The sequence below is a fragment of the Galeopterus variegatus genome, unplaced genomic scaffold, assembly GCF_000696425.1.
Source record: "Galeopterus variegatus unplaced genomic scaffold, G_variegatus-3.0.2 Scaffold2329, whole genome shotgun sequence".
Lineage (NCBI taxonomy): Eukaryota > Metazoa > Chordata > Mammalia > Dermoptera > Cynocephalidae > Galeopterus > Galeopterus variegatus.
In genome coordinates, this window is record NW_007728440.1 from 173639 (window position 1) to 245727 (window position 72089).

The window sequence follows — 72089 nt, forward strand, 5'->3', positions numbered from 1 at the left end:
AAAGACTCTCCACAGGTTTGTCAAGTGCCTTTCATTGACAAGTTTTTAATTCAAATATGTATAATTTTGTTGCATAGATCATGATAGGTCAGATTTCACAACATAACTGACTTATTTCTGCAGTAAAATGAATAAAATAGGATAATTCACTTAAACTAATACTTTAAAATCCTCTGATGTTTCTTGCATCAGAGTAACCCCCCAGAGTTGGAGTATTAGTTAGTTTTTAGTAGAAGAGAGAAAATGTAACAGTTTATATGTTTCTAAACTTCGAAAAAAAATATTTTGAGAAATATTCCAAACCCTTAATTAGGTTTCTTAATTAAGATTTCTTTTAATTTAATTATTTCTGTAATCTCCTTGAATTGTGTAATATAAATTGTTAGTGTGGAAGAAAATGTCTGATTTTCATGCATTAAAAGAAAGCTAGGGGTTTAAGGAACTATAATTGTATATCATTCACAATGTTTTTCTCTTAAAAAGAATAGCCAGCTGCAGTGAAATAACTGCTAGTAATTTCTTATTGCACTGATCTGTTCAGACATCAGAAGTGGACCAACAGGCCTCAAACCCTGTTACCAAGAAGCGCCCATCGTCACACATACCATGTTATAAGTGGTCATTGGGACATGCAAGAAGGTGGCATTCATCTTCTCCCATCAACACTAAGTAAGTAGCTTATTTGCAATTGTTCCTGATAGGTATTTTACCATGACATATTTTGTGTCAGTGTTTTATAAAATAGTATCCTACTGGTAACATAAATGTAAAGGAAAAAACCCTTAAAAATGTGTTTACTTTTTATAGAAATTCCCAGGTTATAATGTCATTATCTCATAACGTCAAGACATATTTCATGAAATTGTACACTAAAAATTAATTGGCACACATGTATTACTTTTTCTCAGCAGACAAACTCAAAAGAACCGTCTCTGGTCATCTTCATCAGTCATATCAAAACAATCAGCACAGTATTCACTTTCTTATAGAGTAATACCTGTTCAGTGTAGCCCGTTTGTACAGAATCCATTAGGTACTGTCAACAAGAAAAGAGAAACAGTTTCTGAAACCACTAACAAATGTGAGGATGGGAGCCAAAGGCAAATGATCTGTGAAGGTAAGTTTTTTCACTAACGAGTTTATTTTAGCAGCACAAAAGATTTTAAGGTAATTTGGGAATGGTCAACTTCATTTTATTCCCCAACTGAAGGAACTTTAGGCAGTGATCTTTCTTTTAGATAAAGAGAATTGAACTGATCACTAATACACTGGAATGTATTTTCTCTGCTTGCTTGTCCTTGCCAAAGCTTCTTACTTACCCACACCCCTGTGTTTTGAAAAATCCATTTTTGGAACCTCTGTTAAAAGTGCAGGTTGAAGGCCGGCCCATGGCTCACTTGGGAGAGTGTGGTGCTGATAACACCAAGGCCACGGGTTCGGATCCCTATATAGAGATGGCTGGTTAGCTCACTTGGGAGAGCGTGGTGCTGACAACACCAAGTCAAGGGTTAAGATCCCCTTACCGGTCATTTAAAAAAAATAAAATAAAGTGCAGGTTGGATGAGGGACTTGATCCCTACAGTTCTTCCAGCTCTGATATTGGATGGTTCTTAGAGCACATCTAGCCATATGTAGATGAGCAGGTTTTCATCAGGAGATGTGAATCAGTTTACACACACAGGCCACAAGACATGGTGCTCCTTGGTTTGTTTAGTGTACAGGTACAGGTTCCTGAAAGTGCTATATTGCTATTTTGCTTGTCACATGTATTCTTAATACCCATGGTCATTACTTAATTTTAAATACACTAAGGAATTTTGCTTTTTAAAGGAATTCTACAGTGAATTATTTGCAACAGAAACAATCTTTTTATTATAAATTATTCATTCCTGGTATGTCTTAAAATTCTTATTTTCATATGTAGTTTATTTAAAACAAAGAAATTAGTTACATAGACTAAATTATTATATGCCTCCATTTACTCACCTTATTTTACTGATAGTCTTGGTTTCTTTTGTTATCTAGTTAGCCACTTTATGATCAACCAAATGTATGTACAAAAGTTTAGCTAAACAGTGATTATATAAAAAATGATGCACAAATCTAAAATGTATGCCAATGTATTTTTGTTTAGTCGAGTATTTAAGGTTTGGACCCTTCATCTGGACGAAGCATAAGCTTGTCTTCCTCTATATTCAGTGTATCTTTCTCTTTTCCAGTAGGGTCAATTGATTCAGTTATCTTAAAACAGCTAAAACATAGGAAGTACGTTATTTCTTTTTGGAACAAGTAGTTAAAAAGAAACAAAATGTTATTTCTATTGTTAAGGGTGCAGTTTGAACAAAATCTGTTATATAATCACTTACAGTTTGCTTGTGACTTATAAATTTTGGACTACACACATACTGTTTGGTTTTTTTATTTTTATTTGTTTGTTTGTTTATTTTTGGCAGCTGGCCAGTATGGGGATCCGAACTCTTTTTTGTTGTCTTTTATTTATTTATTTGAACCCTTGACCTTGCTGTTACAAGGCTGTGCTCTAACCAATGAGCTAACTGGCCAGCCTCCAGGATTCTTTTTTTTTTTTTTTTTTGCATCTGGCCAGTATAGGGATCGGATCCTGGACCTTGGTGTTATCAGCACCATGCTCTAACCAACTGAGATAACCCGCCAATCTGTTTGGATTTTCTTAATGTTTTAGATGGTGTTGCACTCTGTTGGACTAAGAGACAATAAGATTCCTAAACTAACTGTTTCTCATGTTAATTTAAATTAGATCCCGGTAATAAAAACACACCTGGGACTATGAGTGCCGAGGAGGCAACAAAAATTTTGGCAGAAAGACGCCGCCTTGTTCGTGAACAAAGAGAAAAAGATGAAAGACTACAGGAAGAGATGGAAACAAGGTGAACATATCATCCTTTCTATACTCTAAATCTTGGCTGGGTCCCAAATTTTGAAAGTTAAAATATTGCCCTCAAAGTATAAATTCTCAAACAGCAACTGACTTTTTCTTCTTTGAGGATCAGAAATGTCTCATTGCTTTCTAAACAAGTAAAGACAGTATAGAAAACATCTCAAGGCTTTGAAATAGCTGAGTTGGTGTGTGGATGAATGGTGCAGTCCTTTTTAGTCTCCATACTTCATGTGCCATTAAGGTGTGCTTGGAGAATGCATAAAGACTGAACTCATGTCCAGTGTTTGGTCTCTCAGCTCTCAGCAATAGCACCTGAGTGATCACACAAGAATGTCTGTTTGCGTTTGCTGGCATCCACCCCATCTTTATTTTAAACGATTTGTAAACTTGGAAATTACACTTACTCATGTTTTAGTTTGGGTACTTTCCAGTGATCTTTGTGACACCTGAATCTCATCAGGCTGGTGAGTCATTGCTGGAAGGATTTCCTATGGATAGCAAATCTCATGTACAGTTCTGTATATTCAAATGTGAGCAAAAGGTTTCTTACCCCTCCATCTTGAGGCCTATTTTACATCAGGTCCTGTAATGTAAACCTCTGTCCATTGCCTGCAAGGAATAACTACAGTACTGACTTTGTTTTTAAGTATTAAGTGTTCTTTGAAATACAATCATACACTTTCCATATTCTTTCTGTGGGCTCAGGAGAAAGGAGAATGGGATATTGTGAATAGCAAGAAACTGTAACTTGAACAATATTATTCATTGCTTCATATAAACAGAGCTCATTTAGCATTTGAAAGTACTGAACACTGGGACACTAGCACATCCTGCTTAAATGACCCCTGTCACCCCCATGTGAGATTGGATGTGAGCATGTGTAAATAAGATCTTTTGGAGGATCTTATGTGTCTAAAAGAGTTAAGGAGTGATTATCTGTCTTGTACGTGTGCATGTGTATGTGTGCTTTTTAAGATGTAAAGTAGTATACTACTTGATAGAAATCCTTTTCTACTCCTAACGGCTATTTTCCCCCATTTAAAAAGAGTGAAATTGTGTAAATCTTGTGCAGTAACAACACAGAAAATGTAGTGAATCTGGTGCAAATATAAGTTATATCACTATACACAAGCAGTTTCACTATAAAAGCTCACACACTACTGCAAGCTGTATATGGCAGTGACCAAGATAAATACTAAGAGTTATTTAAATATTCTTAGTTTCATCGAGAAAGTGAAAAATATGGCAACAATTGAAAGCCAAGTAGAAGAGTTCTTGAAATTTGAAGATGGGCAGCAACAAAATGAGATGAGAATGAATAAAGGATGTAAGGATCACGATGACGAGGATGTACTACTTCAGGTTTGTTGGCTTGACACTTTATCAGGGGATAAGAACCAGATTATAAAGTTCAGTTGAAACCCAAAGCAAAATCTGTGTCTCCGAAAAAGATGATGAGCAGATACAGTGTTCTCTGGCTGTGTTTTTACCTGACAGTCTCACTATTACCCAATACCACTTGCAGGTCATTTTCAGAAAATCCCGTAGTGAAAGCAGAAAGGAGCAAATTGTAGATTAGTACTCCTTTAGTTTGAAATACAAATTGCTTGCACGGATTAAACGTCCCAGGTCAGTTTTTCCCATCTTGCATTCTGTGGTGCCACACACAACACAACTGCACTTCATACACCCACAACAGATGAGAAGATAAGGCATTGTGAATACCTCTACAAGTTTATAATCACCAAATTCACCAGTCATAATGTCTCACCCATCTAAATTCAAATCACCAGGTAAATAAATCTCCAAGCTGAGCCCAATTTGTATTCCCAGTTTTATCATTTGTATCATTCGTCACAAGTTGTTACGTGTTCCATAAATGATTGCATATACTTGCATTACTCAGGAAGATACCTTTAAGAATCCTCTCAGTGCTTTTGAGAAGTGAGACTTTCGGCTCCTGTTGCTACATTAATGGATAGCTCCACAGTCACATACTTTTAAAGTAAGGTGGTCTGATGTTCATAATGATAACCCTGAGGTCCTGAATCCTCAAGATAACATACATTCTTTTCTTTTAGGTTTTGTTTCTTTTTAAATTTTTTGATGCTTGAAGTTTATTTAAAAGTTTCTTTTCCTACTTGTAAAAGTCATGCACACATTGCAAAAATTTTGGAAACAGAAAAGAATAAAGAAAATAATCCGTAAAGTTACCACCTGAGCAACCATGAATGTTTTTGATTTATTACCTTCTTTTTTTAACCAATATTTTTTTTACACAGTCGAGATCATACTCTGTTTGTGATTGCTATTTGGGGGTTTTGTTTTGTTTTGTTTTTTTAACTCAACATAGCATTAGCATTTTCTCATGTTATCAAAAGGTCTTTCTAGATATCATATGTAACAACCACATGATGTGGGCAATGAATATTTTTGAGCTTAAAACTTTTTCTGCATCTTGGATTACTTTTACAGTATAATTTCCCACAAGTCAGATCGCTGGATTGAAGGGTATGAATATTCTAAGGCTTTTGATGCATGTACTGTAGCTATTTTTTTGTTTGTTTTTCCATTTTTTTATTGAAACATAATTGATTGTACATATCTGAGAGGTACAATCTTAGAATATTAATACCTGTCTGTAATATATGATGCTCAAATCAGGATAATTAGTATATTCAACATTACACAATGTAATCATTTTTTGTGGCCCTTTACCAGTTTTTCACTTACCCTCTCCCCCTTTCCCACCTCTGGTGGAAAAGGTTACACTTTTATTATGCTAGATAACATTTTACTGATTAACTTTTTAAACTAGCATTCTCTGATGTCACTCAGCTATATTGATATTAAATAATTTTATACAAATTTCCTAGAAAGAGGATGCCAAGCTGAAAGCTCAAGAGGAAGCTGATAAACGCAAGAAGGAGCGCGAGAGGATTATGTTACAAAATTTACAAGAAAGATTAGAAAGAAAGAAGGTACTCTCTCACTGTTTGGGGGGGGCAGTGATTCTTTGTTTAAAACAATGTGGGGTACATGATATCAGAATGTGTTTTTAAAAATCACAAATGGTATATACTACACCCTGATTGTTTTCCTACTCTACTCTGTCCTTCCTTATCCAAGGATCTGACCTCTCCTATGTAGAAGGCTCTCCTCTTATTGACCATACCCCTCTCTCATGGACCCTTGATGACTATTACAGCAATGAGTTAATATATCAAACCTCTGGGAACATGGCTCCTTTGAACAGAATTGTTCCTGTTCATGGGAAGGGTTGGTAGAAGTTATTAATTCTGGGCCGGCCCGGTGGCACACTGCTACAGTGCGCCGCTTTGGAGCGTGGCGGTGCTCCCGCCGAGGGTTCGGATCTCACATACAGACCAGCCGCTCACTGGCTGAGCGAGGTGCGGGCGCAACACTGAGGGTTGCGATCCCGTTGCTGGTCCCGGTCTGGTATGGGCGCCACACTGAGGGTTGCGATCCGTTGCCGGTCATGAAAAAAGACAAAGAGGAAAAAAAAAAAGAAGTTATTAATTCTTCTAAACTGGGCTGGAAATTACAACAACAGTGTGAGAAGACGCAGGAAGTGCAGGCCTCTCTGAGAGGCCAAGGTGCAGGCTGTTCGTAAGGTAGGGCCACGTTGCACAACTCACGTGGTTCATCTGGGAGTCCCTGTCTTGGCTCAGGTGCTGCAAGGCCTCTCTGTCAGTAGATCGGTCACCCCAAGGTGGCCAGGGAGCTGCAGCTCTCTTTGTCTTCAGGGAAAGAAGTGGATGCGAGGGAGAGAATTCATATCCCTCCCTAGAACACATCCCTCTTCTGCCTCTTGTCTTCTCTTATTAGTAACAAAAATCTCTGACAGTGTGGCGTTGTTGAGGTGTGTTATTTTCATTAACATCAGCTTCAGGACTGGTCTGTTAAGACTAGAAGACACAACAACCACAATTCCTTTAACTTGTTAAGAAAAGTGAAGAGATACGATGTTGATGGGTGGGAGGGAGGAATTGGTAAAGGGACACAAATAAACTGCATTGTATATTGATAAAATGTTTTTAAAAAGACTAAAATCAGGTTAAAAGCTCTAATTGATTTGCAAGAAGATGGGGTTGGTCTAAGTAATGAATTTCCACGTCTGTGAAATTAGGAGTGAGAAATTGTCACTTGGATGTCTGTGCTATGATAACAAATATAACTGTCACCAGTCAAGGCATTTTATAGCTGAAACTGGGCTCAGAAGGAGGAACTCAACTACCACCCGAGGCCTTTTGTTGGTGAAGTCTGTGGTTTTGGAGCAGTCACTGCCCTTGTCCATCTCTGTGAAATGGAGATAATAAAACCCTTCAGGACTACTGTTTGGTTTTTAATTTGTTTTCATGTTTTTATTTTCCTTTAAATAGAGAATTGAAGAAATAATGAAACGGACCAGAAAGACTGATGTGATTGCCTTAAAGGTAGTCCCTGTACTCCTACCTGCAGTGTATAAGGATTCCTGTTATTTCATCTTTTTCATTTTTACCAATCTGATGGTATCACATTTGCATTTCCCTGATTGTTAAAAAGGTTGAGCATCTTTAGTTAGCTTTCATGATTTCCTTTGTGTGAAGTGCTTGTTTAGGTCTTTCACCCAAAACTTTTGGGTTGGTTTGTCTTTTTCTTAATTATTTGTAGTTCTTTAAATTTCCAGATACTGCTTCTTTTTGGTTATGTGTTAAAGACTCTTCTACCAGTTTATGGCTTGCCTTTTCTTAATATTGTCTTCTGCTGGATAGAAGCTCCTGATTTTAATGTTGAATTTATCAGTATTTTCTGATGACTAGTGGAGTTGGGTGCCTTTTCATATCCTTACTAGCCATTTGGAGATGCGCTTTGTTGAAGCACCTTTTCAAGTCATTTGCTCATTTTCTTATTTTGCCACCTGCCTGCTTTTTATTGATTCATGAGAGTTTTTAACCTACTCTGGTTAGGAGTCCTTCAGATATATGTGTTTCAGGTATCTCCTCCCATGGTGTAGTTTGCCTCACACTCTCCTAATGTCTTTTGAGGAACCAGGAGTTCTTCATTTTAACGAAGTCAGGTTTATCTTTTTTTTTTTTCCGTAAGTGGTGAGTGTTTTTTGGGTCTGTTTCATAATTATTTGCCTACCCCAACATCATGTCTTTTGATGGAGCACATGCCTGTTTTCTCTAGGTTCTGTGTTCTTTACATTCTGTGCTACAAAACTGATTTACAATTGCCCGGTTGTGTTCATCCATATCATTAAGTAGCATGAGAATTTAGAATAAAAAGGTCATTTCTGAAAAGTTCTGGGAGTCACCATCTCAAAGTTCACTCAGCTCATTGGCCTGAGAAGTTTTACCTCTAGCAGCTGCCAAAAACTTTTTAGTATTTCCTGATTAGTCCTACCCTGACTTAGTTAGGATTCCAAGCAGTCAGACACCAAATGCCAGCCCGAAGTTGTAGTCCCTTGCTCCCTCTTAGGGAAATCTTTTATTCTTCGGTGTCTCCCTAGCTGAAAGACACAACTGGGGCCACTTGTAGATTCTTGGGACCAGTTAAAGAGGTTAGATTTCTTTTTACCTTTTAATTGAAATGATGAACGTTAGCCATCAGCCTAGCCTTAAAATCTGACTTTTTTGAAATTCTAAGCCAGGATGATTGAATTTTGTGTATAATCATGATTTTGTTTTTTAATCATAGGCTACAGAAATATCCGGCAATGACACATATGAAGAGGATGAGGCCGATGACGAAAACGAGACAGAAACTGATGAGGACTCCTTTGAAATATTTCCTCCAGGTTTGCTCATTTCTTCTAATGGTTCTATTAGTCACCATTTAGGAGCTAGACAGCCTATGTACATATTCAGGGCCTCCTCCACTTCTGAGCTGTGTGGCTTTAAGCTCTGTGCTCAGTTTTCCCATGTGAATAAATGGAAGCTACTGTTGTCCTCTTCCTGTGGTGGACATGAAATTTCAATGAGATTAATCTGTGTAATGCTAAGATTAGTGCCTGATATGTAGTGAACTTTCAGTAAGTAGTAGTGGCTGCTGCTGTTATTAATTGCACAGGTTGCGCTAGTGGACTGTAGATGGCAGCCCCTCCTCAGCTGAATGTGGCTGCTGCTGGCATTGCACAGCTCAGGACCTCCTGAGGCCTCCATGATTGACCACGGGTGGAATTCCACTTTCCACCTCATTAAGAAAAAGTGAAATCATGTCATGATATGAATGCCCTCCAAAATGTATCATTGACTCCCTTATGATTAGGAACCACCTTATAGGAGCAGTACTTGGCATCTGAGAAAATGCTATTTGTTAATATTTATTCTGCAAGTGGATATTGAACAGGTAAGTCAGGTACTCTACTAGGTACTGGGAATGCAGAGATGAAAAGACATGGCCCTCAGCTTAAAGGAGCCATAGCCAGTGGGGAGACAGACATATGAGCAAACTGATTTGGCTAAAAGAATCTTGATCAAAATGCAATGAGAACACAGCAGAAGGAACCCCTAGGTCTGCCCTAGGGCATTAAGGAAAGCTGAAGAGAGCAGGAGGTAGCATTTGAGGTGAGACTAAACTTGGCTGAACTGGCTGGATAGGTGATGGGGGTGGTGAGAAGTGTGGAGCAGTCCTGCCCTGTGACCTGTTATTCCTTCCTAGCAAAAGAAAGAGGAATTCTTTAAAGGTAGCCCCTTTGTGCTCTGAGGGCAGGGTGACATGTGTGTTAGGCAGTGGCCCAGCCATGGCTTAGAAAGGTGAAGCAGCTCAGGCTGCCAGGCCTGCCATGCCATCAGGATCACGGCCTTCGCTTTTTCTCAAATTTTTTGTTGAAACTCCAGTTTTAATTTTGTTCCTTTTTTCCCCTAGTCATGCTAAATGACAGAGATTCATCTACCAAACCCAAAATGACTCTTAAATATGCAAAGAAAATGCCTAAGCTAGTATTTTTAACAGCCGCTACTGACCGTAACAAAACAAAGACATACTTTACCGCTACTGACCGTAACAAAACAAAGACATACTTTAATTGTGGTGTGAAAAACTTCAGAAAAGAAAACATGAAAGACCCATCTACTGAGGCAAAAGCCTCAAGGTGAGTTACTCAATGAGCTTATCTGAATAAACTTGGTGAGTATATGGTTGACATTCATAGAATGCTAAACGATATTGTTGATTGAGCTCTTAGTTTGTAACAAACACTGTGTCAGGCACTTGACTTTACAGAAATACCTAATCCCCACAACAGCTTTTCTAGGTAAGGATCATCATCCCCATTTTTACAGAAAAGGAAACTGAGGTGCACAGAGACTAAGGGCCTTATTTGCCCAACATCCCACTATTAAAGGGAAGAGCCCAAATTCAAACCCAGATACATCTGGCTCCAAACTGTGTTTTTGTTCACACTGGTTAATGTTGTCATAAAATCAGGGAAGGGGACATTTATTGAGTGACTGCTGTATACCAGACATCTTACGTTACCTATTTTAATTCTCATTGCAACTCTGAGTTTGGTAGTAATATCATTTTACATATGGGGACACAGTGTCAGAGTTCAGGTCGGGAGAGCAGGAACAGGTTCTTGGAAAGGAGCACTATTTGGACAGTTGCCTGAAAAGGCATTAACCTGCAAGGCCCATGGAAACAGTCATCTGCTGAGGCACAGTGACAGTGTGGAAAGAGCACTGGAGCTAGAAACCCCATACCAGTTGTCAAAATTCACCATACTGGCTGTGCTCTTGACCATCCTGAAGCAGGGACAGGGTTCCTGGAGCCCTGCATGCTTAGCTGCTCCTAGCCATTGGTGCTTCCATGACACCCTAGGGCTTTCTAAAATACAATTTGAAAACCTGTGTGTTCTGTGATCTCTAGGGTCCCTTCCACCCTTCCCATTCTATGATCCTGAAAATTCATTTACTTCCAAGGCATTTCTTAGAAGTTAATTCATTAAAGAAAAAGCTTTTAGGACAGAGACTTGGTTTTGGAACAATTGGGATTCTAACCTGTATATCTCTTTCCAGATCATCCACCAAAAGAAAGACCACTCGAAAAGCAAAAACCGGAAAGAAAAACGAAACCAATAACACCATGAAACCTTCCAAGAGTCTGAATCTAAAGCAAGAGTGGATCCTTGAAATTACTGATGTCGTAAGTCACCCAGAAACATCTGTCACAGGTATTCCTCCTGAAAGCCACCAACCCAATCTGAAGGAATCCATCCCATCTTGCCAAAGTCCCCAAACACCTCAAGATGAGAAGATAGGCAGCAAACCTGTTTCTGCTCATTCAGGTAAGGCCTTATCCCATCGTCACTTTGCTCGAAAGGCAATTGACCTTGAACCTTCTCCCCTGCTTCTGGCTATTCCAGGGCAGTCTTTGCACTATGTAACTTTGGAGGAGAGGGAAAAGACAGTACTGGGTCCACGGGAGTGATGTGGAAGAGTCTTGCATTCAGTTAGTTTTGAGAGAGTAGATGACTTGATTCTAATTTTTATGTCCCGCATTTCCTTCCTGATAAAAAATAATAAGTTCTTTTCAACACCCAGATCCCTCAGATCCTTCTGAGCTCCTGATCTGCCAGCTGTTTGACAAGCACACAGATACTTGTTTAGGGCAGAGGGTTAAGGAGATCTTTGGAATTAGTCTCTTAACCTGTGTTTCCAAAGCCAAAAAGCCTTTGTTTTTCTTTGAGAAGCTCTCTTTGAAATTAGGAGAGGCAACTTGGGCCTGTTTGGGGGTTGGAGAAGTGAGGGACATTTATAAGAGCACCAGTGTGTCAGCAACTCCAGGGGGGCTGCTCAGGGTCCCAGTCCTGCCCTGAAGGGAGGCCAGGGTCAAGTGGCTGTGAGACCAGCATCTTCTCTACTAATCTTTTTTTTCTTTTTCCCTCTGGTCAGATATATAAACCGCATGCAGCCTGGGAGATGTATCCTCCTACTTTGTAGAGCTCAACTCCCAGGCGCATCTCTAATAATTTATCTGCTTCTGACTTTCACCGGGCAGAGGAAATGACCATCAGAAAAAAAGGAAAACATCAGAATGCCACTTTGATATGTATCTCAGAAGATTTTCCTATCATCTTTTCCTATTGTGTCCAAACAAGAGTTCTGAGTAAAGAGTCATTTTTGTTTTCCTTGAAAAATCACCATTGTCTGTCATTCTTGTGTTTTCCACCAATATGTGTGCTAGAGTGAGTGTGTATCAAGGATGCTTTCATAACATGCTTACTATCAAATTTCTAAAAGAAGCCTATTAAAGGAATAATTCTTTCAGTATAGATTTGAAATCTTAATGTTTCTTCTATTTAACAACGATATTAATTTTAACAACTAAAAACTCTCATTTGATCTTGTAGAGAACATAATGGATTATGCAAGGGACTCGGGATTGCTCACGAGAACTATGTCAGATTGTTTCTAATATACAGATAGTGAAGATTGCAAAATATAGTAAATTGTATTTTACTATTATATGTGTATATTTTCAACACTGCCTTCGTCTGTGCCAACAAGTGCACAGGTACCGATACCCCCAAATGCTGGGAGTCCTATAAAGTGTTATCTTGGAACAATTAGCATCTTTCATGCTCTTGTAATTGTTTACTTCTGAAGTACATATTGGTGTTTACCTAGAAAAACATGTATTATTTGTATTGTGTACATAAAGCAGTACTTGGCTGTTGCCTCATGGGGCATGTTTAATTCCTGTCAATGTTTAATGTTTATAATCTTCTCCTGCTTGTGCTTTCTACTCCTGTCCTTTACTGTACACTCAGGCTTGGGGTATGTAACCAAAATGTGCTTGCCTTCCTCTGGCCACTGGCTGCATGTATACAGGAGCAGTGTTATTCTTCAGTCCCTGGGATGGGCACAGAGACGTGCACACAGTTGTACACACACGTACGTACACACACGGGATATATGCTTCCATAAAACTTGAGTGCACATTAGTTGTCCGAGTGCTCATGAGTTTTCAGTGTTGAACTGCAGATAGTTTGAAGCAGGCAAGTGTTTTGGCCAGCAGTCTTGGATTAGTAAAAGGAAGTAATTATTCTTTCTGATTCCCTAGTTCTTTGCTGCTCAGAGTACTGTACCTTTTTATATATTAGAGTTGGGTGCCTTAGGTTTAAAAACTATTTTTATACACTAGCTCTTTCATACAGAAGGCAGAGACAATCATCCTAACAAATGAGTTTCTGATATTTTTCTGCACAAATGTCACATGTTGAAATACTCTTTTACAGCTCCATATAAATGTTTGCTATATGAATAAACTTTGCACAAGTAAATAAATTTAACACAAGTTTTCTTTTCGTTATAATAGTAAAAAAATGTACTGGTGGTGGTATGAAGGTGACACAAATTGTTAACCAAGCTATGAACACAGGTAATCAGCAAGTTCAATAAACAATCAAATCCTCTGATTTCCCTCTTCGTGTAGTTTGTGATTTGACGGTTTCACTTCTGGGACAGTGAGATGTGGGTTTTCAAACTCTGTGTGTCTTCCTGCAACTATTTCAGTGCTTGTTACTCTTCCCTGTGATGGCTCCGACTTAACAGTTGACACGTAGTACTAAAGTACTTTTCTTTTTATTGTGGTAAAATTCACATAACCTAAAGTCACTATTTTAACGTGTACATTCACAAGGTTTTGCGACCATCCCCACTGTCTAGTTCCAGAACATTTTTATCACCCTGAAAAGAAACCCCGTGCCCTTTGAGCAGTCACTCCCCGTTTTCCTCTCCCCCAGCCCTTTTAAACCTCACATTTGGTACTTGCCTTGGATGGGGAAAATCCTTGCTCTTTAAGGTCTGAGCGTATGTGCTCAGGCAGTTATTGTGCTCTTTTATGTACACGTCTCTTCATGACATCACTTACTATGAGTGGTAAAACAGATATTTAGTTTCCAATCTTAAAACGTGCTTAACTCCACTAGGTTTTGTTTTTGATAAGGCCAGGTGTCTTTTTTTGTCCCCAGTCTTTGGGGTCTGGTGCATATGAGAATGGTGGTAGCCATTTCCCACTGAGCATTCTAGAGCATTCCATATACATTTGAATCAGCACAAACCAGACATACCCCATTCCTGTCAAAGATACTACCTCCACGAGTGCCTCATCTATGCTAGAAACTTCACTGCCAAGTCTGGCACCAGGTCCTGTTGATCGATCTGTTGGAACTGTTGAACCTGGGTGTTCTTGTTTACAACTCTGGGGTGATAGACCTTGCCCTCTGCTCCTCCCCTGGACACACTGGTCCCCTCATGTTTCCCTTCCTCTGGATAGCTTTTTGTGTCCTCTCCCCGAGGGACAGATCCCCGGCCTCTACCAGCAGATTCTGCAGATCATATTTACTATGCTTGTGTCATCGTGGACACTGGAATGAAGCTTTTAAAGCTCCAATCCCTAGAGACCACAGCAATGCAGTATGGAAAGAATGCCAGAAAAGACCCTGAAGACCTGAATCCTAGCTGAAAGGGCTGCTGGCTTGCTGTGTAACTTTGTGCTAATTGTTCCCCCTCTCTGAGCCCCATTTCTTACCTTTCTAAAGAGAGGGGCTGTACTACAGTCTCTGTGGGCCCTTTCAGTTCTGAGATCCCACTGTTCCAGAACGCCACTAACTCACTGTGGCCAGAGCAGTGGTCAAGAGGCATAAAACAGCAGCTGGTGCTGAGGAGCCAGAGCTTGGAGGCAGACTGTCCATCACATTTTGTCTTACCAGGGGGTCAATTCCCTGTGTCACTTTCAGTGGCCCCTGCTCCGGCTCCCCGCCTGCCTAGTTGGAGGGCCTCCTTGCCTTTGGCCTGCCCCCCAGTCCATTTAGTGTTTCCAGATGGGTTCTTGCTACTTGTTTAATTTTCCCAACTTGTCTTGTAGTAATTATAGTCAGGTTTACACGTATGATACACTGCGTACTTTAGAGGTGTCATTTTAAATCCCCACACCCACCCTATGAGGCGTGGGTATCATCTTTACCTACGAGACCATTTGTGAAGATTGCCATTTGTTCCAGGTCACACAACTAGAAAGGTAGAGCTGATATTCTAACCCAAGTCTGTCTGACTAAAGCTAACACCCCACACTTTGGGAGTGGAAACAGTGTCTTGTGGTTTATAGGGCAGGTCGTACATACTGGGGATAAAATCACTGCTAATATTTATTGAGAGCTTTTACTGGGTGCCAATCTGCTAACACAGTCAACATTGGTGTTATCCTGTAATCTGCATGTGATTCTGCAAGGTAGGAATTATGAGTCTCCTTTTATAGGCAAAGAAACAAGCTCAGAGAGGTTGAGTAACTTGCCCAAGGTCTCATATCTAACAAGTGGCAGAGCAGCCAGGATTTGAACCCAGGCAGCCTGGCTCCAGAACCCACCTGGTTAACCCCGAATCGATGTTCTTGATATTCTCATCCCCTCCATTATGAGGGAGAAAATGTTTCTCTGCTCAATTTGATAACTAGAAATTTACTCTGATCTCTCCTGAGGCTTGTGGTTGTTACTCTTGAAAGCACATATTCAACAAACGCAATGCCTTCTGAGTAGTGTACAGTGTCTGACAGTTTCCTCATTATGATGTGTCCATTTCTATGACAATGCAGTGTCACAAGGGATATGCTAGAAGTGCACAAGTGATATGCTAGATGTGGCTTGTCACATTAGCTGTGTGACCTTAGCAAGCTTCTTAACCTCTCTGAACTTCCATTTTCTCATCTGGAAAATGGGAATGGTAGTGCTAGAGTTGGCTGTGAGGATTAGATCTAATGTGTATAAGGGGCTTGCTTCTCAAGATGCCTAAGTGTTAAGAGCAGGCATCACGTAGCAAGCAATAGCTAGAGGCAGACTACCGAAGGGCCTCAGTTTCCTGGGTGAGCAAGGTGGAGGCAGTCTGTTGGAAAATGGAGTGAGTGGTGGTACCGGGAATTTTAGGCAGTGTGGCCTTTCCTCAGCAGAGCTCAGGCTGTCAGCTCAGGTTTTGCAGGCCGAGCGGGATAGAGGGCAAAGGGGTAACAGGACTGAGGAGGGACAAGAAGGGTTGAAGTGATGGAGCGTAGAATCCAGGGCACAGAGGGAAGAAAGAATGGGAGGGGACTGAGAGAAGAAATCAGATCGGCCAATGGACTGAGGGTCAAACGACTAGTGCGGTAAGTCAGAGTTCCAGGAAGGGAAGCAGCGCGTGGTTAGGGGAGGGCCAGTCTGGATGCTGAAAAGGTCCAGGGCACTGCAACGGGGGCACTGAGCCAGGTGCCAAAGTCCTCAGTGAAGGGGGTGGCCTCTTCTCCATCGCTGGCCGTCCCCTTCAGGTTCCTTTTCTTCTGGCAGTCTCAGGAACTCAGCCTGCTGTTTGGGAAGCAGAGGGGCAGCCGCGTCAATTCCCCAGGCCACCCCTGCTGCCTGGCCCGGATGACTAGACCCTCTCAATGGGTTTAAAGGTTTGAAGGGCTAATTTCTCTAAGGGAACACACAGGGGGATGTTCCATGTTCTTAAAAATGCTTGATGCCCTTCTCAGATGGTAAATGTTAGCACTGAAGGGCTCTGCCCTTTGCTTTTTATTACTCTCAGCATGGGGCCCATCCTCCCTCCCTTCAGGGCTGCCTTTTGCCTAAGTGTACTTAGAAGAGGTGCCCTTATGGTTTGTAGACCTCCCATCGGGAGGAGAGTGCAGCAGACACCTGTTGCACTGGGCCTCCTGTGCCATCCTGAAACGACCACATGGGTGTGGACGGACCGGATGACCCGAGAACGTGAGCCTCAGAAGTGAAAGATAATGCCAGTGTGTGGTGCTGATCTAGAAGCAGTGGCAGCTGCAATGACAGGCTGACCTCTCCCTTTGCCCACCCCCTCCCGGCTCCCTCCCCGTTACTGAAGTCCATGGTGGAGGAGCTTCTGGAGCGAAGGGCAAGGAGCCATGTTTGAAGATCCTGGGCTCCAGAAGGCATGAAGGGACAGGAGCAGGGAGAAAGCACCCAATCAAATAAGGGCCACCATTACTTCTCAGTGACAAGCTTCACCTGGGATTCCCTTCCCACCCTCACCACCCTGGCCGAATAAAATCAATTCATCCATTTGAAGGGATGTGAAAATCTGGGAAAGACTTTTTGGGTCAAGGTGGTTTTGGTTTTTTAACTGGATCAAGGCGGTGTTCCGGGTTTGTTTTGTTTATAATTCCTATGTTCTATTCAATTCTACTGAACTGGATATATCCTTGAAGTAAGGAAAAAAGTCATTCAGGTTTCTGGGTTAGTAGTATCACCTTACAGCTGTTCCACTGGGCAGAATTAAAAGACAGAGGCAAGTTATTTATATGCTGCTTTATTTCTGTAAGGATACACTGAAACGTTAGATGATAATAGCTAATGACAAAATGTAGAAATGAGGCATCAGCTTCTATATCCACTCCTACAAGAATGTTAATATGTATTGTCATTACACATTTACTTTCAATATTGTCTCATTATACTATGTAATATAATAATGTAGAATACAATAAGTAGGTGATCCTGCATTTTGGGTAAACAGTAGGTGGAAATCTGGTTCTGCCTGTGAGGATGGTGGCCTCCCCACACCTCCAGAGATCGAGCTAAGCTCTTGAGGAAAAGTCCTGGGAATCACAAGAGAAGGGACTTCGCAGTCCTTTGTAACACATGGACAAAGAGCAGACAGCTACTATATTACATGGGATTCAACTCGTCACTGTTTTCAAATGTCACATCCAAGTTGATAACAACCCTAGAGCCTGCTCAGCTACCCCTTGAGAATTTTACGGTTACTTCTGTAGGGTGAATTTCAAAACTGCAGGAACGTCTGAGGTGGCTAAAATCTTTTCATGCAAGTTCCCAAACCCATAAACTATTTTGCTATTCATCAAAACAGAAAATATTATTAATTAAAAAAAAGTAAAAAGGACAGCAGGGTTAGTTTTGTTAAGCTTCCAGAAGTATTCGCTGTGATGATGTTCCTCTGAAACAGGCTCGTTTTCTCAGATCTGCTTACACTTTTTAAATCACCTGCATGTTCCCTGCTTTAAAGTAGGAACACTCAGAAAACATGCCACACAGGGAAATCAAACATTAGTATAAAGAAAAAGTCAGTTTAGAATGACAGCTAAATTCAAGTGTTAATTTTCTGGAAATTTGCATTAGTCATTTGAAAGCACAAAAGAAGAGAAGGGAGGTAAGAGTTTTAATGAGAAAGATAAACCATGCATTTCCATAAGTTCTTTTTCTGCTCACAGAAGAGGGTGAGCAGTGAGTTGGAGCAGCCGCTGCAACTCTTGCATGTCGCATGTCATGTGACGACGCAGTGGGTCCCAGCTGAGCCATGAAAGGAATCTCAGTAGGGGCTTTATCTCTTATGCTTCTTGCTTACGTCACTAAGTGGCTAAATGTTTAGCGCTTTTCTGCTTTATGATAAACATGCAGAAGAGTCTATCTACTTTTTTGTTTTTTAACTGCAGCTATAGAGAAATGAACTTTGCTGCAGGGTTGCTTTTTGCTAAATACTAATATGATCACTGTGTGCCCTTATTTGAGTAATACTGTAAAATGGGAGAAAAGACAGAAGGAGCAACTGTAAAGAGGTGAAAGACCACTCTTCCCCTATCGATGGTGCAGGGTGAGAGCAAGGACACAAAGCACAAGACTCAAATTCCATTTTACAGGACAGGAGCCCCTGTCAATTTACAGCTTTTTGGCACAGTCGGGGCAATACACATGCTCCTCACGGAAAATAAAGCGCTTGTTGGCCAGATTCACGGAGCATTTTTTGCAGTGGAAGCAGTAGTCGTGCCAGGATTGTCCTTCATAGGCCACCACACTGGAGCCTTTACCAAACCCTGTGGAAAAACAAAAGAAAACAAGAGAGACAGCTGAATGAATACTGGTGAGGAAGCTGCAAGCGATCCAGAGAGATAAAATGATGACCTGCCCCGTTCGCAGAGCCGACGAGCACACAGAGCCAGTGTCTGCCCGGCTCCCAGTCCCCCCTCCACTCCACCGCGCGCTGTCCCCCACGCCGCCACTGTCCCCCACGCCGCCGCAACCCGGCTCCGGCTCTCCAGGACCTGAGAAGATGCCAGAGCTCAGCCGAGGGCTTCCCTGATTCAAAGAACCCGCGTTCCCATGCCACTGCTATCGCCCTGTGACGCGCACCGACCTCCCAGCATAACCAGTTTCTTTGATTTAGGTCAGGGCCATGGCATCAAAGTGGCCACCAGGAGGCAAACTTGGGCTATTCGTGGGGTGTACACTTACCGGGCCTCGAGGAGCTGCTAAGCTTCGATTTTTTCTATAAAGAACCACCACCCACGAGGGACAAGTCCTCTCTCCACCCGGATGCCTGCCCCGGAGGTTGGCGCTGGGAAACAGGGTGAGAGGCAAGCGTTTCCCGTGGCACACTGGGGGCTTCCTAGCTTTAGAGACTGGGTGGCTCACTCTTGACACAGTCCTTTTCCCTGAGGATGGCAAAAGTCTTCTCAAATGTACATTTCAAGGCTCCCCGGGGAGATGGGAAAATTGGAGGCAGGGAAAGGGCCCAGGGCACGTGGATCGCGGCCGCAAGATGAGGAATGAAGTGATTAGCTTTGCTTCTGATCGCCAAAATAAAAAACCAAAAAAAAAAAAACGACTGTTATCATTTGCAGCTACTTTGGAATGAGACTTTCCTCACTATTACACAATCAAAACAAAATGCTAAAACAAATTGATGCTTAGACTGATGTGACTTCCGTGTACATCCCTAACTCCTGATTTTAAATTGTGTGTCTCAGTGATTCTCCATTATCTCCTTGCTTGACTTCAAAAAATAAAAGTTCAAATAAATAATTAAAGCCTATAAAATAAAGGTTTAATAATAACTTGTCAGTTTTAATTTGTTTAATACATTAGTGTATCTGCATGCTTGCTGCTGCAAAGAACAGAAACCCAATTCCAAATGGCTTAAGAAAGAAGAGGATTTATCATCTCACCTACAGAAAAATTCCAGGGATGGCTAATTTGATGGTTCAGCAACATCCTCGAAGACCCAGGTTCTTCCAGTTTTCCGTTTTGCCTTCCTCAGGGTATTATCTTTGGGCTGACTCCTTTCAAGATGGCAAGATGGTCACCATAGTTCCAAGCATCCTGGAAATATCCAGTGGTCAGTGTCTCTTCTTAGGTTGGGACCAGAGTGGCAGGGGGACAAGGGCGTTCTTTGGGGGCCTTTGTGGATGAAACCGACGAGATGTAGGAAAATGAGAGATGGTTACCATGCGCAAAACCTAGCCTGGCAGACTTAGCAAGGACTCTTTAGCCTACCAGTGATGGGGTTCTTGCATCCAGCACACTTCTTGGCCACAAAGTTCTTGTAGCAATCCACGCAGTAATACTGGTCCTCCACAGCGGTGAAACGCTGCCCAGCCAGCTTCTTAGAGCAGGTAACACACACAAAGCACTCGGCATGCCAGGGCTGATCCTGGTAAGTGATTCCTCCAGATGTGATGGCCTAGACCAGGGAGTGTAGCACCGGATTCAGATTCAACAACCATTTTGTTGAATGTCTACTATGTGCCAGGCACTGTGCTGGGCGCTTTGGTATACAATATCTCATTTAATCTCCACAATAGCCATGGGAGGCAGGTACTATTATTATCCCCAATTTACAGATGAAGACACTGAAGGTGAGCCCCTTCACAAAGTTACACAGCAACTAAGTGGTGGAGGCGGGCCTCAGAGTCAGGGCTGCCTGGCCCAGAGCACAGCGCAAGCGTGCTCACCCACAGCCTGACTTGGCGGGGGCACTGCTTTCTAATCCCACAGTCTCCTCATCTGTAAAACAAGAATAATAATTCCTGCGTCACAGGGCTGTCGTGAGGATGGAATGGGATAGTGTGTGTGCAAGTGCTCTGCAGACTGTCAAACACTTCTAGAAACAGTTAATACAGAACTCCCTGGAAAATGTACCTTGTTGCACTTCACGCAATGCTTGGCGAACTTGGTCTCGTGGCAAGTCACGCAGTAGAAGTCCTCCCCTTTCGGGAAGAAGCTTCCAGTCCCGATGACTTGCTTGCAGTTGCTGCAGGTGAAGCAGTCTTTGTGCCAGACGGTCCCCTTGTACTCCACGTTCTGATCTCCTGAGGGACAGCAATTGGGTGGATAGCCCCACTGGCAGGCTCTGCAGGGGCTGCATCCACTCAGGCCGCCCTCCCCAGCCCCCGAGGTGAGGGGATGCAGGCCCTGCAGCTGCTGGCCTTACACCTCCAACTAACCTACCCGTGTCCACCTTGTGGCCATGCCAACCCGGGACTCCACCATGGGCGGGGACCCCAGTGTTATCATTTTAGGATTAGAGGCCTGAATCCCCACCCCCGTCTCTATGCCCCACGTGGACTCAGATTCCTTAGGGGACTGCCTGACCCGGAATCACACACCCTGAGGAAGAAGCATGCTTTGATCACTTACTACACCAAAAGAGAAAGTGCTACATACTTTTCACTTCATTCTCTTGCCACAGGCTGTTCTCGCCAGTGTTCTTTAGGCTCCGAGTGTGTGCGTGTGTGCGAGCATATATGTGTACGCATATATACGTGTATGTATATGTGTACATATATATGCTAAAATCTCAAAGCAGCTCACAGCAACGGTAGCCCCCCATGACAAGCAAGCCCACACCATGTCTGCCTTCAAGGGCTCCTCCCTGGCAGCCTGGGGCAGGAGGGGGCAGTACCTGCCACAATGGCCTTGAAGCAGCCCTTGCACCTGGGGGAGTCCTCCCGGGTGGTGCACTTGTTGCACAGGATCTTGTTGTCCTTGGACACAAAAGTCTCGTTGGCCAAGGGGTGAAAGCACTTGGCACAGCGGAAGCAGGTGTCATGCCAGAAGCGGTTCTTATAGTGCACCTCCTGGAAAGCAAGCAGAGTGGGGCGGGCCACTGGGAGGGTGCCGGGGCAATGGTGGCAGCCCCCCGCCCCCTCCATCAAGGCCCGGGGTGACTGCTCTTGTGAGGAACAGGAGGGATGCTGAGACGAGGATGGAAAATGCACAGTTCCTGAAATACTTAGTGTACACCCAGAAGAGCTGGCAAAGGCCTCGGTGCCCAGCTATCCAAGCCCACATTAAACAGCTAGCGACGCCGACTCAGGGAGTAGGGGCCGCCTCAAGGCCTCCAGGTGGCAGCAGTGATGAGGAGGAAACACAAAGGAAGGCTGCTGCTGTCCCAGTTGTGGGAGACCCAGCCTGTCCCATCTGCAGTGGGCGCCACCTTTACCTTGGAGTCCGCACCGATGGGCTTGCGGCACTCCACACAGGTGTTGGCACAGAACTTGTCAAAGCACTTCAGGCAGCAGTGGTGGCCATCCTTCTGCACGTACTTTTTCCCCTGCAAGGGGTCCCTGCAGTAGTGGCAGTTGAACTTCTCGGTCATGGTGCCCACCTTGTAGCTGGAGGGACCTGTGGGGGCAAGCAGGCAGGACAAATGACTGACGGAAACGCCGGAGCACTCTGCCACTGAGGCTCCAGGAGGCCCCTGTGCAATGCTGCATGTGGCCGGGCAAACCCTCTGAGTCCACGCAGCCTGGGGACCAGGGCCCGGCTTGTCCTTGAAGCTGGTTGGCTGTCAAGTACCGATACTTCCTTAGGACTCCCAGCAAGAAAGCACCCCCTGAGTCTAGCTCCTGGAAGGCCAGAGGGCCAATAGCCAGTGACCCCCTGATGAGACAGTAGAGACCCCTGCTCAGATATACTGAGCAGGACACGTGGATCAGAGCCTGTGTTGACCAGAGTCATCAGACAGGGATTCTGAGAGGTGCAGTCAATGTGAGCAGTGACATGAAGGAGCAGAGGGGTGTGCTGGAGCAGGCAAGAAGGAAGAGTGTCTTTATACAAAGGAAGGGCACTGGGCAGAGGCTCAAGGGGGTGGTGGGAATGCAGGTGAAGGGGAAAGATGCTCCGCGGTGGCAGGCCACTTAGCAGGGCAGCCTGCAGGGGGAGGCAGGGGCTGGGCCCTCTGCTTTGAGAGCTGCCCACCATGTCGCAAACCAGGAGTCTCCCTGCTGGCTTTTGCCTCTTCCTCTGTCACTTTTTAGGGGATGACAGTATCCTTCGGTGGCCTCACATTCCTCCTATCTGTTGAATTCTATTCATTTGAACAAAAACTTACAGATGACTCTGTGCCACGCCAGGCACATAAGCAATACCCATTCATTTGTTTAAAATGCTTAAATTTACTTGAAATCTGCCAGAAATGTTTTTAAATACCTGATAGATGCTAATGAGTTCTGTTCAAGATAGTTTATTTACTAACTTTTGGAGCCTGAACTAATTAAACAGCAATGGGGGATTTATAAAACTGGCATTCTAGCTGCTAGAGGATTACATTAATTTTTTTTTAAATGGCATTCTTAATTGGTATCAGCAAGTTTTCCAACTGTAAATTATTTGTCACAGTGATGTGTGGTTTTGTTACATATCAAATTCCAGTTTCCCTTGGGTCAAGCAAGTGAGAATCAAGGGTATTCACTGAAATGTTACCATTTGGGATATTTGTTGTTTTAAAAATTATAATTTTAAAGTATAATCTGGAAAAAAATGACTTTTCAAAAATGTGAAACTGATTTTTTCCAAGAATCCCTTCAATTCCACTCATATGAACAGGGCCCCGCAATCCCAAGCACTGCCGAGGAGCTCTGGTGCCCCTTTGCCAAGTCAGTTCCTACAGAATCCTGACACCAAAAAGGTACCAAATGTGGCTTTCTATTAGCTCTCAACTTCTTTAAACATATGCCAATTTGTTCCTATTCCCTTGAAAAAGAAATTTACACAGCTAAATTGATAGCAATTATCTAATTAGTACAGGAAATACAAGAATCGAGACTATTTTCTCAACCTCTCCACAAGCACGGTTACTGTGTGAGCAAACACCCAGAGTTATTTAGAAAGAGAGAGAAAATAAATGAGCAGTTGCCGGGTACTCACCGCTGCACTTCCACTAACTGAACAGTACCAAACTCCCACTGTGGGTTCCATTCCCAGTGTTTTTTATACAAACACATGTCCAAGGTGTTTGGATCCTGTTGCCATAGGCAACCAAACAGCAGAGAGTGAGCCAGGGAAACCACACCCTGTGTCTCAGAACCCGCCTGGGCAAGGGCTGTTGAACTCTCACTCGGAACCGAGTCAGTGTCTGAAGCTGGCCTCAAACAAAGGAAATCAGGCCACCGAACAAGCACAAATGAAGCAAATGAGGGGCATTCTTGTGTAAGGACAGTTGCTCAGGACCGTTGGGCCACAGTTAAGAGACTTAACAAGACTAGAGAATGGTTCTAACTTGCACTTTCCCCTAAAAAGAAAACCGCGATGTTACCTTATGTAATTGGGTTAGAAACAAAAAGTAGCAACACAAGGAACCCAGACCCTGTCACCTTCCAGCATGCACTGTTTATGTACAGCAGCGTTTTAACCATCTAGAGACAAAAGTACCTGTCACAGTGACAGCATGTGGAAAACCACTCTCCCTAATTCATTCTTGCTGGTCTGTCCCGTGTCACATAAAATCTTTGTCGTAGCGTGCCCTCAACAAAAGATTTGCTTTCTCATTAAAAGCCAAGTTGAGACACCAAATAAATCTCCCCCAAAAGTAAATGCCAGGAAATTAAATTATCAGTGGCTCCTAAATGCCACTTGGCAGGAAAACAGTATTTGTAAGATTAGACAGCACTGGCTTCCTACGTGGCTAGTACCCATGGCTGGTTTATCCCTTCCAGAGACTATCTCCTTTTACCATATTTGAAAATCCTCCCTTCTCCCTTACCAAGGTCTCTATTTAGACTAAAACTTTGAACCTGCTCACTTTAGTATCACTCTCTTTTGATGTCTTTCAAAGAAGAAATGGATTCCAAATATTTCTATATTAAAGAGCCATACAGAGTCACACCTAAAGAAAGTCCCACCTCTTGATATTTCTGAGTCTTTGCTTTACAATAAAAATCCAGGTATTAGTATCACACGAAAGAAAAAAACACTAAGAAACAAAATGAATTCCATTTAGAGGTATTTAGAAGTTTTGAAGAGAAGGAAAACTACACTATGGTTCACAGTACCAGGGAGATCTGACCTGCCAAGGCTTTCTCACTTTAAAACCATACATTTTCAGGACTGGTATATTACCAATGCCAAGGTGTTCACTGGTTACTTTCATAGTTCTAGAATACAACTTGCTCAGAGTTTCTAAGCATCCAGAAGATGAAATAATCCAGGCTCATCACTGAACATGGAAGTACCAAAGTTTGTTGAAAATGTCAGTCAATGAAGTTGCTCACCACTGTATCATTCCTATAGTACAGGCTCTTAAATCAGCAAAATGAAAATTAGATGAATCAACCCTAAGTTTATGGTACCAATAAGAAGAGTCTCATCTTTTGGTATTTTTGAATCCTAGCTTTAGGCAATATTATTTTTTTTGTTCTGTAGTATGAAAAACCCAGGGTCACCTGATATTCCCTGCCACTGTATACTTAAACCTAGAGTCCATACCCAAATGGTGAAACAGATTTCAAAGGACATATTCTTTTAAAATTGATTTCAACAGTTGACAAGTCTTTTTTTATGTATGTGGAAACACTTAGTTGTCAAGATAAAATAGGCATTTCTAAGAATGTTGGCTTTATTGCCTAATAAGTAAACAGGCTAGAAATACTTAAAGTATGTTAACAATGTCTATGTCAAATTCATGAACTTTAGTACATTTTTGTTTTTTTGCAACAAATCTAATTAAATGGAACTGTGGGCAACCTCGTGTTTTTCTAACTATGATCATTTAGTATAAAACTATTTCAAACCCTCATGTAGAATGAGGTTGGAATAATACATTCCTACTGACAAGACAGTTAACATACCAAAACCTTGCATAAAATATAAATGATGTGTATAAGACCAATATATTTTGCTATTACTTATCTTCAAAGAGGTTAACAACTCTGAGAAATCAGCTTATAAATGACACTGTTGAGACAGAAATTCCTAAAGACAGCAAACATCCCTAGTTGTGGGCTCCACAAGAGTCTGAACCATGACTTCGTGAGAGAAAAGCATGGACTCTCCTTTCTTCTCCATTGTTAGAAATAAGAGAATAGAGAACAACAAAGATGGCATTTTACCTCTTCTTTTGGGCTCTCTTTAATCTTACTGAATTACATATACTTAGGCGTTTGTCTCTTCAAGGATAATTTTTTATCCCCTTAGCGATTTCTAAGTACATGAAATGTGAAGCCTTTTAACATTCCAAACTTCCAGATATGTTTGCCTTGGCTTCTTGCTGTTATCTTGGAAAGGGCATGTCATCCACCATTAAGTGAAACATTTGCTGCATATAATAACAGTGCTACTTCCCTTAGTGCCATTTGCTGCATATAATAACAGTGCTACTTCCCTTGGTGCCTGTCTTTGTCCAGGACTTGTTTGCCCTAGAGTAGCTCTTTCACCAATTTTAACATCTCATTGTGGCCCTCATCTGTACGTAGTACTGTTTCTCTAGCACTGAAAATTCTGCCAATACACTAGGAGCCCCAGGTACCTGACCCAGGGCCTTGTACACAGGAATCACTCAGTACACACCTGCTAATTGACAGATGGAGATAAGTCACCACCACTAAGCTTCTAAAATTTCAGTATTTGGCTAGTCACTAAAAATGGATTTTGACCCAATTATCTGAGCCTCTATATTGTCCATACAAAGCCCATTTCAGAGTGACACTGATTTTCTTTCTGTGAGGACTTCTCTCTCTTTCATGGACCTATTCTCTTCTTTCATGACGTATGAACCTACTGTAACACAAAATGCTATTTCCTGATTCTTAAAATCGTCTCCTGTGACCCTAAGATGTTGAAGTTGAACCTACACCTTAGGATCACATGAGCTGTCCCCTGACTTTCTAAGACAGAAATCTTTGTTATAAAATGTATTTAATAAAAGAAATTTTAGATGCTTAGTTTTAGAATGCAGTTAAGAAATGTGGCTGTGTGATCAAATATTAGATATTTATTAAAAGATGGTTGCCTGACTTTCTTTCTATGCCTGCTTTAAAAGACACATCAATCTTCACTTAATAAACAAGCTTCCTCTTTCAGAAAATTCCTGAACTACATCCAACTTGCCAAGAGGTGCCTAAATAAACCTCAGTATCTCAATAAAAAGTTCTGGCTTTCAATTTAATCATGTACACATACGAGTAATATAACATTGCAACATTTGAGTTTTTGTTTTGTTTTTACTATAAACCTCTCATTAAAGAAGATTCAATTTGTATTTAATAAGTCTTGCTTGTGTTTTTATACATATTTTCTCCTGTATTTCTTGCTAATGTTCATTTTTTCCTCCATGTCCAACTGGCTCAAAATGAGAATATTTAAGAAGAAAGTGAATATTATGACCAGGTAGCATTTTTCTAACTATGTGCTTTCCGTGAGTGGTATAATGTACAGTGTAAGCAATGAGCAGCAATCCAAATGGAAAAAAATTCATGTTATTTCTGGTCTGTTAATTGCTAAGTTAATTGCTAAGCCTAACCTACCAGTACCTCAGTGACTCCACGTATAATGTTGGCTTCTAAAGAAAGGGTATATTGCTTTCCTAAGAACATTCAACAAATGGAACGAAGCCTTAGCCAATGAATAGGACACTTGTGTAGCAGACATGCTAACGCACCTGGCGGTGTCGTCAGACATTTGGGAATAAATACCTAAATAGCTGCAAAGAGATGGAGTTCATGAGTCACGGCTGAAAAATAGTCTTTCATAGAATTTCATAGAAAAATCAGAAAGTGTTTTTCCCTTAAAAACAGAACATGTACAGAATGATTCAATATTAATAGCAACTTCACTGGCAGTGTGCATTTAGAAAACAACATAAATCTCTTTTGGGTCACTGATGTGTAGGTAACACCATTTCAGATTATACCTGGTATCAGGAGGGTTGGATATAGATCATTAAATGAAAACTTATGTGCCACTAAACTTCCACCAGGCAAGATTCTGCCCTGGTACCATTTAGTTCATATATGAAGTTTTTCTTAATGCTGCATATATTCTGTGCAGCATATTCCATCTTCCATACAGGAGAAAAGTGCTTCTGACCCAGCAGCAACAGAACATGTGTTTTTAGTTTTTCCAGTTGTGGTGAAGTGGTAGGCAGTCATTTGGTGGTCATTAAAAGTACAAAACGTTCAGTTTCACCGTCAACCAAATCTTCTGTTTTAAGAAGCCAGTCTTTTCTCAGCCCACCCTCTCATTTTCCATCCCTGCCCTGAGAAAAGACTAGAGGGTGTGTGGAGCCCACTGGGCAGCGCCTGTGGAAGGGAATTAATGGCTGTATAATATGGCAAATGATCTTACTTCCCTCTGCACCCCCATCCTGCTCCTTGGCTGGAAGGGCCAAAGGGTAAAGGAATTGAATCTACTTAATTTTGCAAACCTTTTTAAAATGTTCAATGTCAAAAGTAGACATTTTTGTCCTTGAAAGGTCCTCTCAGTATGTGGATGGTCAGTAAAAATTGATTCTGATCCAATTATCTGAGCCTCTATTTTGTCCATATGAAGCCCATTTCAGGGCAACACTGATTTTCTTTCTGTGAGGTCTTCTCTCTCTTTCACGGACCTATGAACCTAATGCAATACAAAACGCAATTTCCTGATCTTAAAAATCATCTAAAAGGTGTAAATAAGTGGTCGAATTTAACCACAATTAGCGCATCCAGATTTATATCAGTAACAATAAAACAAGCCTTTGGTGCAATTCAAAACCCAAGGTTGGGTATGCTATAAAGATGTCACCTTTTAAACTTATTTTCTTATTGTATCACTTAATTAGGAAATAAAACGGGGAGTTATTCTACCAGTTAATATGCATTCAAAGTCCATTAGGACAAGTGGTACAGCTGACAAGTTTTTTATGATACCCAGAGAATGCATATGTTGGCTGATAACCACGATCTCAGGCATGTTTGTAAAACAGCTTCTTGGGTTTAAAGAAAAAAAAAAAAACAACCAGATAGGTTTTGAACATTTTGAATACTTGAGGACAAGGAAGACGTGGCGTATGAATTCATTAAAATAGCGAATTCCATTAAAGCACATTTGCTTTAAAACACCAAAAGAGAAATTTCCAAGAGTATTTTCATTGTTTAAATATCGACAGGCACTTAGAAGTTTTCAAAAATAATTTTTCCAAAAAACACCAGCGATAATTACTTTGTCCCTTAATCTGAAAGTTGGGAGACAGGCCAAAGTGCCTGGTTTCTACCCAACTGTCTTACTTTACCAGCCCCAAGAAAAGCAACCGTTACTTAGGCAGAGAGCAACAGAGCCACAGCCACATTCCTGTCGTCGGGGAGAAGTGGGCAGAGACGGGCGGCAGGCTGACTCCAGAGACTGGGGCTTTATTCCACAGATTTTTTTTGTCTATGGCAAAGGATTTTCCTTATGTCAGGTTACCAAACAAGAAGACTCTCATGGTAACAATGGTCTAGGGGGTCCACAACTCTGCCCCTTTTCCTGATAGGAACAATTCATGACATACTTGTCATATCAAAAGGATTGTAGCTGTTTCTTCAGGAAAATTAAAAACATTGTTCAGAAAAACGGAAGAGGTGGTAAGTCATTATGGACCTTCTTAGATACAAACAGTCCCCCTTCCAGCTCCATATTTGATTTATGTTTTCCAAACACTTTAAATTAGATGTAAAGCACTGTCAAGATGAAGAACTATGTCTTATAAATAACCAAAAAATCCTAACCGAAAATGTCTTTCCTCACACAGTCTCTTATAGTTTCATTGCACGTCCTGAACAATGTAAAATATAGTAGTATACTTATATGTTTTTTAAAGAAATAAGTCACTCAAATTCTAATTTTACTTGAATAAGAATAATCTTTTGTCTTTGAAGTAGCATGAGAAAACAAGGACGAAAGAGAGGCAAAGTATGATTTATTTACTATTTAGACAAGATTAAATTCACTTAATCCAAAATTATCTTTTAGCCAAAAGACAGATTCAGTGCCCTAACAAAATTGTGCTCAGTAAAAGAAAAAGAACATGAACTTTTTACCTGAATGTCTATGGGAAGCCATGGCTCAGAGACCAAGTTCAGGAGCAGCACCTAGACTAGTCTTCCCTCAACCCCAGCTGAGAAGGCCACAAATGAACATACATTTAAGGGGAAGCGGCTAACACAAAAATAACCGAGAGCAGATGGCCCACCCCTCCTCAGACATCACAACCTTAATCCCACTAGAAAATTCTTAACCATTTTAGGTGATCCAAGGGAGAAGAATAGGACCCAGTAAAAATACCAAACGCTACATATAAATACCTGCAGGGCTACTCAGCATCCAAATTAGCTCCAGAGCCAGAGAGGCCACATAGAAAGTCATCCCTGTACCGGAATAAAATTTGGACTCAGCTCTGGCATAGCTTAACGCTGAGCCAACCTTATTAATCCACTTTCTATGCCTCAAGAGCTTGTATTTGGCCCTATAAATAATTCATTTTTGTGCTATTAATGATAAAAGTAACTAAAAGAGATAGACTTGTGTTGCCAATGTAATTAAAGTGGATTAGACACTATGAATATAGAGATTAAGGGTATCACAGATGTTTAACTTTGTGTCCTCCTTGGTATGAGCCAGAGCTCAGCAGGTCACCGAAAAGGGGAGCAATTCAAGCCACCCCATCTCCTTAGTGGCAGGTAGAACAGAACAGAAGGGAGAGATACACATGCATACACAAAGAAGACACCTTGTCCCACAAACCAAATCTCTTGCTTTTCACTTTCAGGGACAACAAAAGTAAAAATATGAATGAAAATGAAGATATCGACCTAACATGCTGTAATAGGTCAACAGGCCATCAGATGGCTGGAGACTGGGAATCAGGAATGAGTTCTAGGAAAAGCCTGTAAGGCCCTCCAGGACCCCATCCCCTCCTCCTCTGGCCTTATCCCTGGCCTTCTCGCCCTCATTCCCACTTCACTGGCCTTGTCCCTGTCCTCTGCACCCTCTGGGCACAGAGCCTCTCATGGTTGCTCATCTGTCCCCTACAAGTCTTTGCTCCAAGCCATTTTTTCAGTGAAGTCTTCTTTGACCACCCAGTTTCAAATTGCAAACATGCTAGGTGTCACACTGATTTCTCTCGCTTGTCTTCTGGTTGTCCCTTCTGCTCCACGAGTCTAGGAATTTGGTGGTGGTGTTCAATGCTGGGGCCTCAGCTCCTAGAACACTGCCCAGCTCTCAGGAGGCCCTCAGTAACTATTTGTTGAAAGAATGAATTAAAAGAAATGAAAAGTGTCAATGAAGCCTTTGAAACATAGTCCTACCTAGAATCCTGAAAGTGGCTTTGGCCGATGAATTTCAAGGAAGGCAGCCGACCTTCACTCTGGGACAGGCCTTGGGCCCAGTCCCTTTATAGCCACTGTCTTGTTTAATAGTGCATGCCACTGGTTTGGCCCTGAATTATTCATGCGTCTCTCCTCTCAGGCTGAGGGCTGGGGCAGTGCTTTGCTTGCCTTCATGCTCCTACAGCATATAGTTGGTAAGCAGGAAATGCTTCATGGATAAATGAATGAATGAGTTTCATAGTTCTCATGCTCTTCAAATGTTTAAGGAAAAATCAATTGAAAAGATAGCTGAAATTGTTAGCAACTCCCCATTAGCTGGAAAATGACATAACAATAAAAGCCAGGATGTTACAGGCAAATTTATTACATGTTAGGGTCAAAAAAGTCAGCCTGGGAGAAAAAAAGAAGTGATACTGTGATCTCCCCTCCACCCCATGCCTTTCTAACCTCTTTCTTATCCAGACTGATTCAATTATGGCAGGGAGATTGGCCAGTGGTAACAACTCCGCACCCCTAAAACAAACTTAAACTTTTTACCTGGAGGAAACGCTCTTATTTTATTAGATGATTAACCTTTACGAATCCTAAGTTTTAGATTTTAGTGAGGTATATTTTTAGGTAAGCCAATGTATTTTTTTAAATGCCCCTCTTGAAGTGCTGTGAACAATAAGCTTAGCGTGCCAAATGCTTTCCTTTAGGAAGTCAGTTCTAGTTTCAAGCTATGCATCCAGAGGGGTACTCTTTCAGCAAGTATAGCAGTTCCTTCAGGTGTCTAATCATTTTGAAAGGCAACAGAAGAATATGGAAAGACTGATAAGCCTTATGAAATTAGCAAATAAACAGTAATCTATTTTGCCTGAAATACAAGAGAAAATACAAACACAAAAGAATCATTTTCTGACTGCTAATTAGTCAACTAAGACAATTCAGTGTGAGCTAGGAGCTTGGCCCTACCATGACAGCATTTGCTCCAGCCACAATTTATATAAACCAGGTAACTCTGCCTTCCTAAAAACTTCATGAAGCAAGACCACTACCTGCTCTGACATCTGTCCCCACTGCTGATGTCCTCAAGTCACGAAACTTGGCCTTTCACAAAAGCAAAAAAGAAAAGACTTTTTGCAATGTGAAAAAACAATTTCTCAGTAAGAACTGTTGGTAACTTTGCCGTATCTTGGATCAGAGGATCAGAAACCTTGATGGTTAAGTAGCAGATACCTAAATAATCAATGGTTCATTGGCATCTGAGCAAATCTTGTTACATGCTAGCAGTATGATATTTAATAACATCCTTATTAATCCCTGTGCTATTTACAAAGTACCTTTATATACTGTTGGTGGAGCTGATTAGTGTTTGGTGAACAGCTCTTTAGTGTCTGAAGGCCATGTGCACTCCTTCTAGTCTCTCACACTCTAGTAGAATCAGGATGATTTTTCAGTGAGTTGTAGGCATTAAAACCCCTAAGCTCCCCCTCACATGTCATCTGCCTAGAACCATTTACTTCAGAGCTTACCTGCAAATCCTTGTCTTCCAACTATCTGCAGGTACATCATCTGCTGGGGTCCACCTGCAGATGATACCACCCCATGCATCCATTTATTTTAAACAACAAACACTTATTGAACAAATGTCCTACTATGTGGTGCAAGACATGTTTCTGACAACAAGGAATAAAACACAGTCCTTACTCTCAAGTGTACCAAGAGAAATAAACAAATGAGCACCATGCAAGGCAGAGCATGTTGGGTGACAGAAGAGATATAAGTGTCATCAAGATTTATCACAGGGAGAGATCATATCAGGTTTGAGGATCAGAAAAGACTCGATGGATGTCATGGCATTTGACCTGGTCCCTGAAGAATGGGTGAGACTTTGGCATGCAGAAAAGGGGGATGGGGCATTCCAAGAAAAAGGCACAGTGTGAGCAAAGGTATGAGAAGAACACAGCACCTGCTCAAGAAGCGGGATGCAGCCGGGGAGGAGGAGGAAGCACAGGGCAAGGAAGTGCTGGGACCCGAAGCAAGAAAGGCAGGGAAAGCCAGAGCATGGAGGGCCTTTTTGCAACTGGTGCAAGGGCAGGGTGAGATCAGAGTGATGCAAGCTGCTATCAGAAGGGTGGACCTCAGAGGAAGATAGTATAGAAGCCGGGAGAGAGCCTAGAAGGGTGTGCATTTGTCCAGATGAGACATAAGGAAGGACTGGATGAATGAGAGACAGTGGCAATGGGCATGAAAAGGAAAGACTAGATGTAAAGGACACTGTGAGGCACGACTGAGAGGACTGATTAGATGTAAAGCAGGGGCAGCAGCCAACGACCCCTCTGAGGATGGGTTTCTGGGTCATCGGGAAAATAGAGAATTTGGGAGGCAGAGCTGGTGTGAGGAAGAAGCACTTTATTTTGGACTTCATGATGAGGTTCTTCTGGATGTCAGTAACGAACCCCCTTTCATGGGATCCAAGCTATCGAGCAGACAGAACAGTAGGATTATGGTGGAATCACGTTTGTGAGGATTCTCGGACTGCAATCCAATCCTAGACTCTGCTCAGAAACACCACTGGGAGGATCAAACTTCAGAAGTTCAAAGCAGTGCAAAGCGAAGAGTCAAACACAGCAAATTTGGTGGCCCACTTGGCCCAAACCTCGGGAGTTCCTTCTTCACAAATGGCCTTGTGGTCACCCTTCTCCCTTCACTACACGTTTCTTTTATGGAGGAAATAACCCAATGGTTGTTCAGACAATTACTGGCCATTACTCACGGCTGGAGGCAAGAGGCTGATAACAACCTGGAATGGAGTCTTTGTGGATTTATCAGTGGTTTCATCTTAATTTTTTTTTTTACATTATTCTTCTCCTCATGCCTACTACTAATAAGTTAATACACTGCAAGTTTTTTCTCCACATAGTCTTGTCAGATTGCTAGTCCCTCTGCCAAAAATTTCTCCTGAGTGACTCCAACTGCAAGATTAAGGCATCTAGTCATGCACTATGATATGATGTGATTCAGTGCTGAGCTCTCTGGAGTATTTCTTGTCCTATGTACTCTTGCCAGAACAAGCCCAGTACAGCTTCAGCTGTCTCATGTTCCTGTCAATCTTTAAGGTGGGAAGAGTACTTTTGCCTACTGACAAGCCCAATTTTGCAAAGTCACTGCTTAAATGTCACAATTCATGGCATAGCCATCAAAGAGTACAATGAGGGAGCACCCCCAGAACCACATGAGGGGTGACTTTGTCATGCAAGATCCAAATGAAAGCAGACCTGGAATTCTGCCTTCCTGAATGGTCTCTCAATCTCAGAGCAAAGGAAAGCGTGACTATGAAAGTGGAAAGACCTGCTATAAACGAGATGAGATACATAAAATAAAAGACCCTCTAAATAGCAATGCACCTAGAAAATGCTAATTAACTCTGCTGAAGACCTGTTCATTTCACAACTGACCAGAGCTCAGAAGGTTTCCTTATAATATTCACACAGAGATTAAGCATTTAAGCCCGTGCCATGGCCTCTGTAATTTGATTTTTGGAAATGTCACTCCATGATTAGTAACAGTTTTAAATGTCTCCAGTCCCCCAAGTCTGCTCCTTCCTGTGTTGCTACTAGACTCTCACCAAGATGTAGGAACTATCCCAACAATATCCTATATATATTTTTACAGGCCTCTAACAAGAAATCACTACCAGGACAACACTGAATAAATGACTTTCAAAGAGTCACTAGGATGATCTCAGGTTAAAAAAAAATAGAAGTGGCACTTAAAAGAAAATAAACAGAAAAGTGAAAGAAGAAAAGAAATAAAAATGAGGAAGAGTTTTAGAAGGAAATATATAATACAAATACAGAATCTCACATCAAGGGAAAATGAATGTTTCATGAAATGGAGACGCTGGTAGGGATAAATCTTTGTCATATTTTAGATGTTAAAGTTCTCTTCCAGTCTATTTCTACCACCCACTTGTGATATATCTGTTTTATTTCCATGTTGCCATGTGCCATGATTCAAAACACTCTTTCAATCATGCTAAGTCTTGGCATTCACCAACCCCACCTGTTATGGACATTTCAAGCCTTTGATAGATACTTGAGGGCTAAACTTCCTGACCCTATTTTATAATTTACCCAGCTGATTAATATCTATGACAGGGAAGAAGAGCAAATCAAGTAAGCGTCCATCCATACCTTAATCTTAATGCTATGACTAAGATCAACTACCTTGATCAGAGGTGTTATCATAATACTTCATGAGCTCTGTTCCTGGTATGAAACATCAAGACTAGCAACATATAATCTGTCTCCATTTACCAAAGGACTGCAATGAATACATTACCTTATTATACATTGGTGTTTTCAAATTCCAAACAGAAGATAGGTCTAGAATTCAAGGTAAAGGCTGAAAAAACTCATGAGTGATTTTGTGGGGTTTGGTCAGTAGAGCATCCGAATTTAACATGGTGCATAAAAGAAGGAGTGTGAGCATGGTAGGAAGAAAGACCAAGCAGTGACCTGGATGCCACTCAAGAAGTCCATATGCTGTTAGGCAACAGAGTTGACTATTCTGATAGCAGAGCAATCCAGATTTCCAGAGGACTGAAAGTACGTAAGGTGAAAGCTCACTTGGTCCCCATCTGCGGTTTCCCCCAGGGCCATTATTTTTCTGTCTGAGCAGTGCCCTGATCAGAGTTCCACACAGGAGTACTTAGACAGATGGAGGAGAGGGGTGGCCCACAGTGATTCATGTTTGAGAGAGCAAACATAATAACTTTCTGTGCAAAGAGCTCTTCTATTATGCCAGGACAGGCACTATTTTGTGAAAATTCATGGCAGGGCCAAAATGAATCTTGCTGGTGTGTGGTCTGCCATTAGATTACTGCCTTGAAGGGTAGCTTGTCATCCCTGCTTGTCAATCTGTGCAGGGTGAGGGCAGAATGTAGGTTTCTCCAAAAGTTGGAGATGCTTGGAGAACTTGGAGAAAAAGTGGACCGGGTCTGTGGGTGTTTCCGCCTTCATAAAGATTGCATAGCGTTGGAGTTGGAAATGATTTTAGATACCATCTACTCCATCCACCTCACTTTGCAGATGGGAAAACTGCAGCCCAGTGATGGGAATGTGGTTTATGGAAAATAGGGTTCATGGTCTCTCGACTTTGATAGTCAACAAGAGAGGCTAATCTGAGTTACAGATCCTGAGATTAAGGGCCATTTGTGTGACTTGCAGATGAAGCACTCTGGATTCTCTCATGCTATAGCAAGGGTCTAGTCAAAGAGACCATAAACTTCAGCTGAGTTAACTTAGAAGCAGCAATTGACAGAGCGCTTAGAGAGCTAAGGACTAGATTGAATGGAGGAGCAGAGGGTCTACCTTAAAACAGCTGACACTTAAGGGAGTGACACTGAAGAGTGAGTGGTTTCAAAGCTATTGAAGTCAAGCAATATGTTTATCATGCCAGACAGCAAGTACATGAAATAGAATGACAGGAACACAAAGTCCTGCGAGTAGAATGTGAGAAGGAGAGTAAGAGGCTAGAGTAGCAGAAGCCATCAAAGGACATGCACTCGGAAAGACTGTATCACGTTTGCCTTGAATCCTAGCCTGTCTTGTTCCTTTTCAAGCAGTGTGATAATCAAAGAGAATAAATATGTGAAGTACGTACCTATGGTAAGTAAGACTGATTGTCAAAGGTATAGAAAACTAAATAAAGAGTGATAGTGGGGAATGGCTGTTTAGTTCATTTTGTCAGGGAGTGGTGCTGATAATACCAAGGTCCGGGGTTTGATTCCTGTACCAGCCAGCCATCAAAAAACAAACAAACAAAAAAGTGATAGTGATTACTGTATTGTATTTAACGAAATTTAGATAAAATGGTTAAATTGTTTAGACTCAACCATAACTAGTTTTGAGGGCTTCCATGAAATAAATTCAAGGTGTAATTTTATATGAGATCGGCTGAACAATTAATAGTGTTAGTTCTAATTCAAATAATACAAAATTTGCCCTGAGTTTGATATGGGTATATCTATTTTATAAAGTTTTAAGAGAATACAGAGTAGTAGCTAAGAAAATGGACTCTGAAGCCAGAATGTTTAGACTGGAATCCTGCCTCCATCACTCACTGATTATATGACATTGAGAAGTTTTACTCAACTTCTCTGTGACTCAATTTACTCATGTAAAATGGGGATAATAATAGTACCTATGCAGTAGGGTCATTGTGAGAAATACAGGTGGCAAATATCTGTAACATCCAGGCTAGTGGCTGGCACACAGTAAGCACTATGCATTATGGTTTATTCAACTACACTTTACAAATGGGGCTGTCCCAAGTAGCAGATTCCTGCAAGTAGAACTTATCTTCAAGTTTACCAGCTCACAGGAGAACTGGCCTCTGGCAGCAGACAGTTCAGTGGAGAGAGCTGTATATTTAACATGGGCAAGGAGGGTTATGAACAGATGATGGAGAGCCAGGGAGAACAAAGCTCTGCTCTTCTGATTTTTTAGTGAAAGATCCAATAGATCTAAGGTCACCTGCCCAGTCTTGGAGTGGGGACAGGTCTTTCCTACATCCTTCCTACCAAGAAAGGGCCTAGTTAGCCCAGTAGATGATTAGACCTTTCCTGGCTTGAGTTAATAGACTTTCCAACACAATGAATAAGAGTTTGCCTTTAGAGAGATAACTGATAAGGCAGGCCACCCTCAAATCACATATGAGCTTAAATTGGCCTATAAAGATAAACAACGAAAAGAGGCTACCTATATCCATCAGGCAGCTACAGCCAGAATGCAAATTAGTTTTGTATTATATGAGTTAATCCTGAATGAATATCAAAGACATGGATCTGAAAGACCCTATCTTGTTAGGCCACCTACAGCAGCTCAGGTGAGATAAGGTTTCTTGTGCTGAGACACAGCTTGGATGAGTACAGCAATGCCTAAGGTCACAGAGGTGGCAGAACCGAAATATGCACCATTTAATCCACTTTTGGCCAAAGATACATTGTGGTCAGTTGCCCATACTCACCCCAAGATGAATTCAGGTTAAAGCACCTGGAGCTGGGATAGTCAGAAGACTATTATCTGACCAACATGTGGACAAGCCAGATGATGCTATGATGGCAGGCAGCTGTCCTGCTGGACAACAACCCACAAGGAACCAGCACCTATGAACAGTTAGTGACTAGGAGAGGAGAAGCTATTGTTAGGTCCACAGATCTCACCCCAGAGCCCCAAAGGTAATCCCCTCCTATCAGAAAGAGCTTCTCAAACAGTGTAATTCAGTTCACCCCAAGAGAATACAAGGAAGGGAACAGGGTAGCTCACTGACCTAGGGAGGCAGTATAGGGGCAGGGATGGCTCTGGGATTAGCTTTGAGGAGAGAAAGGGCAGAGTGGTCCAAAAGATTCTTGGAGGCTGCTCTGAAAACTTCCATAACCTCCTCTCCTAGTGGGAGGGCCTGGGCAAGGCCTGTAGCCACAGTATCTCAATCCCGTATCATTGCAAATTCTTTACTCATTTTACCCAAAATTCTATCTATTGGGGCTTTATTTGGGTTAACAATATTCCTGTGTAAAAGGAAAATATCACTGGTGAGTGTTAGTGAAGGTAGCTAAAGGACATGAAGTCCTCTGGCATTATCAGTGATATACATAAAATATTTTAGAATGGAAATATTTTTTGGGTGAAAAAGAAAGTTGTTCATTGTTCTATATGTTCACAGTGCTTCTTAAAGTTTCCATGTTCATGACTTCAGTAAGTTGTTTATTTATTGAGATATCATTTACATACTATAAAATTCACTCTTTTGAAGTATACAATTCAGTGGTTCTTAACATATTCCTAAGGTTGTACAACCATTGCCACTATCTAATTCCAGAACATTCTCATCACCCCAAAAGAAACCCTAGACCTCTTAGCTGTCACTCCCCATTCCCGCCAAGCCCCTGGGAACCATGAATCTTTCTGTTTCTAGGGATTTGCCTCTGCTGGCAATGGAATCATACAATATGTGGTCTTTTGTGGTCAATTTCTTTCACTCAGCCCAATGTTTCCATATAAATAGAATCATACACATACAGTATGTGGCCTTTTGTGTCTAGTTTCTTTCACTTAGCATAATGTTTTCAAGGGTCCCCCACGTTCCAGTGTTACAGCATGCATCAGCACTTCACTCCTCTTTATGGCTGGATAACATCCCATTGTACGGATATACCACGGTTTGCTCATCCATTCATCAGCTGAAGGACATTTGGGTTGTTCCTACTTTTTAGCTATTATGAATAATGCTGCTGTGAACATTTTTTGTGTAGACTTATTTTATTTTTGTATATGTATTTTTGAAAAGGTACAAAAGAGTATATAGTGAAAAGACTTCCTACCCCCGTCTGTCCCCAGACATCCACTTCCCCCTCTCCATTGATAACCCACAGCACCCATGTCTTCTTTATATTTCTAGAGATACTGGGCATATAAAAAATGGGAAGCTATACACATTTTTTCTTTTTCCTTAAAAAAAACCCATAAATGGTGGTATACTACGAGGATACTTCAAAAAGTTCATGGAAAAATAGAATTAAAAGATAATATGAATCTTTCCACGAACATTTTGAAGTACCCTTGCATACATACACTTTTGTACCTTGTTTTTCTATTTATTCCTTTGCTATTTCTATTTATTGATATTCAAAGAATTTTCCATGTCAGTACATAAAGAATTTCCACGTTTTAACATGTATGTGCATAGTATTTAACTGTGTAGATATATCACAATTTTCTTAATCAGTCCTTTATTGACAGACATTTAAATTGTTTCCAGTCTTTTGTTATTACAATGATTTAAGAAATACATAAGTTCTTAAAAGATGGAATGAATGAACTAAAAAAGGAAGAAATTTAATCAGATTGCCTTCCTCTAACACTCAAAAGCAGTCAGCTGCATGCACTAAAGGATGGGAGTTTTGATTTACAAGGAAAGGGAGAGAGAAAAAGAAAAAAATGAAAAGATCTCAAGTGAATCACGCACACACCTAAAGCTTATTGAAATGGCAAAAAGAAAAAAAAAAAAGCTTACTGAAATGGCAAATTACTTTTTTTTCATGCAGAGAAGATGCCATCTGGAAATGTCATGCCAACTACGCTAAGGTTACCCTCAGCTAATAAGCCGCTCAGAGAGGAAGTTGATTCTAAGTCTAGCGCTCTTGGCACCAAATCACAATGCCTTACCAATAAACTTAAAATCAATTAACTTAATAAAATGCTTATACTGACAATGTATACAACATATACTCCTGTAGCGACATGCTATAATAGATTAGTGGCAAGTGAGGATCTACTTCTCAAATTAAGGAGGCACCTTAGTGTTCATCAAGTCTTTAGGCTGAAAAGCTATAAAGTACATATGGTATTTGACTTTCAAATGCTCGTGTTGTCTTCTTCATCTATTTTAAAAAATGAAAGGTGGCTTCTCAGCTGGGGATTATAATGGAGCAACCTGAGCTGGGCACAAGCCCTTCTGGACGAGTAGACTGGCACCATGTCATTGATGCATACCACCAGGGAAGTGCACAGCTCTGAGTCACAGGCCTGACCTTAAACAAAACAAAACACTATCCTTGGTCGTTATAGAAACCTGTCAGGGAGTTTTCAACCATATTTGTATCAGAGTTTAAATTAACCCTGTAATTGTTTCTTTAAAGCACAAGGATAGCTAGATGTCTGCCCCAAAGGTCAGTCTTTTTCTGAAACAGACACGTATTTTTTTAAAGGTCACATAACTAACTAAAGCCAGGTGACCTGTGTTCTATGGCCATTTGTCACTGATTTATCAACTTAAATTCTACGCCCCTGTTTCTATAGAGAAAAAAGAGAAAGAAATGTCTCCAGCATCCTCACTCCAATATCGCAGTGAACATTTAAAAACAAACAAACAAAAAAAAACCTCTTTGGATTTCAAGGAAGGGGTTGATGTTTATAAATCAGCTTAATATATGCCACCCATTTAAAAAGTAGGTATACCAGCTATTTTTGTTGGATGTTAAAACAGGGATCCCTCCCTAGTCACAGTGTTGTGGCAATTCAGTGTGGCAAAGCAAGAGTGTTTTAAGAATCGAAAAACCTAATTAATTTTAATTCCCTTAAAACTGCCCAGTCATTTAATGTCACAAATGAATGCTAAAGCCTATATAAATTATCATACTGGACTAGGAAACATATAGAGAAGAGATTCATTCAGGAGTTGTGAAACAGGACATTTAGTTTTCAAGTCCTTTTAGCAAGTTCAAAATGAATTAAAAGTCAACTTCGTAAAATTAAATTGAGATAACGGTATAGAAGTTAAATCAATTTTAAGCTTTCATTTAATGAAAAGAACAGTGGATGTTTTGTAGACTTTACTGTATTGTAACCCAAGGGAACAGCACTAGAATTGGAATCAAAAACCCCAGATGTAATCTCTGACTCTGCTGAGCTGTTTACTAGCCAAGTTAATCTTTCTTCCTCATCTGTGAAATGAGGATATCAATACCTGTCTTGCTTTCCCTACAGAATTGTTTTAAGAACAAAGTTAAAATAATGTGCCCAAGGGCTGGCCCGGTGGCGCACTGCTGCAGTGCGCCGCTTGGGAAGCGCGGCGGCGCTCCCGCTGAGGGTTCGGATCCCGCATGCGGACCGGCCGCTCACTGGCTGAGCGAGGAGCAGGGGCAACACCGAGGGTTGCGATCCCGTTGCCGGTCCCGGTCCGGTACGGGCGCGACACTGAGGGTTGCGATCCGTTGCCAGTCACGAAAAAAGACAAAAAAAAGACAAAAAAAATAAAAATAAAAAAAATAATGTGCCCAAGTACTTTATAATTTGAAAAGTCATATTAAAATAATATATTTGTAAAAGAAAAATATATATACATACATCGGGCTTTGTATCTATGTGGGTAGCATCTTCTGATTTTTCAAGTGGACTTAAGTGTTCACAAGACTCACACACTTTTCACAATAAACACAAACATTTATCTTACTTATACCATAAAATCCAGTAGCAGATCATTGTGAAGACTAGTGATTTCCATGACAGGGATGCTCTCTCTCTCATGTTAGCCCAAACTTTTAAGGATATAGAATGTAGAAAATAGTAATATGGGTATTTTAGTTTTACTTGGAGTCTAGCTATTTAATCCTCTTGTATTTAGTTAATACTTAATTCTCTGCAAAAGCATAAGTAGCTGAAAACAAATGTGTTATAAGCAAGCACCACATAATCTTGGTTCTTTGCTTTGATTTAAAAATCAAAAGCATACTCCTCTGTACAAAGCATATTTGTACAGGGCATTTTTAGTTGCTTTAAGTAATTGACATGGTTTCTCCTTCATTCTTTAGAAAGAAAATAACTTGGGAAGCCCTCAACAAACGAAAAAACTATGCCAAGTTTAGTTACAAGACTTTTATTCAGGAAAAATGAAATCAAATAAGGAACGCTTTTTATTTCTGCTGTTTAAGGGCTGGAGATTTAGTAACAACTTGAAGAAGTGAGTTAATCCCTTTGTAAGACAGCCAGGACAGGGTTTATTTTCCTACTGTTATGATGGTAACTTAGAACACACAGGACAACAATATCAAATATCAATTCCCTCCAGAGTTGTAACTTTCTAAATGTAGTAATTAGTAATTTATCAAGATTATCATTCAGGATACGAATACTTTCTACATATTAGTTTGAACTTCCGTGCCACCTTCTACATCAAGTCCTCAAATGCTATAAAACATAAACTAGGTACTGTTTTTGTGAAATGAGACTACAGGTGTTATAGATGAGAAACGGAGACATTAAAAAGATTAAGTGTCTTGCCTTCAGAGAAGGGGGACGAGGTCAAACTAAGAATAGAAGCTCAAGTACTGTCACCTGTCCTAAGAATAAATCTAGAACACTTTCCACCTTCCTACTTGCCATCAGTACATATTCTAATCGATTTTTATGTATTTTAAACATATGTTTTGCAGTAAGAAAATTAATCTTCTAAACTGGTTTGTGGAAACATCATTTAGTTAAGGGTGGTACTGTACATATGAACTACAGAATATAAAGTATTCATACATAAAACACCTTTTTTCAAATAAAATTAAATCTGATTTGAAAGCTTAATGTTAATATCTAAATCTTAATAAATAATTCATAAACTTGAACTATAACAGAAACTAGAAATAGTTTTAAACTCAACCATTACACTATATACAGTAAATCAGTCTTATTACTCGTGATTAATGGAACAATCACAGAACAAGTAAGTCGCATTCTGAGATCAAAGAGCAAGTCAGTGGTGGAGGAAGCAAGATGTTTGCAATCTAATAGTCTCTTCCAAGACCAAAGTGCATGTTATTCCATCATGCCAAAAAGTTTTTATGGGTTTTCAAGGGTCACGTGTCTGTCTGGAAGGGTTGGTAAAGTTTTTTACAAGTCCCTATACAGAATTCTTTTTAAAAAATTCATGTTCTACTGATAAATTTTAAATACATCTAATCATCCAGTTCCCCACCCACATCCCTCACCTAATCCCAGCCCAAGGATTTTCTGTCGTAACTTTTTGTTCTTATGCATTAAATTTGCATGGCTGTCCAGAGTTGGGGAACAGCAAAGAACCGTTTCTACCCAAGCAACAGCAGCTGGAACTGAAGTGGAAAGTACAGGATTAGCCCCTATAGAGAGTGGGAAAACTCTTACAAATGCCTTTAAGGGATCTCCTGCCAGCTAACTCCAGAGTGCTAGTGAAGACTTCCAGAAGGAAATATACCCAGCCAACCCCCTGGGCCAAGGGACAGTGTTTGGACACAATTCTGGGGATTGAGAATAAAGGGAAAAACAACAACTCAGCTTTGCAAGAAAGTAGGGAGCACTTTCCACATAAATAGGGGCAAAAGCCATACACTAGAACCTTTCATTTCCATCCATTCTCTCTGAATTGTAACAGGTGTGTTGTTTTAATAATTTGCACTTAACACCTTGACACCATGGTTTGGGATCGATCCAGCACAGACCAGTTTAGTCCTCAGTTAACTGCTCCTCCACCTTCCAAAGGCAATTCGATTTTGTGGAAGTGACCAACACTAAATGTTTACAACACTCTTAAAGATGATCCTGCCTAACTATAAAAACTGCGAGTTATTTACTTCCTGCCTCTGATGAAAATAAAATTTACAAGTGTACCCCTCTTGACTAGGGGTCAACAGTATGTGAATCACAAAAAGGTCGGATTTTAAAATAAGCCAGTATTTTTTTCTAACTCCATGCCAGAATTCCAGAATACCTGGTACTTTTAAAATAAGGCTCCTAAATTTTTTCTCAGTAAAACTGGAATATTTATTTTACATCTTCTTTCACAGCATTATATGCCAATTTAGGCACATTTGTGTAATGTTCATATAGCTAGACTTCAATTGTATAAAATATATGAAGTTAACTGGTGAGATCAACCACACTCACTTTGAAATGCATCCAAAAATAAGATGGACTGATGGATCGATAGAGAGGTGGAGAGATATATGATAAAAACAAGTAGAGTAAAATGTTGTCAATGGAAGACTCTAAATGATGGGTATACAGGTGGTCACTGCAAAATCATTTCAACTTTGAAAATCTTCTTAATAAAGTGTTAGGGGGGAAATAAAATACAGATAAGCAAAAACTTTAAAAATTGACTGCGGCTACACACACGCAAGTACTGGCTTCCACAAGGTACTCCAGACTATTGGCATAGAACGTGAATAATACGGAATGAAGGGACCGAAGTGAGTACCACGCCCTCCAAATGGGGAAAAAAAAAAAGCCGCCAAACCCATTTTAAGGTTTTTCAGGCACAAGCAAAGAAGCCCTGAAAATCTCATAATGAACTGCATTATTGCACACACATATTTTCAGACTTGTGTTGAACAGTTTGGACTCTGGGCCAACAGAGAGACCTTTCTGAAAATTCCCTGAATCCATTGATACAGCCTCCATCTGAGGGATGACACTGTAGTCAGCCTCCAGTCCCTTAACCATCTCTCCCCTTTTACGGTCATTTTAAGTTTAAAGCATATTCTCATCTGTTTTCAGATTCCTAAAGGTACTAGAAAAAAAAAAATCTAAATATAACAGATGGATAAGTGCTCATGGTAACCAGAAACCAAAATGTAACTTCAGCTTTCACAGGCTGATGCTTTAACACCCATGGCTTTAGTGTGATGGCCCCGCTATAGACCTTTTGTCTTTATTCCCACGACAGAAATATTACCCTGAGTTTGATGGATGACAAATAGGTGCTATTCAAAATTTTATTTTTGGTTGACATTAATAACCTTTGCTTATTTTAAAGTCAATCAGTAAGTGTTCTCCAAGATGTTAAAATTTAGTATAAAACCCAATTGTGTGTGTATTTTTTTAATTAGTTTTCATAACAGTTCAATATACTTTTAAAAATCTAATTCAAATGTTGGTAAAACCTCTGAAACATTTCTATGAATTCTAGGGTTCCACACGATATAATGTGAAAACCACTAGACTATAAGAACTCTATCTGTACACTTAGTGTTTATTAAATCCATGACCTTTAGGTCATATAAACAGCCACTAATCCCTCTCTAGACTTCGTATGTGAAAGTGGTAACTCACTTGTAACTTCCTGATTCTGAATCTTTCTCCCCCCTTATAATACCTAACTATATTGCCGCCCTTATAGTACCCAACTCTAACCTCCTGCCCTACTATCCTCAACCCCAATTCTCCAGTTTCATTCACATAAACAAGACCCTCAATTGTATTTTCTAGGCCGGCCTTCCAAGTTTCACAACACAAATAATATGACCATGTAATGTGGGTGGGATAGGGGACAGCAATATGTATGTGCTTGTATACTTGCTGGTAGTCAGAAACAAATGGAAACTCCCCAGAGTCTGAAAATGGAGCATATTTCACACTCAAGTTACCACCACTTCTCAGCCACCAAAATAAATGTCAGGCTTTCAGCAAATCTGATAGCAGCTCTAAGAATTTAAAAATTAAAACCACATAATAATATGCATGCTGAAGTGTTTAGGGGCGAAGTGTACACATGCCTGCAGCTGACTTTGAAATGCATCCAAAAAGCTGGGACAGACTAATGGATGGATGGATATGTGATTTAAAAAATATAGTAAAATGTTTAATTGTAAAATCTAGATGGTAGGAAGATGAGTGTTTGCTGTAAGATTTCAATTTTTCCATCTGTTTGAAGAACTTCAAAAAGATATTGGAAAACACCGAGGCCATGCTATAATGAGGTAGGAGGGACTATTCCATTCTAGGATATCCTCCAGTGATGTCAGGAATATGGATATTAGAGGAGCAAGGAGTCAAACCAACATTCTGAGACTGTTTGGTGTAATGCTATGGTAATGATTTATATGATTTATATAATGCCTTTCATTTGATTAATTGTCTCTCTAGTAAATGCCTCCTAGGCCTCTGGTACTAAACATTACATGATACAGAGGACACAAGAGAAAATATCAGGATTCTTGCTCCCCAGGAGCTTCCAATTTCCTGGAGAAAGCAGAGTACAATTTAAGACAGTAACCCTCACCAAATCCAATCCTTTACTCTTTGTGCCTTAGATTGTTCCAGTAAGAAAAATGGAAAATACTAATGGGAGGACCAAAAGAGTCAGGTCGAGATCCTGTGTGAAGTCTATGAGGACTAAGGGTACAGAGAGCAGAGCTGGGAACATAAGGGATGGGCCAAAAATATTGGAGCATGTTGCATTGTTTCCCAGTTCAAGCCTGTCCCCTGTGCCCAATGCAAAGGGTGGAACACATCCTCTCCAATTAGTCAGCGTCTGAGCCACTTCAGGGAGTGACCAGTACAGATTATGAATCCCCCAGCCCGTGTACACTGACGATCACACAAACAAGCCCTTACCGTCAGTTACATGAAACGCTCTACTGGTTCTGCGAAAGAAATGTGTGGAATACCTTAAATAAATTATAAATTTGTAGCCCTAAAGAATGTATAGAAATGGTCTTATCACATACACATATCACATGGTTTATGAGATGTCTGCAGACTCATAAAGGCCACAAATTCTCACCAAACTACCTATGGCCCATTGATTTCCTACTTAGGTGAAGAACTGTTAAAGAAACTAATTATTTACCCAATAACAGGATATTGAAAGATGCTCTATAAAGCATGAAGCTTATCTGGCTGATAGGATAGAAGAATGAGGCTACTATTCTAAATACATTTTTATATATTTCATCTTTTTTATGTTAATTAATTTGATCCCTAGAGCTGTTTAAACCAAACTGAAATATTAACAATGAAAGAAATAATTAAATACATAAATTATAGCTATGATAGGCACAGTTCTCCACAATGGGCTTTCAACATGTGATATAAGGCTGATAAAATAATGATGATGACAATAACAATGATGATGATAAAAGTGCTATTCTTTCTCAAGCATTATTAAGGGCTCCAGGCCTTAATATTGTGATTTCTGTAAAAGCTTTGACTTCAGCTATGCTTATTGTATTGATCATAATAAAATTGATATGATTAGTCATGGCCTTAATCCAATAAATTTTCTAAATTCATAGTTATAAGATGTGCAAGTCAAGGTTTCAAATCCAGAAATTAAGGAGCATCCAACATTCATCTCACAAGTATGGATCGCTTTTACAAGTGAGCACCTGTTGTTGGCTTCTCAAGTCTTTGTACTATTAATAGAAGAGCTGATGATGGACAAAATCTTAAGGCAACTTCCATATCCAGTGAGCTTTTATGATGTTCAAAAATCCTAATAAAAGCATTAAGTATTCACAAGTTCCTATTGGACTTGAACTGAACTTGAGGACAGATCTGAACTCTAGTATTTTATACTTGGGGAGTAAGGATGGAAGGGAACTTAATGCCACTTCCTGTGCCTCAGCCTTTCTGCAATCCTTATTGATAATTTACTGACCCCTTTGTTGTGGTTTTAAAGAAAATTTACATATGTGAGTTTGTTCCTAAAAAAGATGAAAACACTTGCACATAGATAAATTATCCATGAGTAAAGTGACATAGTATACACCAGCCTTAAATAAAGAAAAGCAGTCTGGCTCAATTTTAGATAAACTACTAACTTTCCTAAAACTGGAATATCCTTATAAGTCTCAAAGCACCATACGGGAAAGGATAAAATGTTCTAAAGGGTCATTTGAACCAACTGAAGTCCAAGATGGTTTGACTCTAGCTACTTTAGAGATCAGAAACCTGTGTCTTCACTTCACATCAGCTGGATATAAATTTGAATTTCAATGTCCAATTCTAACTTCTCCCATGGGAATCCTGGTCAAGTTCAACCTTTATCATGGACCTCAATGGTACAGTTTAATACATGTGAACTTTGAAAGCGGTCCAAACATTTATATGTACATAAATTTGTAATCCTGTAATGGATAAAGGAGATGCTTTTAAAAAATAAAACAAATGTAATGTCCAATCAATGTTCCCACTGATTTAATATTCTTATAAAAGGTTCTCTTTTTTCCAATTTATTTTTTATTGAAGCATAATTGATTATACATATTTGTGGGGTACAAAGTTGATTATCAATAGTTGTGTACAATATGTGGTGGTCAGATCGGGATACTTAGCTTATTCATCATTACAATGCATAATCATTCTACATGTCCATTAACCGATTTCTCATTAATTTCTCATTAACCTCCCTCCTTCTCCCCCTCAGTCATAAAAAAAAATGAAATTCTGCCATTCACAAAAGATTCTTATAAAACATTCTCACAGTTTATTCATGTTAATTAAACAATATTTTAACTGAAAAGAGAATTATTTCATTAGAACACTAGTAATGTTGTGTGTATGTATGTGTGTATTTATCTATACAACTTCTTAGCTTTCTTTACAAGTTTGATGTGTACTCTGATCAAAGACTGCAGAAAAATCCAAGACTCTGGAGGTTCCATTTTTCAAGAGTCCAGTTAGGACCCCTATTGTAAGTGAGGCAGTTTCTGTCCTCAAGTGAAAATGAATTCCTTCTAAATCAGAGGCTGGGAAAAGTTAGGAGATGTTACAAGAGGTCAAAATTAAGTCCATTAATCCCAGACCCAGATTTAGTCGCCATAGAGACAGGAGAGATAAATAAACCAGTAACCTTAACAAATGTGCTGCACCTCTGCCAGACATATCTCTGACTTACCATTATTTTTACTTAAGTGTTTTTCAGTCCAAACACAACTGACTGAAGCCTACAAAACCAAACAGAACTGGGCCCAAAAGAAATAGGAATGCTCATTCAAGCGAAGGGCAGGCAAAAGAGTCAAGAGCTACCCACTTAGCACTGTGCTCTCTGCTCCCCTTGAAAGACGATTGCGACATGAGGCTCCAGAGGCAATGACATATGCGGAAAGTATGTGTTGCCAAAGCCAGAGGAAACCATGTCAAAAAGAAAAACAGACACGAAGTAACTGGTCTAATTAAAAGAGAAAAGCATACTTACAGCAGGGCAACAAGTAGATCTGAAACAGGGAATACAGCTGAAGGGGAGGGGGCCACTGTAAGCAGACTCAACCTTAAAATAAATTTTGTTGCTTATGTAAATGAAATCAGAAGCTGAGATGGGCATCACCCTTGAATTACAGCTCCATCAAGATTCTCAAGTGTATGTGGGATCTTTAGACATGAAGGTACACTCCCTGTCTGGCACCACTACACATTTGTTAGGAGCTCTGAAACAAATATTTATACTTTGTCATGTGGGACACCAAGATGCCTCTCTACCAACCACAAAAAAAAAAGAAAAAAGAAAAAAGAAGAAAAAGAAAAAGAAATGGGGACTTGGGATGATGGAACAAAACAAGCAAGAAGGAACTATATCACTGGAACTCAGTGTTTAGGCTCTGGGCAGGAGTCCTCACTATGTTTCAGTTATTTACTAAGCACCTACTGTGTGATAGATGGGAATATTCTCCTTGTGATATGGAATTAATAGGTACAAGTGAAAAATTCTCAACTTCTAAGTGAGTATACACTTATGGCAAAATGTACAAACAACATCACAACATGAATAAAACCCCAAATAAAGTGATACTTACATTTGTCCATGTGCCTTCTAGTTCTTGTCCATATGTACATAGTATCACTTAGCATGGTTACAATCACTGCGTATATACAATTTTGCATCCTGTATTTTTTAGTAGGGCTATATTATATAAATTCTTTCATGTTGCTCTGTATGCATCAAAATTATATTTTTTAACAGATTCATGGAATTCCACTGCATAGATATATCACGATCTACTTAACCAGAAATATTTGTTGAATAAATGAACCATTTCTCTAATGTTGGATATTTAAGTTCTAATTTTTTGTCCTTACAAATAAAACTGTGATGAATACCTATAGCATATTGTTCTTCTTTTCTTAGAACAACTTGTTTCTTAGAACATATTTTCCAAAATAGGATTACTGGATTAAAGGGTACCAATATTTGTGACTTTTGCCATATATTGCCAAATAATGTTCCAAACGGCTTTGTGCCAACTTACAGTGCTGCCAGCAATGAGTAAGTGTATATCTGTTTCAAGGTAACCATATTAGCATCGGATTCTCTTTTTGTTTTTGTTGATTTAATAGGTGAAAAGTGTATATTGTTGATGTTTGAATATGCTTCTCATTGCATATCAGTGAGGCTGAACATTCTCCCATTCATTTCTTTACTTTGTGATGTACGTGAATGTCTTTACCCCTCTATCTACTAGAAAACTCATTCAGCCAACAGTTATGGAGCATCTACCATGTGCCAGGCCTGTGCATGCTTTTCTTACAGTCTGTATGTGCTCTGTGCATAATATAGATATTGATTATCTTTGTCATATGTGCCACAAATTTTTCCTGGGGTTTTCCTTTTCATTTTAATTATACTTTTTTGCTGTAGGATTGTATATATTTGAATCTGTTGACCTCTTCCTTTCTGACGTTTTCTATCACTTTATAGCTTATAAAGTTAACATACATCCAAGGATTTGATAATTATCCTGTTTTCTGTGGTCTTATTTGTAAGTTTCCTAAGAGCCCCATAAATATATTCTCCTATAATTATATAATCAAAAACTCTAATCCCTATTCATGATTCTTGAGATTTAACATATCTAGCTTTTTTACTAGAAGCACTTAATTTAAAACAAATTTTTAAAAAAGTTAGACTTACCTTTCACATGTGCTATACTGTATTAAAAACAACTGATTTTTGAGCAACCCTGCTGCAACTAGAAGTGAACCCAGGTTTATCAAGGATGGTTCAACCCAAAATAGTTTGGCTAAGCTCTCCTTCTCTTTCTCAGGCCAAAGAAAAAGTGATGGTTATTAGAACCATCACTGCCTGACTGCTTTTTCTTAGGATTGCTTTAGGGTAAGGTCCCCTTGCTACTCCAAGAGAGCTTGGTTTGCACACTAGCAGCAGCATAACCTGGCGCTTATTGGAACTTCAGAATCTCAGGCCCTACTCCAGACATGGGGAATCAGAATCTGCACACCAATGTTTGAGAAGCACCAAGGAAGACCACAGGAATATTCCAGAATAAGATAAAACAATCCTACTCTGTTGATGCTCCTTCTCTTAACTGGGTACCATCAGAATGTCCCTCCCCTGAAATGTTTACCTTCGACACTTTCAAAGCACCCCCCTTAAAGTGAACATCACCCAGCATCATGCACCTGAAAATTAGCAAGCTAATATTTTGAGAAAAAGGATGATCTTGAGTTTGCAACCTCAATTTTATGTAGACTAGGGGTTGAAAACCCACATGCCCATAAGAGCCAAGCCTGTCTTTTAAATGAATAAAACATTCAAAGAATGGCCACTGACCCTTGTCTGTAGCATCAAGGAGACTACAGAGATTGTTGGGGACTGTGGCGAACCTCAGAGTTTGTGCTCCATCTAAAGAAATAGGAGCTATTTGGTTCCAGCCTAGTGTAGCCAAACAGGAATGCAGGTTCAATGTTGCCAGATCTTCTGATATTTCAAGAAAAGCTGAGAAATCTGGAATTTTTAAATGTGAAATTTCTCCATTTATTTTTTTTTTAAAGATGACCGGTAAGGGGATCTTAACCCTTGACTTGGTGTTGTCAGCACCACGCTCACCCAGTGAGCTAACTGGCCATCCCTATATGGGATCCGAACCCGTGGCCTTGGCGTTATCAGCACCACACTCACCCGAGTGAGCCATGGGCCGGCCCCTGAAATTTCTCCATTTTTAAATGCTGGCAATTCATTTAAAAGTTTAAAAGAACACATCTGTGTGGCAGATCCAGCCCACCAGTTTGAGACCCTGGCTCTAGACTGATGATTTCCAAACTCTTGAAGACTGTATAACCTATTTGTGCTGATCCTCATGCTTACTACTAGTGCACCAAGAAGAGGAGCCACATCAATATAAATGGCACAAGTCAAATCACTATGACTACTGAATGTTAAAATTTTGTGTTTTGTGAATAATTAAAAAACTATCAAATCAATAATGAAAATGACCATATGTCAGTGATACAAATATTTCCCAGATATAAAATGTATGTTTAGTTAATTACCAATATTGTCACTACTATGGTACAAATACAGAGAACTCATGTTTATCCCAGCTCATGTATACGTTAAGAATTATGCTGTGTTCAAGTCTGTGGCCCAAATAATGCTATAAACTAAAAGGCAGCCAAATGGAGTAATTTCAAGTTTTTGAATTATAAAGTTCATCTATGATAAATGCTGTATTAAATTTATAACCAGACACTATCATTTAAAAATACAAAATATCCTCGTGTGGAAACTGCAAAGTCCATTTTCCTAAGCTGTCTAATAATTCCAAACAAACTTTTTAAAAATAGGGTGTGAAATGCACAGTTTATAGTTGTTTTCACTTGGGGGCATTTGGGTCCCAGACACAGCTGCATCCCCAGCTATTATCACATACTTTATTATCTTCACGTGCTAGTTGGAGGTGGCATAAATCACAGACTCAAAGAGCAGACTAGAGACAGGGACTTTGAATTGCACCCTTGAATCCATACTGGTCTGCTCAATATTAGGCAATGTAATTTTTTAAAAATTACACACAAAAAATTACATTAAAAAAAAAGCAAAAAATTTTTGGTTTCCTCACCTACAAAAGGGAAAATAATATAGGGATGCCCTACACTTGACGAATATCAGACCCAAAGTGTATTATTCTTTTTGTGTTGCTCATCACTACATTCCTGGCCTGTCACATAGTAGGGCTGAATGAATGAATAAATAAAAGAAAGGAAGAAAGTGCACGAGATGCTACTGCATCATGGCTGCTGAACTGGTTTACATAATGCTATATGTTTTCGTCACAGTGAGACAGAATTTAACAGAGTCTATTTAATGAACTCACCTGAGAAAGTCATTACTCTAAAGGAAAACCCAAAGATGCCAAGTTTTGGTCAAAGTAAAGATGACATCGGGGTGTTCCTGATACTGTAAAACCACTTCAAATACGTGTATGCAAAACTTGAATTAAACGTTCCATTTTAAGAATACATACACATAGTTTCTATCAAAAGTTCTCTACTGATAAAGCCTGTCTAAGGTGCAGGTTGCTGTAGGATTACTAAGGGCAAACAACGCATGTGAATTGCCAGGTTTCCCCTAGCCATCATTTCCAACTAAGTAAATAAATGGGGGAACGATTTACCCTTCTTTATATCTCCCGAAAGAATCTAGTCTGTTTCTGTGGGAAAATAAAAATAAGAACTGTGAAACAGCACAGATCTAAAATCTCTGCTCTTTAGGGGGTGGCCCGTGGCTCACTCGGGAGAGTATGGTGCTGATAACACCAAGGCCACAGGTTCGGATCCCCATATAGGGATGGCCGGTTAGCTCACTGGGTGAGCATGGTGCTGACACCACCAAGTCAAGGGTTAAAATCCCCTTACCGGTCATCTTTTTAAAAAAATAAAATAAAATAAAATAAAATCTCTGCTCTTTAGATAGAGCACTATGTTTTCAAACTGCCCTAGGATTCCTCAGAAAAGGGAGATAGTCATAGCCTCGTGCAGATCTGCTTTGGTTTTTCTCTGTTGGGGTTAGATCTAAGAATTTTTTTGATGGTAAGTTTCTATTATTTCTTTTAATGTAAAAAACAACCATTTTAGGTGAAGGCTATGAATGATAGCTATGGCATGGTTTAGACCCACGGATGAAGATTCCAACCCTGGTAGCTGAGGGAAGCTGCTGACATTTTCACCATCAGGCCAGTTTAAAAGCCCACGCCCCTGGAAGGATTTCTGATTACCACCACAATTGATGAAATGGATAAAATTCTGACTAAACATTTCTAAACATTTGTCTTATATGTTTTACTCTTTAAGGATTCATACATTTAGGTACCTGGACAGGTATATTTTAAAACCTGAGAAAAATTCTATAGCAAGTAGACATAATAAAGGCAACCCTTCCCAGCTAGTGAACATCTACCCTGCCTGAAAGATAGGTACCTACGCTGAACGTGTGACTGCGTGCAGGGGTGGGTAGGGCAGAGGTGAAGACAAAAAAGCAGCAACATTTTGATGGATGAAACTGAAATCTTGAGTTGGTACAGTGCTGGCAATTGTCACATCTCCTCTCGTAAATGCACAGAGACTGAGGTACGAAAAAAAGAGGGGCTAATCCTGCACTGTGCCCAGATGAGCCATCTTTTAGATTCCCTCCTCTCATTATTTTCAAAGGTGAAGGACTCTTCTCTCAAAGAGAGCAACGAGGAACCCTGGATCATTGCAGAGTAGAAACAAGCCACTGCAGCTAATTGAAGAGGACAGCTATGGTCAAGGAATGCTCTGGTTGGTCTGGCTGCTCACACCAATGCAGCAGAGCTGCTCTGAACATGAGGGCAAATTTAAAAAAAAGATTTGCTGGCCCATGTTAATGTAATCCAACAGAAGCACTCTTTGGTGTCCCCATCAGCAGATTTCGCAGGGGCAGTCAGCACCTGGGCTCCATCCGCCCAGGGCAGAAAGATTCCTGACGCTTGATCTGGGCAGCAGAAGTCTCCTCCCTCCCATGCCAGTATTTGCTCCATGCAGCTTTCCTGCTCCCTGCTGTTCATCCTGTGACATGAGCAGGTCTTTATTTTCCAGCAGACCTTCTATCAGTTCTGTTGTGCCTGGCACATTCACTTTTTATGCCCCCAGGCTCAAAGCAAATGAGATTTGCCCTTGAAAAGCATTCCCCGGAGAGCTAATATTTAGGGTAAGCAAGTGATATTGGTTGGGTCGATTAAAACAAACCCTCTTAAACCTCCTGTACAAATAAAGCTCTTTGTACAATGCTGCCCCTAGCACCACAAATTGGAAGGTTGGGAATCAGTGTAAGAATCTGTGACAATTAATAAGACTTACCTCACACTGGATGTGTGCAAGGGCTGGATACAGTTGAGAACAGCTTCCAACGTGCCTGTTACAGAAAAAATGAGAATCAAGAGGAAAAGTTACCTTTTTAGAAAAAAAGTTAGAAATTCTAAAAAAAAAAAAAAAAAAACCCCATTTCCTTTAGACTTACCTCACACTGGATGTGTGCAAGGGCTGGATACAGTTGAGAACAGCTTCCAACGTGCCTGTTACAGAAAAAATGAGAATCAAGAGGAAAAGTTACCTTTTTAGAAAAAAAGTTAGAAATTCTAAAAAAAAAAAAAAAAAAAGCCCATTTCCTTTGAAATGGCTCCTGGTAACACATTCTACTTAGTATTTACAACCCTTAGAGCTAAAGGAAAACTGCCAAGATGTTCTGCATATTTCTCCAAATGTCTGTTTATCATATAACATTAGCACTGGCAGTGGATCTGGCTCCCTCATTATCAAGCTGTATTAGCTCAAACACTCAGCATTGTTAGGGAAGTGAGCTCATGGCCTATTTCAGTTTTAAATTAACATCTGGCAATCACCCGGGTAGTCAAAACAAATGACTCAGTCGTTTAGAATAGATTTATTAGTTGAGCCTTCTTTCTCTCTCTCTTTTAACATCTTTAGAATATTTGCCACAGGAGGGCTCTGATCCAGCCAGAATATAGAGCACAAATCACCAGAGGAATATTTAGAGGTGCTACCATGGAGACGAGGTACTGTGTGACCACTGAAGTTATCTCCAATCAATAACAGGATTAGGATATGGGCTGGTGGGCAGGCTCATCCCCGTGGGGATGGTTCTGCAACACTAGGAAACAGGTGTGCCCTGTGCTGTCTCCACCCGACACACATGCAGTCCGCGGGCTGTTCACATCACCGCCTACCCCCACCCCCAACTTTATTCGGAAAAGACTGGCTGGGGCAAAGGAGAAAGGAAGTGTGATCATTGCATTATCACCAAAGTATGAAATCCTGACAGTGTGCTTTTAGATCGACTGTTGAAAATGTACATGAACAAATGAAATTTGAGGAGAAGACAGTTCCCTGAGAGAGGGACCTGTTTTTTTCACTGTTCTGTCCCCACATCCAAAACAGTACCTGGCTCACAGGAGACTCTTAAGAAGTATTGATGGAAATAGGGCAAACATAAACCCAGGACTATAAAACCAGGCTTGTAACCACCCCTCCCACCAACAGTTTCTAGGCTAATCATCAAACAGGCAGTGGTTACAGACTTTTAAAAAAATGTTAATGTATTGGAAAATAAATAGCTCGTCTAGTTAGTTCAACAGGCTAATGGGCTCATCTGTTTAGAGAAATTAATGAAGACTGTCACAGCTGAAGACAACTCTTTTGAACTAAAAATGGACAAATTTGTTGACTATAGGGACAGGGTTCTTGTCCACCAGGTCAAAAGCCCAGAGGAAAGCAAACTTGAACTAGTGGTGAAGAGCTGACATTTGAAAGCAAATGCTTGAAAGTGACTAAATCCAAAGGAAGAACTTCTAGTTCTCTTCCCACCTATCCTTAAGTAGAGACAATATTTTCATATTCTATCATATGAATATATACTATTTGGTTCATGTTAGATCTTCTTTACTTCACGGGACTTTAAGTTTCTTGGTGGCTGGGACAAAAATCTTATTCTTTTCCTATCTCCCCATACCTAGCATGGTACGTATATACAAAAAGCTTTGCTTGAGCTCATCTCCCACCACCCATACTCCACTCCTATGCAACTCACTGTTTCTAGAAAGTGCCAATGCCTTCACACAGCTGCGATGGGCAGGCAGCATGGCACAGCTGTTTGTAGCAAGGGCTCAAACACTGGCTTTGCCTCATATTACCTGTCAACTTCTTTGGCCTCACAATAGGAACCTAGCTCACAGAGGTAAACAGGTAAGTGCATGCAAAGCACACAGCAGTGCCTCGCATACAAAAGGTATTCACTGAATATTTGACACACAATTACTGCTACCACTGCAGAGGGCAAAGAGCCCAAGTGTTATCAAACTTGCATGATGATTTCATATTCTTATGATACCTCAAATGTTTGGCCCCAAATACCCCCTCTTTAGACTCCACCTAACCTAAACTTCAAACCTGAATCCATCACTCTAATCTTAATATCCTATTTCGTTTAACTCACCCCTCTGCAATTGATTTTTCCTGAAGATGGATACAATCCATACTATGCTCTACTTGAAGGAATCGGGTTCTCTATTTAAAGAACCAGAATAGCCTCCTTCCTAAGAACCCAACCTGGCTAAAGAATTCCCTGCCTTCTCTCTGTCTGCTCCCCACTTCTACAAGTTCCGGCTGGGAAGGGCTACAGGTGGGGAAGGGATGGCAAAATTGTTTTCTAGTAACCAGAACAGGACCCAGGCTAGCCCCTCCAAAGTCCTTGCATTGCATGTTGCCTGACACCCTCCAGAGGGCAGGAGAGAGAAAGGCCCAAGGCTGAGGAGGCAAAGCTCTCACACTGGGTTCCAACTCAGGTCCCTGCAAGAGTCGTCTTCCATTCTGCAGTTCATGGTTGCACCATCGAGAACTAGTCCACAAAGAAGTATAAAAATTTACAGTGGAATCTGAGCTGCATTTGTATCTGTGTTTCACTTCACTTGTATCAGTGTGTCCCACTTAACACTAGGTGGGGATGTAAGGACAAAGACACTCATGGTAGGTATACTTGTGGGTACTTTTCAATCCGCAGCACATAACTGTGGCTCTGACCAGTCATAATATAAATTGTGTTGACAACATTGCACAAGTCAAAGAACCAAATCAGAACAGCAGCCAAACACACTGGGTAAAATGTGATGACAGCAAAGTAATCCAAAATAAAACCCAAACACTCTAGGGTCAGTCACACTTTAAAAATAAATCATGTTAATCTTATCCCACCCTGACAAAATTATTAAGTGAAATTAGACAAGCCATTTCCATTATTCCAGAAGAAGCCAGCAGTTACTTTTTAATGACATTTAGCATATACAATCACTCTTCTTCAGGTTTAACAAAAGGATTATGGTCCTGGACATTGCTGACCCTACCACTACCGACAGCCAAGCTTAAATGATCCCCCAAATCACCAATCAGTTGGGTGAATTATGTGGAAAAATAAAATCCAGAGACAACAGCTGTTTGAGTGAACTTAAAAGACCAGTTGAATCAATCAAAATGGATGATCCCCACTGATTCATTGTCTCCTCTAAATTCTTTGAATGTGATTGTCATGGTAACCGTTCCTTAATCATGTCCTTCAGAATATTCTCTCCCACCTAAGAAATCAGAGCAGTGAATGTCAAACATCTTAATTAGGCACACTTGTGACGGTATTGGCAGCTCAGATTTCTCATTTATTCAGATACTTGCCGTACAATGGGAGTCAGGAACATTAACATATGACCATAAAAACACATTTTAAACGCTATCATGAAATGCAATAATAAATATAATTGAGATGGACACTGGCACATTTCCTTTAATAGAAGAACAGATAAACTGACTGTCATTCAGCAAAATAATTTATTGAAAATGATGCCTCATTTTTAACAATTCCATCATAATCAAGATCTACAACATAATCAAATCTTTAACAACATATTGTTTAATAAATGAACAAAAACTAAAAGGATATTATCAGTTATAGAAATATAATAAAGTCGGGGGCCGGCCCGGTGGCGCACTGGATAGTGCGCCGCTTGGGAGGCGCGGCGGCGCTCCCGCTCGAGGGTTCGGATCCCACATACAGACCGGTTCCCGCTCACTGGCTGAGTGAGGCGCGGGAGCAACACCGAGGGTTGCAATCCCGTTGCTGGTCCCCGGTCCGGTACGGGGGCAACACTGAGGGTTGCGATCCATTGCCGGACACAGAAAAAGACAAAAGACAAAAAAAAAAAAAAAAAATTGATCCAAAAAGAGAAAAATTAGATCTCATCAAAATTAACAACTACTCTGCAAGAAACACTACTAAGAGAATGAAAAGACAAGCTACAGACTGGGAGAAAATATTTGCAAATCATATACCTGAAAAAGGAATTGTATCTAGAATATATTTCCTGGTTTTGAAAATATATTAGTTACATAAGATGTTATTGCTGGAGAAGCTGAAGTACAGAGTATATCTAGTGATATACTCTAAATCTGTCTGGAAAATCAATTATTCCACACAAGTTTCAACATTTATTTTATATGATATAATCATAATATTCTTCACAATTTGGAAAGAGATAGGTTTTAGCCTAATCCAGTTTGGAAAAAGGTAAGTTGCAGTTTTAAAGGTATCTACTAGCTATATTACACAATTTAATTTGTGATTAGTCCAGATTTTCCCAAAGATTTTTGGAGTTCCATTGGAAAACTAAAAAGTGCTCAGATTTACCAAAGTTAGAGTAGTGAGCCGTTGCCAACTCTGCATCGAAACATATGTAACCCTTTAAAATACTGAATCTGCTTTTATAGATTTTCAAACTAGTAAATAAAAGGTGTCTTTCCTTCCAGATATGGCATGACCTATAAACTAACAAAAGATGCACCCCTGATCATGCCCCAAATAAAGACCAAGGAGCTCTTTCCATGGGCCATTTCAGAATGCAAATTTAAATAATTTGTCAGTCATAAAGGGGAAATAAGAAAAACATATTTATTTTTGACTGGAGTAGTAAAACATTAAGAGTACTTACGAATAAGAAAATAGAGGAAATAAAATTATCAGGCATTAGAAACAGAAACAAAGCAAAAACACCAATCAAATGGCGAAATCCAGCAAGAAAAATGGAGTGGCAAGTATTTGCAAAAGTCAAAAGGTAAAACCTTGAAATTCTTGTCCTTTGCCCTAATGTTCAATGGTATTTTTGTTTTGTTTTTAAAATATGGAGATTGATGTCCTTTCAATGACTGCATTACAGGAACTCCCAAATAAAACAAATGATAAAATAAAAATTCACTTAATTGACCGATAGGCTTGAATGAGTCATTGCCAAGTTTACAAGTTTCCCACAACTCTGAGCATTCTTTTGTTAAGAAAAACAGCATTTTTTTCCACTGACATGATGACCATGGGTAGCTTTTTAGGTGACTATAATTTTATATTTTTATATAACTTGCTGTAGATCTCTCTCCCCAAATTAGAACTCCTAAATCGAAACGATGAGGAAAAAGGATCGTATAGATAAATAAGTGACAGTTCTGATAGATTCATCTAGAGAGTACCAACTCTCAGAAATCTGAGAGGAACTCCTGAACCAAAGACATTTTAACGGTGCCTTTGTCCACCTGACCATCACCAAACCCTACCTTTTTTTTCCTGAAAAAAAGTGAAGCTCTTTGCTTTCATACATTTTCTTCATCTCATTTCTACAGTCCTAATTTGGCCCATTATCACTTCACACCTAGACTACGTCATCAGACTTCTTAATTATGGGCATGCTCCCTTCTTCACATAGCTGTCAGAATAATCACTCAAATCAACCACCTCGAATGCATGACTCCCTTTCCCCAAAACCTTCCTCCATTGTAACCTGAAGGCCAAATCTGTTAGCATGAAATTCAAGGCCTTCCATTCAGACTCTAACACACTTTTCACTTTCTGTCATACTCCATTCTGGCTTTGGCTGACTCCCTGCCTCTGAGGTTCATGCCACTAGAGAATGAAAGGTGCTTTGGTTCATGCCACTCCCCCAAACCAGCGATTCTCAAAATCAGCTGCACCTGGGGAGCCAGAGCAGCTGCTGATGCCTGGGTGCCTGCTATGGTTTGAATGTGTCCCCTTCAAACTTCAGGTGTTGAAACTTAACAGCCATTGTGATGGTATTAAGAGGTGGGGTCTTTAAGAGGTGATTAGGCCACCAGGGCTCCTCTCTTGTAAATGGGATTAAGGCCCTTATAAAAGAGGCTTCATGCAGTGTTCAGTTCTCTTGCCCTTCTGCATTCCACTATTTGATGACACAGTGTTTCCCCCCCTCTGGAGGATGCAGTATCAAGGCGTCATCTTGGAAGCAGAGAGCAGCCCTCAGCAGACAACTGAACCTGTTGGCGACTTGATCTTAGACTTCTCAGCCTCCAGAATTATGAGAAATAATGAGTTCTTTTCTTTATAAATTACCCAGTCCCAGGTATTCTGTTATAGAAGCACAAATAGACTAAGACAGTGCCCCACCCCAACAAAGTTCTCCCAGATGAATCTAACGTGCAACCAAGGCTGAGAACCATTGCCTAAAATTCCTATAGCCCATAGCTGTCAAACTTTAGTGGGCATCAGAACCTCCTGAGGGGTGGAGGGCCTTGTTAAAACACTGCTGGGCCCTATCCCCAGCGTTTCGGATTCAGTAGGTCTGGGCTGGGGCCCATGAATTTGCATTTCTACCAAGCTCCCAGGTAATGTTCATGCTACTGATCCAAGGACTCCACTTTCAGAAACACTGGTCAGTAGTCATAATTAGTATAATTACACAGTATATGTACCATGTATATATAATAGTAGTTATATGTATAATTCATTTGGCAAAGGAGAATGTGCCATCTTCTGGAATCTCTTCCACATTTGCTTATGAACCAATCCACAGAATGCCTTAGAGATGATCTAGTCCAACTCCCTTTTTATAAACTGAGACCCTGAGTTGGGAACTGATTTGCCAAGAGGATCAGATGTTTAGTGGCAGAACTTGAGCTAGCATTCAAAACTCCTGACTCCCCCTCACCCGACCCAGTTCAATACTCTTTCCACCACATCCTTCATGCATCTCTAACAGCTTCTCCAATTGGAAGGACGCTCCTTGCTTGTTTTGTTTTACTATTCCCCACAGCATCTAGCAAGCCTAGCAAGTGCCTTGCACATTACAGTAAGTAAGCACTCGATAAACATTTGATTTCATTTTATTAAGTACTCAGCCCCATACATTTCATAAGCTGGGCTGGCACTCTGTGAACTGTTTCCTTACACTTTGGCAACTGGCAGGCTCTGCTCCAGCCAATTAGCCACAGAGTAAATCCTTCATGTCAGCAAGCATGCTGTCGTTATCTGCTATAGGGACAACAATAAACAGACAAAGAAAAATTACGTGGATTTTAAAAGTGGCAGGAATGATAAGTTTATAAGGTGACAAAACTCAACTTGTAAGCTGTATGTCAGGAAACATTTACAACGTACCCTAAGTCCCACTGTATACCTAACAACTCATTGCAGCGGTAAAAACCTGGCAGTTAGAGAATTATAAAGTACATTGCTCTGGTAGTTTGAATACTTAGGCCAAATTTTTTCATGCTGAAGCTCTCTTTGTTTCTTAAGAGAAAATTCAAAAGTAACTGAATTAAGGAGACAGACAGGAAGTTGCCAATGGGTGGCAAGAAGCAGGTGGGTCAGCAAGAAGGGGTGAAGAAGACGTCTCTGCCCTGCAAGCCACTGCCACTACACCTCCCCCTCCTTCTAGGTACTTCCAGCAGTAGGGAGCATGGCTCTCTATGCTAGGCCCATGACTGACTTAGTTTGTCTACGCCTGTGAAACAAATGCATTCCAATATGGTCAGACCATTATTTTTGCCACCTCTCCAATCAACAGGAAATGCTGTGGTCAGGTCAGTTGCAGAGCTTGGTATCGATCGTGAAGGTGACAAAAAGGACCGCAGAGGCTGTGCCCCCATTTGGCTCACCACTGGCATCCAGTAACCGGTTATCTTGGCCACTGACCTGAACCCCCCGGCCTCCATCATGGATTGGGACTCGAAGGTGAGGCTCTTCTTGTCCCTTCTCTCTCCCCTTCCCCCGTGAAAGCTGCTGCTTCTAGCAGAGTAGTACCACATGTATAGTCAACCAAGAAAGCAGTGAAATTAAGAAAAAATAAGTAGAACTTTGTATAGTATCAGGTGTAACAATGAGCATACATAACAGATCCATACATAAAGAACTACTTCCGACATGCAAAATAAAGTTTAGTAAGTAATACAGAGATGAACTCTATAACCAACTCCTCCCTGCTCATATTTTTTCAAATGACTATATGAGCTGTGAAGTTGTTCACCCTGGGTCATATCACAGACCTGATGGACAGTTCCATGAACATTCACATCCTCAGGGTAAACACTGCTTGAGTGATTGCCCCCCTTGGGGTGCTAATCCTTGATGCCTTGCCAGTTTTTTCTCTTCCAGTGACTAACATCATCACAGCATCTGCTTGTTTCCCTTCTCAGTCTCAGTGTCCCTTTTAGACCCTATTTCTTTTTTTATATACATATTTATGGGGTACAGTGTTGACTGTCAGCATTTGTGTACAGTATGCGGGGATCGAATCAATATTATTAGCATGTTCATTATTACAAATTATAATTACTTTTTGTGTCCCTTACCCAATTGCTCCCTACTCCCCTCCCCCTTCCCCAGCTCTAGTAGATATAGGTCTGTTCTCTCCTTCTGAATTAGACCCTATTTCTCGCCCACTCCCTTACTACCACCTACCAGAATGTTCTGTCTTCACAGCCAACTCAGGAAAGCAACACATACTTGTAGTTGCTCATCATAGTTACCCAGTTCCAATATAGAGAAACCATTTAATTAACACCTATAAACACTTAATTTTTTCACACCTCTTTACTGCAGAGCTGGCCACACTGAGTAACTGCATGGACGTTCTGGTGTTAGGTCTATGCTTCTAGAAGCCATGTAGTAGCCTTTGGCCCAAAGCAATCAAACTCTGGCCTGGATATTGGCTCAGAGAGTTGGCATGAGCTCACTACTGTCACTGTTGCTAGTGATACCACAAATGCAAGGGTCAAAAAGGGCTCACTGGGTTGTAGGGCAGGGAATTTGTCAAGTTTGGGACTCCACTCCAAAGATGGCATGATGTGCCAATGGATGGGAGACAATGTCCCAACCCAGTGCTCACACTGACCTGTCCACTGACTACTTTGCAACCAGGCACAGTCTTCAGCAGTACTGGTCAGCTCCCCTGCAAGCTCCTGCTTCCCCTTGTCAGGGGTGCAGGCTACAGTTACATTACTCAGGGAGAAGCCCTTCTCTTATCTTACTCATACTAAGAAACACACACTGGACTTTGACCTACATGGTAACAATAAAAAGGGCCTGATTTATCCTTTGTGATTCTGAAACCCTACAGATAAGGGTTTTTTTAAAAAAAAAAAAATTAATAGACTATTTTTGAGAGTTTGAAGTTTACAGTAAAACTGAGCAGAAAGTGCTCAGTTTCCATATACTTCCTCAACACTCACCTCCCAGTTTCCCTTATTACTGACATCTTGAATTGGTGTGGTTCATTCATTACAATTGATGGGCCAATGTTAATACATTATTAGGAACTATAATCCATAGATTACATCAGGGTTCGTTCTTTGTGTTGTGCACATAATGGGTTCTGACAAATGTTGAAGGGGTTTTTAATATCTTTACAGGACATTTTGAGGAACAATAAATCACCTTACCTCAAGACAATTTTAATTGCTTTAGCTTTGTCAAAGAAAGTTTCACAGGAAAATTATAATATAAATCATTCATTTATTTTTAATGATTCACGGTTTCAAAGACTATCATAACATAGCCCAGCAGATATATTCAACTTTGATTATCTGAAAACCAGCCTTTTCATGACTCTCCAACCTCCAGTATGGCTCCAGACTTGAAAGGAGTCTAAACAAATTACTGGATCACAAAACAGAAAGAAAGAAAAACAGCCTCCAAAATACTATCGGTCATGTTGGTATTAGTCAGTCAGTTGCCCACTTGGTCTAGTGATGTTTATAAAAATGGCTTTGCCATGAGAAAGCAGAGCAGTGCGAGAGAAGCGGCATCGGGAGCCAGGAAAGACACAGAGGAGGGGAATCAGGGAGGGAAGACAGAGGACAGAAACAGTAGAAATCAGGAGTGGCACAAGGAGATCAGATGCAGGTCAGAGCAACAGCAATAGAACACAGAGACAGCTAGCTATTTTTGTGACGTCTGAATTTTTCTGAGGGGATGACAAAAGAAGGGACAAATTGTATCTCAATACCATAGGTCTCAAATTGCCTAATAAGTATTCGTTCAATTGAATCTACTAAGAAAGCAATATTTAGCATAGTAAAAGCTTGCTTTGCAACTACGTATGTAAAGATAATACATCTTCTATGCACAGCAAATTCCCTCTGAATCTGCTTCAGATCTCTTAGAAGGCTATAATAATTATATGTATTTCTATATAATAGTTATTATGTATTTATGAAGGTTCTTCAAAAAGTTCATGGAAAGATTCGTATAATCTTTTGATTGTATTTTTCCACGAACTTTCTGAAGTACCCTCGTATACATGCACACACACATATACACACACTAGCTAGATATACATAGAGAGAAGGATGTAAAACCTTTATTCTCATGTTTTTCATTTTTTACTTTACAAGTAAGTGTGAAGCAAAGTTCAAATTATTTTATTTTTCCTGTTCCTGGGGGATCTGACATCTCACCATAACTACTTGAGAAGAACACAGACTGCTTTTCTGTTTATCAGACTTGTTTCTCTCTTGGCTGTAATTTCCCTTCGATCCAAGTAAGTAATGACTATTTAGTACACAGTTTATTTGCAGTCAATCAGGAAAAGATTCTAGGAAATCAATACTTAGAATTTCTCTGTAATATTATCTTAAACATAGAGAAGAAAATTGTGTTTTGGACATAAATGTGGTCTTTGTATAGAGAACGATCCACAGACTTTCAAATGTAAGTTTGAAAAGTGGCTTTCACACAGAAGCAGATAAGTGGGTGCCTGGGGCCAAGGGCAGAGAGCAGAACACACCGTAAAAAGGTCATAGTGAAACTTTTGGGGGTGATAAAAAATATTCCACCTCCTGATTGTGACGGTGGTTTCATGGGTATATACACATCTATCAAAATTCATCAAATTGGGGGCTTTAAGTAGATGCTGTTTGTTGTATGTAAATAATGCTAGATGAAGTTTATTAAAACTTTATTTAAGATGCAAGTATAAACTTTCGCCTCCTCATATTAGTTTGGCTGCTTGATATTTTTCCTTAGTGTGATTAGGCGTGCGTCCTACTTTGGAATATTCATCCCCAGTTCCTTCCTTAAAAGACGCAGAGCATCTTGTGGACTAGAAGGAAATGGGTTGAAGGTTTGAAAACCTGTGCTGACTTTGGCATCTGGAGGTATAGACTCCTTGACAGACATTTAAAGTATCTCATTAGCTTCTAGAAGCTACCTGGCTGAGGACTTTAATTACTTTTATCATTTTATGTATTTGAGATGACAATTATTCTCAGAGTAGTTCTCAAAGTGTTGGAAAACATAAATTTTGTTCATTCAGATGTCTAAATCCACGACTATGGCTTAGTGATATAAAAAGTTTTAGACTTTATAATTTGCATGTCTGCCTCTCTGTGTGTACTTTTTGTCTCTGAGAAACATGTTACTTCATTTTACCTGGCCACACAAAACTGCAGGGAATTGATTATATCTAATTGGCTTCACAAACAAGAGTGACACATAAAACTAGACCTGGCAGAGTTCACTGAAAAACCAATTCTTAATGTCTTCCTTATAAGTCACACATTTCAAATCTGACAAGAGTCAAGCAATCTTATCCACACTCTGAAACTGAAAGTGAGCGAAAAGACATTAATTAATGAAGTATAGAAATTTAGTTTGTACCATCCTCATCAAAATCTTGCCAATAAAACCTCTATATTCCCAGCTATCGTTTCCTGAGTACCTTTATTAAAGTAAATTTAAAACCTTGTGAGTATTACAAATTCTTGTGATTAGAATGTCTATGGAACATTCTGTGTCTTAGAATATGTATAACATTCAGAGTTTTTATATGGGTAAAAAAAAGATAAATTCCACAAGCAGTAAAATACTGACAACAATTTATTGTGATCATTCTTGTCTTTGTCTAGGTTTCACTGCATTACAAAAACAGTCCACACGTATCTTCTGTGCATTTTATATTTATAGTAGTCAAAAATGATGTACAAGTAAATCTCAGTGGTTTAAATACAGAGGAAAATCCATTTTCAGAAGAGAAATACAATATACTACAGGAAGCTGGGAAGAGCTGCCCACATACCGACAGGGCACAGATTTGTTAGCAGAAAAATGGGGAACAGGAGCAAAAGCTACTTATAAACATACCCCTAGGCAAGGGTACAATTTTCTCATTTGTTCAAATAGTAAGCCCTTGGCAATGAGTATCCATATTCACTAGTTCATATAGCTTTAGCATTTGCTCGGGCCCCTGCTATAAAGAAGGGATAATTTTGTGTTCAGATTTCCACATACACATAGTCTATGTAATGTCTGTACATGTCTTGTTTAATTCTATTCTATCAATGACATTTCTGTATAGAGTGACACCAGCTCTTCTCACCCCATACCTGCCTTTCCTAAGCTGGAAAACAGACCTAGCCCAGTCCAGGGTGGGGAAACTGTGACACTGACAAATGGAGGTAAGGGGCAGATGCGTGTGGCAGTAGATGAACACGATAGAAAGGTGTGGATATACCAGTAGCCTGGGAAAAGAAAAGTGGGAACAGCCAGATGGACTAAACCAAGAGTTGCCCTGAGAGTGAGCCAGACGCATGCAAAGGAGACACAGAGTGACCGACCCACACAGCTACAAAAAGAATTGAAGAGGGGAGGAAAACTAAAGAACTGTGTGTGCGTGGTGAAATCTTTTTTTTTAAAATTGAAACATAATTGATTATACATATTTGTGGAGTGCAGAGCTGAATATCAATACTTGTGTGCAATACGTGATAATCAAATCAGGATAATTAGTATATTCATCTTTATAAAACGTAATCATTCTTTGTGACCTTTAGCCAATTTCTCAGCAAACCCCCTCCCCCTCCCCCCTCTAATAACCACAGTCTCACTCTCCTTTTGAAAGAACTTATTTTTAAGAGTGCCAGATTAGAACGATTGTTTGTGAATGTGTGTTTTAATCACACCACACTGCCAGCATTTGCTACTATTTAACTTCCTACCTAAATACCTAAGCAAATGCAATCTTTAAAATCTTTCCAACAATTTCAACAGAATCTCGTTTTATTGAAGAAAATACTTTCATGTAGCAATAGCCCGAATTGTGGTCTTCCAGGTTACCATGTCTAAAGACTCTTAAAAGTTGTCTTTCATTTTTGTACCTACAGGCATACCTGATATGCCTTGGTACTTGCCCCATAGGCTAGGGAAAATTAAACTGAGGGCTAGATGCATGCAAGAGGTTCCCCATCACTAATGCCCAATTTTAGTAAAGCAAATAATACTAAAAATTCCTATACTGCTCATAACTGTTTTGACCATTTTCTGAAATTAGGAAATACTTGGCCCTTTGGTATCCTATAATATAGTTAATATACTTCCACCATGAAAGCTTTGAGGGAAAGGCCACCAAAAAATTCTTGACTGTGAAGAATCTTTAATCAGGAAATAAAAATTTACCTATGTATCAAGAAGACCTAAAAATTCAAACTGGAATTCTGACATTAACACATTATATGACCTTGGATCAGGTGCTTGACCTCTTTAAGCCTCAGTTTCCTCATCTGTAAAATGAAGGGGGATGAGTACTGACAGCCCCTTCTAACATTGACATTTATTACTCAGGTTGGAGGAGGAGAAATCTGAAGGAGCCATCCTTAAGCATCTTTAGATAGCTGGCACGAGGAGGCCATAGGATAGTCTCCAACTCCCCAGAAGCTCTCCCGTTTCATGCATTGTGACTGTGACTTCTATCTAGAGTGCAGCAATCATTCAGAAAATCTTTTGGTAGTTTAAAAAAAAAAAAAACTTAGACTACATTTATAAGTTGGAGACTTTGCAGGGGACTTGAGTACACCATTAAAAAAAATCACTGCATTTTTAAAAGACATACAAAAAATAAGATTTTCAAAAGGATTATGCATTCTTGCAAGTTTTATCAGATCTCTCAAGTCTATTCTAAAATCAATTGCAGGGTATTACCAGGCTTGTCTAAACACAGTGGGTGATTACCCAAGTGGCTGACTATTGTAGTCAGAATCAGGACATTATTATTATAATCAGAATCTAAGGCTCACAGTCCTGTATGGAAATCAAAACATGCATTTTATCTAAATAACATTTTTTTTCCAGCATCCTGACCCTTGCGAATCATGGTTAAAATTCCTTTCCAATTTAAAGTAAATGAAATGAAACATGAAGTCTTTTTGCTGCCCACAGACAAAAAAATGCTTGCCAGACAAAATATGACTGTTATTGGCCTGGTTTTTTCCTTCTTTTTATGCTCTAAAACAAAATATATCAAAAGTTAAAATAAATATTTAGCTGTCAAAACAAAACACCCCCATATGGAAAATACAAGTAGGGATTCGATGACATTTATTACAAAAACAACTTCCATAGCAAGCACAAATGTTTGAATTGTGTAAAAAGAAGACAAAGCCAAATGCCGTCATTACCAAGTTCTACAGGACAGTCCTAAGAAAGGGGAGGTGAGCTGCTCAGAGGAAATAAACATGATTAGATAACTTCCAGGTTCGTGACTATCACAGCACTGCTTGAAAAAGTCAGGTAAGATAGAAAATGAAGTTCTCCAAAATGACTATCATAGTCTTGATCTGGGTGGCTCTCTAGACCAAATTCCATGTTGAATTCAATTCTCAGTTGAGTAAGGTACAGCAATCCACCTCTCTTTTATCTACCTGAATATAATCCATCATCTTCTACACATTCTGAAATTATTTTTACCCAGGAGCAGTTACTCTCCTCTCAATCAGGCTCCTCAACTCACCCGCAACCTTTAGAGCCATCAGCAAGAACAGTGGCTTAGTCATGGGACATTAATTCAAATCCCAACTCTGCCACTTATTAGTTGTGTAATCTTAGACAAGTTACTTAACTAACCTCTCTCACTCTCATCTGTAAAATGTGCAACATAACTACTCTGCAGAGTTGCTGTGAGGATCAAATTAAATAATGGGTGTAAAATTCAACTAGCAAACTTTCTGGAACTGTAGCAGGCTTTCAGTTAACATTGGTTCCCTTTTTCCCCCTACTCCAAGTATGATCAAATTTAACATTCATGATTGTAATTACTCTCAAGCAAGCTCAGTAGTATATAGGACATATAGTAACCTTCATTTTGTAAAGTAAGATTTTGAACAGTGCTTGCCTCAAGGGAGATAGCATAAAGTTGTGCTCACAACCATGAACTTCAGAGGAGTAAGATGATCTTAATTTTGATTTCTACTTCCAACTTTGACCAGCTGTGAGACCTAGGGCAAGTTACTTTACCTCTCTGAGCCTGGTTCCTCATTTATAAAATGAAGAGAATGTATAATATAAATGAGGGTCTGGTAGGGTAAGTGTCATAGATGGTAGTGTCAATTGTTCTTTTAATTATTTTGGTTGGTGGACAGGAATTAGACACTTTTAAGACTAACAAAGCGAGCTCAGCCAACTACTCAATCACATCAAGACACTCCTCTGAAATCATGTTTTACTACATTTTGTAGAGAAAATTATATCACCCTCAGCATTATTCACATTTCAGGCTGAATAATTTTTTGTTGTGGGGCACTGCCTTGTGTATTGAAGGATGCTGAAGCAGCATCCCGTGCCTCTAACAACTAGGTGCCAGTAGAAGGCATCTGGCAAAAATATCTCTGGACATTGCCGAATGACTCCTGGGGGGCAAAATCACCCTGGCTGAAAGCCACTGGCCTAGAACTATCCGCAACCAGGGTATCTCCAAGATCTCAGAAAGTAGCCCTACAAAAGGTCAAAGGTTTACTGGAGCTACTATTTAGTATTACCCATTCTTCTGGGGTCCATCATCCATCATTATCCATAATTCGCTGGCAACAGAAAAATAACTTGGGGGACCCAATCTGCTGTCAGAAGATGCTTTAAGTTACAGGAAGGGATGCTGGCTATCCATTTATCACTACTCTATACAGTGACACAGCTGGATTTAAACATCAAGAAATCTGCTATGTCCCATTTACTTTACATAAAACAACTTTTTTTTTCTTTAAAAAGAAAAGGCCATAGACCCTAAGACGACTTATAAACCATATTATTACCCAAAATGAAAAAAAACATGTCTTAGTGGGGAAGGTGAGGTAGAATTTATGCCGTGAATAAGTCACTGTAAAGAACTGACTTCACTGTTTGCATGGTTGAAGCATGTTTACTATATATAAAATTACTCTGCTAAAGTCCAAAAGACTACAGACAACTTTTGATTATTCATAACAGATTCACTGTCTATTTTTCATTTTCATAACTGCACCAGAAAAGCAGGAGCCATTTCTTATCCACTGTGTATCCCCACACCTAGCACAGAGCCTCCAACAGTGGAAGTAACTTAGTAAATATTTGTTGAATGAACGAATGGTCAGGCATTCGGCTTAATTAAGTACTC

General features: G+C 40.1%; 2 protein-coding genes across 4 annotated transcripts in view; one reads left to right on the forward strand and one right to left on the reverse strand.

Annotated features, from left to right (window-relative positions):
* The window catches only part of MAP7D3 (MAP7 domain containing 3), a 28710-nt gene extending 15367 nt beyond the window's left edge, over positions 1 to 13343 (forward strand). The window contains exons 8-18 of one of the 2 annotated variants that reach the window (XM_008581328.1): positions 1 to 15; positions 542 to 669; positions 909 to 1117; positions 2777 to 2906; positions 4138 to 4279; positions 5794 to 5898; positions 7321 to 7374; positions 8621 to 8720; positions 9791 to 10016; positions 10942 to 11210; positions 11818 to 13343. The exon at positions 1 to 15 is cut by the window's left edge and continues 725 nt beyond it. In XM_008581328.1, the coding sequence (XP_008579550.1) occupies positions 1 to 15; positions 542 to 669; positions 909 to 1117; positions 2777 to 2906; positions 4138 to 4279; positions 5794 to 5898; positions 7321 to 7374; positions 8621 to 8720; positions 9791 to 10016; positions 10942 to 11210; positions 11818 to 11825 (1386 nt within the window). In that variant the 3' untranslated portion in view covers positions 11826 to 13343. The remainder of the gene's footprint in view (positions 16 to 541; positions 670 to 908; positions 1118 to 2776; positions 2907 to 4137; positions 4280 to 5793; positions 5899 to 7320; positions 7375 to 8620; positions 8721 to 9790; positions 10017 to 10941; positions 11211 to 11817) is intronic. The other variant, XM_008581329.1, reaches the window with a different exon arrangement.
* A 3870-nt stretch (positions 13344 to 17213) lies between these two features.
* FHL1 (four and a half LIM domains 1) lies at positions 17214 to 55732 on the reverse strand. 2 transcript variants are annotated; one of them, XM_008581330.1, is made up of 7 exons: positions 55678 to 55732; positions 22159 to 22340; positions 21619 to 21793; positions 20856 to 21025; positions 20211 to 20397; positions 19170 to 19369; positions 17214 to 18751 (listed from the first exon to the last, which is right to left on the reverse strand). In XM_008581330.1, exons 2-7 carry the CDS (start codon positions 22312 to 22314, stop codon positions 18668 to 18670), a joined length of 972 nt encoding a protein of 323 aa, XP_008579552.1. In that variant the 5' UTR covers positions 22315 to 22340; positions 55678 to 55732; the 3' UTR covers positions 17214 to 18667. The 2 variants fall into 2 exon arrangements, with proteins under 2 accessions (XP_008579552.1, XP_008579553.1); XM_008581331.1 differs by lacking the exon at positions 19170 to 19369.
* Between the last annotated feature and the right edge of the window lie 16357 nt (positions 55733 to 72089).

Coding starts and splice junctions, on each gene's coding strand:
- FHL1 (XM_008581330.1), bottom strand. CDS start 22,314: ATGACCGAGAAGTTCAACTGCCACTACTGCAGGGACCCCTTGCAGGGG. Junction 21,026..21,618: donor CTTCAAGGCCATTGTGGCAG/GTACTGCCCCCT, acceptor GCTGTCCCTCAG/GAGATCAGAACGTGGAGTAC. Junction 19,370..20,210: donor ATGCAAGAACCCCATCACTG/GTAGGCTAAAGA, acceptor TGCCATCCTCAG/GGAAAAGGACTGTGTCAAGA.